This window comes from Coregonus clupeaformis, chromosome 21, assembly GCF_020615455.1.
Source record: "Coregonus clupeaformis isolate EN_2021a chromosome 21, ASM2061545v1, whole genome shotgun sequence".
Lineage (NCBI taxonomy): Eukaryota > Metazoa > Chordata > Actinopteri > Salmoniformes > Salmonidae > Coregonus > Coregonus clupeaformis.
The window spans coordinates 8,971,860-9,043,948 of NC_059212.1; the positions used below are offsets into that span (position 1 = coordinate 8,971,860).

The following is a 72,089-nucleotide window of genomic DNA, read 5'->3' on the forward strand; positions in this document are numbered from 1 at the left end:
CACAGACTCCAACACAAATGATTCAGAGGCACCTGTGTCTCTTAGGATCTTTACTGGCACTAGGTTCTTACTTCCTACCATAGACACAAAACCCTCCGTAACGAAAGGTAAATAGTCGGGATCAATATAACCCTTCACCTGGCTCCGGGCAGGAGACAATGCGTCATGAGTGAACTGATGTGGAACAGGCGCGGCTAATGCTGCAGGCCTCGATTTACCATAAGCACCTGTACTGAATTTACCCCTAGATCTAAGAATCGGACATTCATTTTTCCAATGACCTAATTCTTGACAGTAGTGACACTCTTGACCAACGTCAGTTTTAGCACGGGTATCAGGCTCAACCCTATTTGAATGAAACTCTGCCCGGGAACCGAAGTATCTCGGCGAGCGAGGCCCAAATCTCTGCGAACGCCCCCACTCACTCCGAATACGGGGTTCTGCAAAAACATTTTTGTGAGTCAACACATATTCATCTGCCAAAACCGCAGCTTCAGCAACAGTCTTTATTTTTCGTTCGTTAATGTACGTTAGCTATACGATCAGGGATTGTGTCCTTAAATTGTTCTAACATAATCAGATCACACAGCCCTTGGAAAGTCATAACTGCAGAGGCAGAACACCAGCGATTGAACTGTGAAGATAATATTCGCGCAAACTCAACATGAGTCTGCTGATCATCCCTTTTTAAAGTTCTAAATCGTTGGCGGTAAGCCTCAGGGACCAATTCGTAACTCTGTAACACAGCCGTTTTAACCTTCTCATAACTAACACTGTCTGCTACGCTAAGAGCTGAATATGCTTCTTGCGCTTTACCAGTCAGCACACACTGCAACATCAAAGTGCGATCAGAATCAGGCCAACTCCTAGCGTCAGCAACACGCTCAAACAACGAAAAGAATGTCTCCGGGTCCTTTTCATTAAACTGGGGCAACAACCGTAAATTCCCTACAACATCAAATGTCTCTGGATTACGACCAAAAGAGGAACGACCCCTAGGTAACTCTGGGTCACCTTCCCAGAGCAAACTCTCCCCTGAGAGCTTTCCTTCCCTAACCAACTCTAGTCGCTCTTGTTGCAGCTTGATTTTAGCACGCTCCATATCCTGTTTAAATTCCAATTCCCTTTCATATTTTACACGATCATGCCCTAGCTGTAACAGAAGCAGTTCTTTCTGCTGTTCAAAAAGAAGACTACTATGACTAACCGATGGAACGGTCATTGTAACATATCGGGGAGACAACGTGTCCTCATCAGAGGCTGCCCCAGTGGTAACATCCAGAATACCACTCTCCATCAAATTGGCCTTCAATATTAACCTAATAGAATTTTTAGACGTTTATCACTAATTTCAACCTTGTAGTGTTCAGCAACCTTCAACAGCTGTTCTTTAGTACATAATTCTAACAGTTCTTCTGATGGAAAGCGAATGAACTCGTCTACATTAGACGCCATAATCAGGGAAAAAAAAATTAAATATATATAGATCATAATAATCTTGCTCAACCCCTCTGCTGAGCACACCAGACACAAGAGAAATACAATCACACCGAGCACCACAGAAAAGAGCTGGGATATGGAGCTTCCCCAAAACCTACAATAACTCAACCCTAGTCTTCGTGCAGATTTGCGGTGGGTAATTACGCACTGTAGCCCGCTGGCAAGGAATTAAACCCCCCAGCACGCTGGTAGATTTCCCCAAGCCACGGATGTGCCCCCGAGACAACTGCTCAGTCCACTGACACCACACAAAAATAACAAACATTTAACCATGCCCAACGTATCCCAAAACAAACACGTCACTAAGCCTATCAGGGGAAAAAAGCTATAGCTCCGGGTAGCAAATGTCACTACCCTACCCAATCTCCCACTGAGGTACACAGCCGATTGTACTCACCTCAGACCGATGTCCCAACAGCGAGTAGAGCAAGAGTTTCCAGGCTGGGCAGGGACTGGAAACTAACCAATGTACTCTCTCCAACGCAGTACAAAACCCACAGGCAACCAATACTGGCCTATCAAACTCAAACAAACTAACAAAATTTACAAAGAAAAACCCTACAGAATTGGACATTAACTCCACGTTCTCCCAAACACAACCAGTTCAAAATCCCAGACGAGCCCCCCACTTGTCACGAACCGGCTCAAGTTCAGTAACAAAGGGAGACACGTGGAGACAAGGAGTACTCAAAGTATATATTTATTAATTAAAGTAAACTAAATCAAATAACAATGGTGTGTGTAATCAGTAATCAGTAGTGTACGTGAGTGTTTGCATGCATAAATGTAATATGGAAAAGTGTTGAAAAGTGCCAAAGCAAACAACCCAAAAAAGCCTCAAAAATATCACAACCAAGATCAAAGTATCTGCCTGGAGAGAGTCTCCCCAATGAATGTGGAAGAGGTCCATTTATCCTGGGACACACCCGGCCCAGGTGTTTCCCATGTAGCTGACGACCCCCCCAACTCCGCCCACCGGCATCCTAATAAGGAAACAAGAGCAAAGAGAGAATACGGCAGACAGAGTGGGAGGGTCGTCACACATGGTACAGCTATATGGACAGTCAATCGCTTTGGTATTTTTTATTGATAAATAGATTTGAAACTTGTACCCCATTATGGTATGTGGTGAAATAAGTATAGCCAGTTATAATTGTAATGGCTTAGCAGATAATAACAAAAGAAGAACAATATTTACATGGCTCAAAGAGAAGGAATATAATATCTATTGTTTACAGGAAACTCATTCAACAATTGTAGATGAAGTTGCGTGGAAAAAGGAATGGGGGGGGCGAAATATACTTCTCCCATGGGCAAAGAAACTCAAAAGTGGTGATGATATTAATTAACAGTAATTTTAATCCAAATGTGCAAATTGTCCAAACAGATACGCAAGGTAGATGGATTATTTTAAATATGTTATTGGACCATAAACAGATGTGGCTCATTAACCTTTACGGACCAAATAATGATGATCCACACTTCTTTGACAACTCTGCAAGCAATTCAAGACTCTATTATTATGGTGGGAGATTATAATACCGTTTTAAATAGCTCAATGGACCATAAAGGAAATCACACTACAAACAATCACCCTCATGCTCTTAAGGAAATCGTGAATGTCATGGATACATTAGAACTAGTAGATATATGGAGGCTTAAATATCCTGATCTAGTGAGATATACATGGCGGAGGCTCAATCAAGCTAGTCGTCATGACTACTTTCTTATGGCATTCTCGTTGGCACCAAAAGTTTAAAAAGTGTTGATAGGGGACAGAATGCGGTCGGACCATCATGTAATTGGCATATACATTACTCTTTCTGAATTTCCACATGGGTGAGGATATTGGAAATTTAATCAAAGCCTATTGGATGATAACTTGTTTTTAACTAGGACAGAGGAATTCATAACTGATTTTTTCCGACATAACATAGGTACAGCAAATCCCCTTATTGTATGGGACACCTTTAAATGTGCCTTTAGAGGCCATGCAATTCAGTACTCATCTCGAAAACAAAAGCAATTTAGGTCAAAAGAGTCCACACTAACAAAGGAAATAGAAGGTCTAACAGAACAGATAGATAGCAATAAAAACTGTAACATAGAGGCTCAGAAAAACAAAAAGAAATGGAGAAACTTATTCAAGAAAGATCAAGTGTAATATATTATAAAAAATAAAGCAAACTGGATGGAATATGGGGGAAAATGCACCAAATTATTTTTAATCTTCAACATAGGAATGCTACCAAAAATAATTTATTGAAACTGGTTACAAATGACGGAGTCACCCATGATTCACCAAATTATATTTTGAAGGAGGAAACAAAGTACTTTAAGCATATGTTTTCGTTTCAGTCGCCTTCATATCCTCTAACTGAAGCTAATTGTAGAGATGTTTTGTTCTATTGATAATGTAAAATTAACAGCCATACAGAAAGACTCACGTGAAGGTGAAATTACAGAGGAGGAACTCCTGTTAACTTCTGTGGATGCAATTAAAGACTTTATGTCCGGGAAAACTCCAGGGTTGGATGGCATACCAGTCGAGGTATACCAAACCTTTTTTGATATACTCAGAGGACCATTATTAGCATGTTTTAACCACTCCTATGTAAATGGTAGATTATCAGACACTCAAGAAGAAGGTCTGATTTCATATTACTGAAACAGGATACAAGTGGAAAATATAAAGATCCAGTCCATTTAAAAAATTGGAGGCCCCTTACACTTCAGTGTTGTGATGCAGAAATTATAGCAAAATGTATAGCGCATAGAATTAAAAAGGTATTGTCGGACATTATTCATTCTAATCAGACAGGTTTTTTACATGGGCGATACATTGGAGATAATATAAGGCAAGTACTGGAAACAATAGAACACTATGAAAAATCTGGGAAACCAGGCCTACTATTCATAGCAGACTTCGAAAAGGCATTTGATAAAGTACGACTGTGTATCAAATACAGTGGGGAGAACAAGTATTTGATACACTGCCGATTTTGCAGGTTTTCCTACTTACAAAGCATGTAGAGGTCTGTAATTTTTTATCATAGGTACACTTCAACTGTTTGAGACGGAATCTAAAACAAAAATCCAGAAAATCACATTGTATGATTTTTAAGTAATTAATTTGCATTTTATTGCAAGACATAAGTATTTGATACATCAGAAAAGCAGAACTTAATATTTGGTACAGAAACCTTTGTTTGCAATTACAGAGATCATACGTTTCCTGTAGGTCTTGATCAGGTTTGCACACACTGCAGCAGGGATTTTGGCCCACTCCTCCATACAGACCTTCTCCAGATCCTTCAGGTTTCGGGGCTGTCGCCGGGCAATACGGACTTTCAGCTCCCTCCAAAGATTTTCTATTGGGTTCAGGTCTGGAGACTGGCTAGGCCACTCCAGGACCTTGAGATGCTTCTTACGGAGCCACTCCTTAGTTGCCCTGGCTGTGTGTTTCGGGTCGTTGTCATGCTGGAAGACCCAGCCACGACCCATCTTCAATGCTCTTACTGAGGGAAGGAGGTTGTTGGCCAAGATCTCGCAATACATGGCCCAATCTATCCTCCCCTCAATACGGTGCAGTCGTCCTGTCCCCTTTGCAGAAAAGCATCCCCAAAGAATGATGTTTCCACCTCCATGCTTCACGGTTGGGATGGTGTTCTTGGGGTTGTACTCATCCTTCTTCTTCCTCCAAACACGGCGAGTGGAGTTTAGACCAAAAAGCTATATTTTTGTCTCATCAGACCACATGACCTTCTCCCAGTCCTCCTCTGGATCATCCAGATGGTCATTGGCAAACTTCAGATGGGCCTGGACATGCGCTGGCTTGAGCAGGGGGACCTTGCGTGCGCTGCAGGATTTTAATGTGCAGCAAAAAAAATAATTATTTTACATTACATTTGTAGTTTACCAATAAAATGGTCTGATGGTGATGTGGATATACTCGGAATACATATCCCAAATGAAATAAATGATCTCACTCCAATACATTTTAATAGAAACTTAGCAAAAATAGATAAGATCTTGCTACCATGGAAATACCTGTCAATTTGTGGAAAAATCACCCTGATTAACTCTTTAGTATTATCGCAGTTTACCTATTTGCTCATGGTCTTGCCTACGCCTAGCACACTGTTTTTTAAATTATATGAGAAAAAAATATTCAATTTTATTTGGAACGGCAAGCCAGACAAAATTAAATGGGCCTATTTATATAATGAATATGAATTCGGAGGACAGAAATTATTAAATATTAAAGCATTAGACCCATGTAGCTCAGTTGGTAGAGCATGGCACTTGCAACGCCAGGGTTGTGGGTTCGATTCCCACGGGGGGCCAGTATGAAAAAAATAAACAATAAAATTATAATGTATGCACTCACTAACTGTAAGTCGCTCTGGATAAGAGCGTCTGATAAATGACTAAAATGTAAATGTATCACTAAAAGCTTCAGTCATACAGAAGTTATACTTAAATCCGAACTGGTTCTCTAGCAAATTAGTAAGATTGTCTCACCCAATGTCAAGGCGTGCTGTAGGTGCAGTGGCGGAATCAAACGCAGGACGCAGACGGATAATCCAACAGACTTGTATTAAGCCGAAACACGGCAAACGGACAACACTTGCCCGAAGGCGAAATACGCACGAAGGCGAAAAAGAAACAAAACAGCGCACAAACAGGTGCGTAAACTCCAGCGCAGTGGAGAGAAGCTCAACCGAGCGAAAACACGTCTGACACAATCAATAATACACAACACCTGACAAACACAACGGGAACTAAATAGGACACTAATGACACTAAATGAAAACAGGTGTGACAACACTCAGACAAAAGCAAACGAACATGAAACATACAACGGTGGCAGCTAGTATTCCGGAGACAACGAACGCCGAAGCCTGCCCGAACAAGGGAGAGAGGCAGCCTCGGCCGAAACCGTGACAGTACCCCCCCCTTGACGCGCGGCTCAAGACGTGCGCTGACTCCGGCCTCGGGGACGACCCGGAGGACGCGGAGCCGGGCGCGTCGGGTGCCCACGATGGAATTCCGTCAGGAGAGACGGGTCCAAAATGTCTCTCCTCGGCACCCAGCACCGCCTCCTCCGGACCGTACCCCTCCCACTCCACTAGATACTGGAGACCCCCATCCGACGTCTCGAATCCAAGATGGACCTCACGGAGTACGCCGGTGCCCCTCGATGTCCAATGGGGGCGGAGGAGTCTCCCTGATCTCACTGTCTTGGAGTGGGCCAGCTACCACCGGCCTGAGAAGGGACACATGGAACGAGGGGTTAATACTTTTATATTCAACAGGTAGCTGTAATTTATAACACACCTCGTTCAACCTTCCCAGGACTTTAAATGGCCCTACAAACCGCCGACCCAGTTTCCGACAGTGCAGGCGGAGGGGCAGGTTCCTGGTAGAGAGCCAGACTCGATCACCAGGTGCGTACACCGGTCCCTCACTGCGGTGGAGATCAGCGCTCGCCTTATGACGTCGGAGGGCCCGCTGCAAGTGGACGTGTGCAGCGTTCCATGTCTCCTCCGAGCGCCTCGCCCACTCATCCACCGCAGGAGCCTCGATCTGGCTCTGCTGCCAGGGTGCCAGAGCCGGCTGGTAACCTAACACACATTGGAAAGGGGTTAGGTTAGTGGAGGAATGGCGTAGGGAATTCTGGGCCATTTCGGCCCAGGTAACGTACCTTGCCCACTCCTCCGGCCGGTCCTGGCAGTATGTTCTAAGAAACCTGCCCACATCCTGGTTTACACGTTCCACCTGCCCATTACTCTCCGGGTGGTAACCCGAGGTGAGGCTCACCGAGACCCCCAACCGCTCCATAAAGGCCCTCCAGACTCTGGAGGTAAATTGGGGACCCCGATCAGACACAATATCCTCGGGTACCCCGTAGTGCCGGAACACATGGGTGAATAGGGCTTCGGCAGTTTGCAGGGCGGTAGGAAGGCCCGGCATGGGGAGCAAACGACAGACCTTAGAAAACCGGTCCACAACGACCAGTATAGTGGTATTCCCCTGTGAAGGAGGAAGGTCAGTAAGGAAATCCACCGAGAGGTGGGACCATGGTCGTTGTGGCACGGGCAGGGGTAGTAACTTACCCCTAGGCAGATGTCTAGGCGCCTTACACTGGGCGCACACCGAGCAGGAGGAAACATAAACCCTCACATCCCTTGCCAACGTGGGCCACCAGTACTTGGCACTAAGACAGTGCACTGTCCGGCCGATACCCGGATGTCCAGAGGAGGGTGACGTGTGAGCCCAATAGATCAATCGATCCCGAACCTCGAGCGGAACGTACTTCCGACCCTCCGGGCACTGTGGTGGACTAGGGTCGGTGCGTAACGCCCGCTCGAGTTCAGCATCGACCTCCCACACTACCGGTGCCACCAGACACGACTCCGGCAGTATGGGAGTGGGCTCCACGGACCTCTCCTCCGTGTCATACCGCCGAGACAGCGCATCTGCCTTACCATTCTGTGACCCAGGGATGTACGTGATCTTAAAAGTAAACCTGGTCAAGAACATATTCCATCTTGCCTGGCGAGGGTTCAACCTCCTCGCTGCCCGGATGTACTCCAGGTTACGGTGGTCCGTCAAAATGAGGAAAGGGTGTTGAGCCCCCTCAAGCCAGTGCCTCCACACCTTTAGGGCCTGTACCACGGCTAACAGCTCCCTGTCCCCTACGTCATAGTTCCGCTCCGCCGGACTGAGCTTCTTAGAATAAAAGGCACAGGGGCGGAGTTTAGGTGGCGCTCCAGACCGTTGTGAAAGCACGGCTCCTAGACCGGCCTCTGACGCGTCCACCTCTACCTGGAACGGCAAAGAGGGATCCGGATGCGCCAGCACCGGGGCCGAGGTAAACAGGTCCTTCAGCCTCCCAAACGCCCTGTCCGCCTCGGCCGACCACTGCAGACGCACCGACCCCCCTTCAAAAGAGACGTGATGGGAGCTGCCACCTGTCCAAAACCCCCGGATAAACCTCCGGTAGTAATTCGCAAACCCCAAAAACTGCTGCACCTCCTTCACAGTGGTTGGTGTTTGCCAATTACGCACGGCCGACACCCGGTCTACCTCCATCTTCACCCCTGACGCAGACAACTGATACCCCAAAAAGGAGACCGACTCCTGGAAAAACAGACACTTCTCTGCCTTCACATACAGGTCGTGCTCCACCAGCCTCCGCAACACTCTACGCACCAGGGCCACATGCTCGACACGGGTAGGCGAGTACACGAGAATGTCATCAATGTACACAACCACCCCCTGCCCCTGCATGTCCCTGAAGATCTCATCCACGAATGATTGGAAAACTGACGGAGCGTTCATCAACCCGTATGGCATGACCAGATACTCGTAATGGCCCGAGGTGGTACTAAAGGCTGTCTTCCATTCATCGCCCCCTGATGCGCACCAAGTTGTACGCGCTCCTGAGATCTAATTTAGTGAAGAAACGCGCCCCATGCAACGACTCAGTCATGGTCGCAATCAGCGGGAGTGGATAACTGTACTTCACCGTAATCTGATTGAGACCACGGTAATCGATGCACGGGCGCAACCCACCATCCTTTTTCTTCACAAAAAGAAACTCGAGGACGCAGGGGAAGTGGAAGGCCGTATGTATCCTTGTCTCAGAGATTCTTCTATGTAAGTCTCCATAGCTTTCTTCTCCTCTTGAGACAGAGGATACACATGGCTCCCGTGGGAGCGCAGCTCCTGCCTGGAGGTCTATCGCACAATCTCCCTGCCTATGGGGCAGCAACTGCGTCGCCCTCGCCTTACTAAACGCAATAGCCAAATCCCCATACTCAGGGGAACGTGCAATGCGGGCACCTGGTTTGGACTCTCCACCGAGGTAGCCCCTACGGAAACGCCCAAACATCTACCCACACACTGAGCAGACCACTCCATCAGAGCCCTCTCCTGCCACGAAATGGATGGGTTATGGGTACTCAACCAGGGCATGCCCAGCACCACCGGATACGCAGGAGAGTCAATCAGAAATAGCTGAATCATCTCCTGATGACCCCCTGCGCACACATCCTAAGTGGCGCCGTGACCTCCTGATCAAGCCCGTACCCAACGGACAGCTATCTAGGGCATGAACGGGAAAGGAACATCAACAGGAAGAAGGGGAATCCCTAACGCTAAACAAAACTTTTTATCAATAAAATTCCCAGCCGCGCCTGAATCTACCAGCGCCTTATGCTGGGAATGAGGTGCTACCTGTGGAAAACGCACAGGCATACAAAAATGTGCAACAGAGAGCTCTGGGTGAGTGGGGCGCCTACTCACCTGGAGGGAATCCCCAGTGCGGGACCTGTCGTCCTCTCCCCTAGGAGGCCATCCCCAGCACCTAGCCGCGGTGTGTCCTCCCCCGACCACAGTTGGTGCAAGGGATGGACCCCCTAGTAAGCCGACCCCTCCTCTCTCTAGCGCCAGCGCCCCGAGCTCCATGGGGCACGGCTCGGGAGCGCTGGAGGGTGAAATGGACGGACCCCCTCGGAACGCCCGCGGGTAGCTAGCAGGTTATCCAGCCTGATGGACATGTCGACCAACTGGTCGAACGTGAGGCTGGTGTCCCTACAGGCCAGCTCCCGACGGACGTCCTCTCGTAGACTACACCTGTAGTGATCGACGAGGGCCCGATCATTCCACCCTGCATCTGCCGCTAGAGTACGGAATTCGAGGGCGAACTCCTGAGCACTCCTCCTCCCCTGCCGGAGGAAGACCAGACGCTCCCCGCCGCTTTCCCCACCGGGAGATGGTCAAACACCGCCTTGAAGCGGCGGGGAGAACTCGTTGTACGTTATGGTGTCCGCGTCGATCCTCCTCCACTCCGCGTTGGCCCATTCCAACGCCTTCCCGGACAGGCAGGAGATCAGGGCGGACACGCTCTCATGTCCCGAGGGCGCCGGATGCACGGTGGCCAGGTACAGCTCCACCTGGAGAAGGAAACCCTGGCACCCGGCCGCGGTCCCATCGTAAGCCCTCGGGAGCGAGAGTCGGACTCCTCGGGGTTCTGGTGCGGGAATAGGCTGACTGGCCGATGGTGCTGGCACGGAGGGTGGCGGTGGAGGCGTCCCCCAGCCTCGGATGGTGGTGATCACCTCCTGCAGTGCGGTCCCCATCTGCAGGATCTGGTCCCCTTGCTCCCGGACCCTGTCCTCCAGAGTCGCCTGGGCTGCTGCGGCTCCTGCTGATTCCATTGTGGTGTATTATTCTGTCAAGGCGTGCTGTAGGTAGAGTGGCGGAATCAAACGCAGGACGCAGACGGATAATCCAACAGACTTGTATTAAGCCGAAACACGGCAAACGGACAACACTTGCCCGAAGGCGAAATACGCACGAAGGCGAAAAAGAAACAAAACAGCGCACAAACAGGTGCGTAAACTCCAGCGCAGTGAAGAGAAGCTCAACCGAGCGAAAACACGTCTGACACAATCAATAATACACAACACCTGACAAACACAACGGGAACTAAATAGGACACTAATGACACTAAATGAAAACAGGTGTGACAACACTCAGACAAAAGCAAACGAACATGAAACATACAACGGTGGCAGCTAGTATTCCGGAGACAACGAACGCCGAAGCCTGCCCGAACAAGGGAGAGAGGCAGCCTCGGCCGAAACCGTGACACCCAATGTTCAAGAATGGCCTTTTTCCCTTTCTTCAGATTACAACCTCTCACTTTAAGTTATTTGAAAAGGAAATAATCTCCCAAATATCACTATTTCTAAAACAAGCCATAGAAAGTTGGTTGCAATTTCAATTTAATCCTCCAGAAACGACAGAACAAATAATGCAACAAATATTGTGGTTAAACTCAAATATACTAGTTGATAAAAAAGTATAATCTTCGTAAATGATATTATCGGTATGACTGGTGGAGTTATGTCGTACATGCAGCTAACAAAAACATATGGAAATGTCTGCTCTACCCAAAATTACAACCAAATAATTGCAGGATTACCGAAAAAATGGAAAAGGAAAGTGGAAGGGGGAAAAAGTAAGGAACTTGTCTGTCGGCCTTGCATTAAAGAATATAATTGGTTAAAGAAAATTGTGATAAATAAAAAAGTATACCAGTTTCATTTAAGGACCAAAGGATTGACAGCCGTCCCATATTGATTGCAAAATAGTTGGGAAGAGATTTTTGACGTACCGATTCCATGGCATAGTGTTTATGAATTGATACTCAAAACGACGCCGGATTCAAAACTTAGAATTTTTCAATTCTAATTATTATATAAAATTCTTGCTACCAATAGAATGTTATTTATATGGGGATACAATCTTCCCAGCTCTGCTGCGAAGAGACAGAATCATTAGATCATTTGTTTTGGTACAGTCCATTTGTAGCTTGTTTTTGGACACAGGTCCAGGAATGGCTAAAGTATTGCAATATTTACCTGGAGATAACCCTGCAGATAGCACTACTGGGTGATCTGAAAAGTCATAGTCAATCGATCAATAATATAATAATACTTTTAGCAAAAATGTTTATTTTCAATTTACGATCTGTAGAAACAATGAGAATAGAAAGGTTCAGAACTTTTGTAAAACATCACAGTACAGATGAAAAATATATGGCAAATAGAAATCCAATATGGATGGTGTTAAGAGATAGATGGGAGGTGTTGAATGGAGCTAAAGGATGGGACTAATAACAACAACTAATAACAACAAGATAACTCATGTAAAGCATACTGTGTCCATAATAAGTATATGGGTTATAGGTTGGGAGCTTTTGTGTAAGAGCACAGTTAGAAAAATATGGCATATAGAAGCAAACCAGATGGACATCATGAAAATGATCGGAGGAAGTTCAGGAGTAAAAACAAACAAAATATAATTATTGTAGAATTTGACTGTGTCCATAAAATGTATATAGTATGTATGGGCTGGAAGTAGAGGCCTAAGCATTGTTGTTCACTAGTTTACTCCAATTGGGGAAGGGGTGGTGGGGTTGGAAAGTAATGAAGGGAAATATAATTTAAAAAATGATATGTGTGTGTGTATGGATGTATGTACAGTGGGGGAAAAAAGTATTTAGTCAGCCACCAATTGTGCAAGTTCTCCCACTTAAAAAGATGAGAGAGGCCTGTAATTTTCATCATAGGTACACGTCAACTATGACAGACAAATTGAGGAGAAAAAATCCAGAAAATCACATTGTAGGATTTTTTATGAATTTATTTGCAAATTATGGTGGAAAATAAGTATTTGGTCACCTACAAACAAGCAAGATTTCTGGCTCTCACAGACCTGTAACTTCTTCTTTAAGAGGCTCCTCTGTCCTCCACTCGTTACCTGTATTAATGGCACCTGTTTGAACTTGTTATCAGTATAAAAGACACCTGTCCACAACCTCAAACAGTCACACTCCAAACTCCACTATGGCCAAGACCAAAGAGCTGTCAAAGGACACCAGAAACAAAAGTGTAGACCTGCACCAGGCTGGGAAGACTGAATCTGCAATAGGTAAGCAGCTTGGTTTGAAGAAATCAACTGTGGGAGCAATTATTAGGAAATGGAAGACATACAAGACCACTGATAATCTCCCTCGATCTGGGGCTCCACGCAAGATCTCACCCCGTGGGGTCAAAATGATCACAAGAACGGTGAGCAAAAATCCCAGAACCACACGGGGGGACCTAGTGAATGACCTGCAGAGAGCTGGGACCAAAGTAACAAAGCCTACCATCAGTAACACACTACGCCGCCAGGGACTCAAATCCTGCAGTACCAGACGTGTCCCCCTGCTTAAGCCAGTACATGTCCAGGCCCGTCTGAAGTTTGCTAGAGTGCATTTGGATGATCCAGAAGAGGATTGGGAGAATGTCATATGGTCAGATGAAACCAAAATAGAACTTTTTGGTAAAAACTCAACTCGTCGTGTTTGGAGGACAAAGAATGCTGAGTTGCATCCAAAGAACACCATACCTACTGTGAAGCATGGGGGTGGAAACATCATGCTTTGGGGCTGTTTTTTCTGTAAAGGGACCAGGACGACTGATCCGTGTAAAGGAAAGAATGAATGGGGCCATGTATCGTGAGATTTTGAGTGAAAACCTCCTTCCATCAGCAAGGGCATTGAAGATGAAACGTGGCTGGGTCTTTCAGCATGACAATGATCCCAAACACACCGCCCGGGCAACGAAGGAGTGGCTTCATAAGAAGCCTTTCAAGGTCCTGGAGTGGCCTAGCCAGTCTCCAGATCTCAACCCCATAGAAAATCTTTGGAGGGAGTTGAAAGTCTGTGTTGCCCAGCGACAGCCCCAAAACATCACTGCTCTAGAGGAGATCTGCATGGAGGAATGGGCCAAAATACCAGCAACAGTGTGTGAAAACCTTGTGAAGACTTACAGAAAACGTTTGACCTGTGTCATTGCCAACAAAGGGTATATAACAAAGTATTGAGAAACTTTTGTTATTGACCAAATACTTATTTTCCACCATAATTTGCAAATTAATTAATTAAAAATCCTACAATGTGATTTTCTGGATTTTTTTCCCCTCATTTTTCTGTCATAGTTGACGTGTACCTATGATGAAAATTACAGGCCTCTCTCATCTTTTTAAATGGGAGAACTTGCACAATTGGTGGCTGACTAAATACATATGTACTCCCCACTGTACATATGTATGTATGTGTATATATATGTGTGTGTATGTATGTGTATATGTGTATGTGTGTATATATATATATATATATATATATATATTTGCGAGAAAATATAGAATTAAAATATATATATTTATATACAAATTAAAAAAATACTTCCCACAGTTGTGTCAAGTTGGCTGATTGTACTTTGGGTGGTGGACCATTCTTGATACACACAGGAAACTGTTGAGTGTGAAAAACCCAGCAGCTTTGCAGTTCTTGACACACTCAAACCGGTGCGCCTGGCACCTAACAGTGGTATAAAGTAAAACTTATTTTAAGCACTACTTAAGTATTTTTCGGGGGGTATCTGTACTTTACTTTATGATTTATATTTTTGACTACTTTTACTTTTAGTCCACTACATTCCTAAAGAAAATAATGTACTTTTTACTCCATACATTTTCTCTGACACCCAAAAGTACTTGGTACATTTCGAATGCTTAGCAGGACAGGAAAATGGTCCAATTCACACACTTACCAAGAGAACATCCCTGGTCATCTCTACTGCCTCCTATCTGGTGGACTCACTAAACACAAATGGTTCATTTGTAAATGATGTCTGAGTGTTGGAGTGTGCCCCTGGCTATCCGTAAATAAAAAATACAAGAAAATAGTGCCATCTGGTTTGCTTAATATAAGGAATGTGAAACTATTCATACTTTTACTCTTAATTTTGATACTTAGGTATATTTTAGCAATTACATTTACTTTTGACGCTTACGTATATTTAAAACCAAATACTTTTAGATTTTTACTCAAGTAGTATTTTACTGGGTGACTTTACTTGTACTTGAGTCAATTACCATTAAGGTATCTTCACTTTTACTCAGGTATGACAATTGGGTACTTTTGTGTGTGTTTGTGACTCTGTGAATGTGTGAGTGTGTGTGTGTGTGTGTGTGTGTATGTGGTAGGTGAGCGCTGTGTCAGTGGGAGTGAAGACCGCCTCTGCCCCTCAGGGAGCGTGCCCAGATCTATCCATCCAGCCTTCCAACCTACTGCCACACCTAACATATCCTACTAATTGTAATTTGTAACATATCATACGAAATGGATGATGGACATCCACAAATTAATACATACCATACGAAACGTAACATATCATACTAAATGGAGTATCCCGTATTTACATACAGAATAATACGAAATGCTCTGAGACCAGGTTGCAGCGTTACACTGGTGCCGAGACTAGTGTTCTTGTCTTCGCTGTACATCTGTTACACTGAGTCTCACTCTCGCTTTTACTATTATTGCCTGTTGGCACTGTAAAGATGAGCAATAGGTAGATGATGTCATCATTGTCCTTCAAGGGACTGTAACTTGAGTCAATGACAGATGTTTCTACAGTTTCAGTGATATGAATGGACACTGGGTTTAAATGAGGAGGACACCCCCACGCCCCTTACCTTCTGGTCTGGTCTGGGTTTTAGGTCTTGTTTCTCATGGGCTCCAGTCATGAAGCAGGAAGATCTTATACACAACAACCCTGGCCTTCCCTGACAATCTTTCTCACACTACCGCCCATCCTCCCTGTAGTACCTCAACCTACCAGAGGGGGCGCACAGCACAAGACAACACTGCCCCCATTCACGTCACAGCACCAGATTGCAAGGCCTCCATTCACGTCACAGCACCAGATTACACGGCCCCCATTCACGTCACAGCACCAGATTACACGGCCCCCATTCACGTCACAGCACCAGATTACACGGCCCCCATTCACGTCACAGCACCAGATTACACGGCCCTCATTCACATCACAGCACCAGATTACACGGCCCTCATTCACATCACAGCACCAGATTACACAGCCCTCATTCACATCACAGCACCAGATTACACGGCACCCATTCACGTCACAGCACCAGATTGCAAGGCCTCCATTCATGTCACAGCACCAGATTGCAAGGCCTCCATTCACGTCACAGCACCAGATTACAAGGCCTCCATTCACGTCACAGCACCAGATTACACGGCCCCCATTCACGTCACAGCCCCAGATTACACGGCCCCCATTCACGTCACAGTAACATAATCCTCCTGACCCAGGCAGGGAAAGCTACCATTTAAATCTTCCAAATCCTGAGGAAAAGTACAGGATATGACTTGGAAGATTACACTTCCCTTTAACATCCTTCCACTCCCCTCTTCTCCCTCTATCTCTCCATCCCCCTTTCCTCCCCTCATCCCCCCATCCCAAAGAAAAGGGCTGATGAAGGCATTTCATCCCTGTACACTTCCGTATTCCTCCCATCGCTCCCTGTCCGACCCAGGCTGAGGCTCCGGCATCGTTAGCTCACTGCAGGCCTAATTGGGGCCTGTCTAAAAACCCGGGCCCCCAGAGGCCACTCTAATGAATACAGACTATAATTAATGCCATGGTGACGGATATTGCCTTTTTGCCTACAGGGCTGGGCCTGTCCCACGCTCGCTGCTCTTACACCAACTTCTCATCACTTTCTCTCTCTTTGACTCTCCTCACTCTCTCCCTTTCTCTCTATCCCTCCTTGTGTAAGTGTGTATGTATGTGTGTGTGTGTGTGTGTGTGTGTGTGTGTGTGTGTGTGTAGTAGGTGAGCACTGTGTCAGTGGGAGTGAAGACAAGAGCCATCCATCCAGCCTTCCAACCTACTGTCACATCTGATAGATACACCCTGGACAGGCCCCTCTCTCTCTCTCTCTCTCTCTCTCTCTCTCTCTCTCTCTCTCTCTCTCTCTCTCTCTCTCTCTCTCTCTCTTTTCACATCTGTCTCCCTGCAGCAGCTCTATTCTTTCTCTCCCTCATCTTTCCCTCCCATCTTTCTATCTCTCGCTGTGTCTGTCTGGAGACGGTAGGTAGCCTAGCGGTTAAGAGTGTTGGGTCAGTAACCGAAAGGTCTCTGGTTTCAAATCCGCCGGCAATGTGGAAAAATCTGCCCTTGAGCAAGACAGTTAACAACAACTGCTCCCTGATGACATCAATTAAGGCAGCCCTCTCTGATTCAGAGTTGGGATAAATGCAAAAGATACATTTTGGATGAATGCGTTCAGTTGTGCAACTAACTAGGTTTCCCTTTCTCTCCCCTCTATGTCTTCTTGCAGAGAAAAATCTGTCCAGTAGCCTGTAGCCTAAAAGCAATGGATTAATGTCTGAATGGTCATTCATTTCAGAATAAGCAACAACAAACCTATTTTAGACCATTGTGGGTTTAGCTAATAATTCTACATAGGAAAAAACAGTCAACCATTGAGCTCTACCAGATAATGAAGAGACTGGCTGGACTGTCAGCACCATAGACAGCAACAACATCAACACTGGCAAGTGGCAACTAGAGGTGGGGAGTCGACTCCAAAATAATCGATTCCTCAATTCCTTGCAAATCGACTCCCGGTGTCAACTCCCATTTCTGTGTGTCAAGTTTCGATTCAGTATTTTTGCAACGGAGAAAACTATTTTCTGTAGTCTACTTAGAGATCACAAACTCGCATATTTTACAGCCAATGAAGAGGGAGCTAGCATGAGAGAGAGAGAGAGAGAGAGAGAGAGAGAGAGAGAGAGAGAGAGAGAGAGAGAGAGAGAGAGAGAGAGAGAGAGAGAGAGAGAGAGATGGGAGAACTGAGAGAGAGAGAGAGAGAGAGAGAGATGGGAGAACTGTGCATCGGTTTCATAGCGAAGAGAAAGAGGATCAGGCGAGGGAGATAGAGGGCAAAGAGCAAATACGGTTCAGCAGCTCAAATCAGCAGGATGGGGGGCATTGTTTTTAGGAAGGACGTCAACCATGGATAGATCGCTAAAATTATGATTATGATCACATTTCATCACGTCATCAATTTAAATATTATGGTGAGACCTATACATTTGGCAGCCAAGCACGAGTTATCAGTGTAGTGTAGCCTATTATCGTCTAGACATGAAGTCTTCAAGCCTACAATGAAAACCTCCAGGCTTCCGTCGTAAGAGTCATAAGAGTCAATTCAATTGTTGGAACTAGGAACACAAGCATTTCGCTACACCCGCAATAACGTCTGCTAAATATGTGTATGTGACCAATACAATTTTATTTGAATTAGAACAAATTAAGAATTACAGGGGGCAGTTTGGAAAACTAATCCTGTGTGAATCGTCCTCTGTAATAACGCACATGCTTGGATAATAATTACAAAACCAACTTCTCTAGTAATACCCGTCCGAATAGGGCTATAACATGGCAAAGAATAGGCTTATCACCGCATCATCCCATGGGATCCGTCAAGGCGCCGCACAGCAGAAATATCACTGAAATATTCTAGTTCCTACATATCACCTTATATATCCAAACAAAATAGGCATTTTATAGGCAAATGGTAAGCATCATGCTCATGTCTGTCCTCTAGAACGCAAATGCGGTATTCCTAGTAGGACTGCAATAATGAGTTGATGTGTGTGTGTGCGCGACTCCAACCACAGAAGTCGGAGTCGACTCCAAAAATCCCAGAGTCGTGCACCACTCGTGGCAACTGGGCAGAGAGAGTTCAGTCAGTGATTTTCCACTCTCTTTCCCGCGGTTGTATGTTTGCCGCCAGAAGTTGTCTCGCGGTCCAGTAGGCTTGCTCAGTTGCTTGCGAAATTTACCTCAGTTCTGAGACACTTGAGTTGTGGATGGTCGGGTTATATTGGCTACTTTTTCCGAACAACTGTTTCAAAAGGCAGGTAATTTAGCTAGCTAGCAAGAATAACAGGCTATACATTGTGCAACATTGCTATGTTATCAGCAATATTGAGAATAATTTGTTAGCTCGGTAATGTATCTAAGTTAGCTAAATTACCATCAACAAGTTCGCCAGTGCTAAATTAGCTAGCTAACGTTACTGTACTGTACTAAAATAAATGTAGCTAGCTAGTGGTAGCTAGCTAGCTAAAAGGCTAACGTTAGCTAGTATACCAAAATTGTCAAATTAGCAACCTGCTGACAAATTAACAGTTGATAATGATATTAGCTAACACATTTACTATATTTCGAATTTGACTACCAATAAGTGTAGCTAGAAGTTCAGGGGCAAATAACTTCAGGGAGGACAACAGCAAGCAAGGATGAGTTCTTCGGAAGAGGTGAGTTGAAAAATGTCTAGCTAGCCTATCAGTTATGGTAACTAACTAGCATAGACAAAGATACTGATGATGGAGAGGTAACATTGCTATAACATTTAGCTATCTAGCTAGGTAGCTATCTGATATGTTCAGTTGATTTCTGATTGTGCTATTTGTACCTGAGCCAACGTTATACACCTGTACACCCTGCTAGGATGACTTTCATGATTTGAAGACCTATTTCTCAAAGATGGAATGGGCCCATCTAGTGAAATGTGAGAAAGTACGGTACAGAAACTTGAAGAGGAACCACCTGGCTATGCTTACTATAGGTAAGTGTCCCAGATTTGAACAGAGACAAAACGAAGTTTAGATTCATCACTATTACTTTAGTTTAGTTTTTTTTTTACTCCTGTCCAAGAGGAGTCTCTCTGCCTTTGTGTTGTATTGAGCCATGTCTCTACTCACTGGCGTAAAGGTAGCTAACTCAGTTCCGTACATATGTGGGCAACCGCGGCATTCAAACGAGGCTGCAATAAAAACGAATGGTACTGGAGCGACTGTGTTGGCATCAAAATCCGGGGTGTGAACTAAGTTCCGATTCAGCGTTGATTGACATGCAAATAGACCAATAGTATTGGAGAAAAGTTGAAAAAACTGACCCGCTGACAACGACGTAATGTATGGCACGCATTATTCAGTCCTTCTGTGCCATACAGCCTCTTTCCACCAGGTGTAGCGCTTCTCTCGCAGATTAAAAACAAGAAATGATCAATGGCGAGTGTAATGGTGAGTGTAAAGTTAATTACTCTTGAGTTCATCAATAGTTAATTTAATCAATAGTTAATTTTCACTGCGAGCCATCATGACTCTCAAAAACCGTGACACCCACAGTTTAATTGTGAAGATAAATTTAGCGCTGCCCCAAAAACCCTATTCAAATTCAACACAAACCTTCAAATAGGTATGTAATGAGACATTATATACACTCTATAGTATTTTATTTACATTTTAGAGGTGATAAGTTAGACAAATCGGGTGAAAAAAGCTGGTTCCCCACACAACATATCTCCCCCTTTCACTATGACGCAGTAGCTTTTGCTTCCTCACCCGCCATTTAAAAAAAGACCCGGCGGAGCTCCATTGCTTTCTTCAATCATGCAGAAATGGGCAGCATGAAGGTCTCGTTATGGATTTTGCTGGAAAGGGGAGAAAGTGTGCTTTACGATGGTATTTATATTACAGTTGACCTGAAAGTATTACGTTTTGGGGGCGCTAAAATAAGGTCAAATGTACGGATCGTTACCACCCAACTCGCAGCTCCCGCAAGGCGTGGGCCCCAAAGTACCCTGGAGGATACCTCCCCCTCCCCATATAGCATATGAACACGTAATAAAGCCCTGGATTTATTTTATTTTATTAGAGGAAATTCACTGTAAAACTGCAAAATTTTTGCTCAGACCTTGCTTGTCCCCACGAAACTACGGTACACCACTCTCTCTACTGTGTGTTGTATTGATCAGTGTCTCTACTATGTGTGCTAATGTGTCCCTCAGGGCTGAACTCCCCAGTACCTGCGTTTATGAGGAGAGGCAGACCTAAATTGGTGAACACCGCTCCGCTTCTTGCACCCAGTGACTCCGAGGAGGATGAGTGGACCCCTCGACTGGAGAGATGCCCACCAGGTAGAGCAGTATTGATAAACGAGGATCTTATCATATCATGTTAGTAGAAAGGTAGGGTTAGGAGAAGGCCTGTTAGTACTAGTCTATGATGCTGATTGAATATCAGAGAAACAGGAACCTAACTCAGAATGACTCTACTCAGTGTGACTAGTAGGTAGGACCTACCCAGGTACCACTAGGCTAGTAGACAGGTAGGGCTAAAGGAGTGGAAGGTATCCTAAAATAAGTGAAGTGGTCTGTGTTACTGCTAGGGCAAACCCGTTTTGGTGATGTCTGGTATATCATCAAAATCAACCAATCAGAGCACATTTTTGGACCCATTCAGCGGGGGAGGGGAGGGGGGGGGGGGATATGCGCTGTTGAAACTACCACAACTCAAAAACCACATGGAAGCTGGAGATATTTTTTACATCACTGGTTAGAGGACAACCTGCAGAACACATTCAGTTACATTTTTATATGGGCTTTCCAAAACAGAAAGAGTAACGCAACACTGTTTTGTCAATCACTCATCGATTATCAGGGTGAAATCAATTGCGCAAGAGCGGGGAGATGAGGTTGCATGTCCTGTTAAAACGAACACAGCTCAAAAAACACACGGAATCTGGGAATAATGTGTACATCACTGGTTAGAGGACAATTTGTAGAAGACAGCTAGCTACATTTTGAAGTGTTGCATTTTGTTTAAAGTGGGTCGCCAACATGGTAAGTCTAACGCAACGCTTTTTTTGTTAATCATTTCCATCGAATTCACGCTGAAATCAATAGAACAAGGGGCAAACGTTTGGGTTGTAGTGCTGTTAAAACGAACACTATTCATTGTTCACACAGAAACTTGACAGGTAGCCTAGTGGTTAAGCGCATTGGGCAAATAACTGAAAGGTTGTTGGTTCGAGTCCCTAAGCTGATTAGGTGGAAATTCTGACAAAGTTCTGCCTTGAGCAAGGCAGTTAACCCTAATTGCTCCTGTAAGTGCCTCTGGATAAGTTTCTGCTAAATGACACATATATATTTATACAGTGCCTTTGGAAATTATTCAGACCCCTTGATTTTTTCCACATTTTGTTACGTTACAGCCTTAATCTAAAATGGATTAAATACATGTTTTCCCTCATTAATTTACACACAATACCCCATAATGACAAAACGAAAACAGGTTTTTAGAAATTTTAGCAGATATTTATATAAAAAAACAAAAACTTATTTACATAAGTATTCAGACCTTTTGCTATGAGACTCGAAATTGAGCTCAGGTGCATCCTGTTTCCATTGATCATCCTTGATATGTTTCTACAACTTGATTAGAGTCCACCCACCTGTGGTAAATTCTATTGATTGGTCATGATTTGGAAAGGCACACACCTGTCTATAAAAGGTCCCACAGTTGACAGTGCATGTCAGAGCAAATACCAAGCCATGAGGTCGAAGGAATTGTCCGTAGAGCTCTGAGACAGGATTGTGTCGAGGCATCTGGGGGACGGTACCAAAACATTTCTGCAGCATTGAAGATACCAAAGAAAACAGTGGCCCCCATTATTCTTAAATGGAAGCTGTTTGGAACCACCAAGGCTCTTCCTAGAGCTGGCCACCCGGCCAAACCTGGTGGTTCCAAACTTCTTCCATTTAAGAATGATGGAGACCACTGTGTTCTTGGGGACCTTCAATGATGCAGACATTTTTTGGTACCCTTCCCCAGATCTGTGCCTCGACACAATCCTGTCTCGGAGCTCTGGACAATTCCTTCGAACTCATGGCTTGGTATTTGCTCTGACATGCACTGTGAACTGTGGGAATGTCACACCCTGATCTGTTTCACCTGTCTTGTGATTGTCTCCAACCGCCACCAGGTGTCTCCCATTACCTCATGTGTATTTATACCTGCGTTTTCTGTTTGTCTGTTGCCAGTTGGTCTTGTCCCGTCATGTCCTACCAGCGTGTTCCCGTGTTTCCTGTGTTCTAGTTTTTGCTTTTTCTAGTCTTCCCAGTTCTGACCTTTCTGCCTGACCTGACCCTGATACTGCCTGCCATCCTGTACCTGCCTGACTCTGATTTGGATTACGACTCTTTGCCTGCCTTGACCTACCGATTGCCTGCCCCTTGTACTGTAATAAACTCTGAGACTCGTACTATCTGCCTCCTGTGTCTGCATCTGGGTCTTAGCCTGAGCCTCGATAGTACGTACTAGCCATGACTGACCCAGCAGACTCGGACCAGCTCCGCATCGCTGTCTCCTCCCAAGGAGCCACCAATGGAAGACACGAGGGGTTATGACAAAGCCTTATGGAGGGACTCCATACCATGGCAGAACGCCATGACCATGCGTTCAATACATTGCTGGAGCAATTCTGCGGATTCCCAACTAGGCAGCAAGCCACAACAGTAAACCCCCAGACTCTCAGCAACCCCGCCACCAGCGGCTCTTCTTCCCAGCCTACCCCGTGTCCCGAGAACCTTGCTTACCTCCTCTGGAGCGAAAGCTGGAGATTCTGGAATCTGACGGGTGTTTCTCTCCCAGTGCTCCCTCATCTTCGAGCTGCAGCCTTCTTCGTTTCCCTCGGACCGCTCGAAGATGGCGTACTTGATAACGCTGATGTCCGGGAGGGCCTTCGCCTGGGCTACTGCGGTGTGGGATCAACAGTCCACCGTTTGCCTCAGTCTGGAAGAGTTTGTGGCGGAGGTACGAAAAGTGTTAGATTCTCCATGGTCCGGGAAAGAGGCTGCTCGTAAGCTGCTCCAACTACGTCAAGACTCTCGTAGTGTGGCAGACTACGCAGTGGATTTTCGCACATTAGCGGCTGAGAGTGCCTGGAAGCCCTGTTTGACACATTCCTTCACGGATTATTGGAGTTGATTTAAAGACGGAGCTCGCAGCCCGGGAGCTGCCCATGGACCACGACTCCCTCATAGCCTTGACCATTCGGATCGATGGGCGGCTACGGGAACGTAGGAGGGAGAGGGGGTCTGTTCCCTGTCGCCCTCGAATTCCACCTCGCCTTTGGGGAATCCCGGAAATCCCGGAAGGCTACATTTCTGTGGGAGTCTGGTGTCTCCCGAGTTCCCTCTGAGATCACCGAGGGCTGCCGACTCGCCTCCTCCAGAGCCCATGCAACTGGGCAGGACAAGATTGTCCCCTGCTGAGCGCTTAAGTGGACGGAACACTAAGAGCTGTCTGTATTTCTTATCTACCTGTCCATTAAAAGACCAGGCTCATCAGTAGGTACGAGTACACTGGTGAGCCGTTAGGGGAGTTTCCAATCTCTCTCTACTCGTAACCCCCTCCTATGCTACCCTGTTGTGGGGAGACAAGTCCAAATCCATCCGGGTGCTCATTGACTCTGGGGCCGACGAGAGCTTTATGGATACTACCCTGGTGTTGGAGCTGTGTATCTCCACTCAACCCCTTTCCATCCCGATGGACATCAGAGCGCTGGATGGGCGCTCAATGGGCAGAGTCACTCACAATACGGTTCCTATCAACCTGCGAGTGTCAGGCAACCACAGTGAGGCTATGCAGTTTCTGCTCCTGGAGTCTCCTCATGTACCCAGGGTTTTGGGGTTTTCATGGCTCCAGAGGCACAATCCCCCGTATCTACTGGGCTACGGGTTCCATCATGGGTTGGAGTCCGTTTTGCCATGCACATTGTCTGAAGTCGGCGCAGCCTGCTCCGGGACGTCTCCCTGCGGGCTTGGGTATACCTTCGGATTGGAGTACCAGAATTTACCGGAGGTTTTCAACTCTGCCCTCGCCACATCTCTTCCTCCGCATCGGCCCGACTGTGCAATCGACCTTCACCCGGGCACTGCACCACCTCGGGGGCGACTTTATTCCCTGTCGGGTCCGGAGACCAAAGCTATGGAAGGGTACGTTGAGGACTCTCTCTCGCTGCAGGGATTATGCGTCCATCTGCCTCCCCTGCTGGCGCAGGGTTCTTCTTTGTGGAGAAGAAGGACAAGACCCTGCGTCTATGTATCGACTACCGGGGTCTTAATGACATTACGGTTAAAACCCGTTACCCGCTACCTCCTCCTCATCTCCTCTGCTTTCGAGCCTCTCCAGAGGTCGGTCATCTTCACCAAGTTAGACCTTCGGAACGCCTGGCGTCTGGTTCGGATACAGGAAGGAGACGAGTGGAAGACAGCCTTCAACACGGCTAGCGGGCACTATGAGTGCCTGGTGATGCCGTTCGGACTGACCAACGCTCCCGCAGTGTTCCAGGCCCTGGTCAATGATGTGCTCCGTGACATGTTGAACCGATTTGTGTTTGTATACCTCGACGACATCCTCATTTATTCCCGGTCAGCTCCAGAGCACGTTCTCCAGCATCTCCTGGAGAACCAGCTTTTCGTGAAGGTGGAGAAATGTGAGTTCCATCGCGCCACCATATCCTTCCTAGGATACGTCATCGCTGCAGGGAATATTCAGATGGACCCTGACGAGGTGAGAGCAGTGGTGGATTGGCCTCAACCCACATCCAGAGGGCAGCTGCAACGTTTCCAGGGGTTTGCTAATTTCTACTGTCGGTTCATCCAGGTTTACAGCACCCTTGCTTCCCCCCTCTCTGCACTCACCTCTCCCAAGGTTCCGTTCATATGGTCTCCAGCAGCTGACCAGGCTTTCTCAGACATCAGGCAGCGATTCACTTCAGCTCCCATCTTAATCCATCCGGACCCATCCCGTCAGTTTGTGGTGGAGGTCGACGCCTCGGATGTCGGAGTGGGGGCTGTCCTTTCCCAGCGTTCTGCCCAGGACCAGAAGCTGCATCCCTGCGCCTTCCTTTCCCATCATCTTAACCCCGCTGAGAGGAAGTATGACGTGGGAAATCGAGAATTACTCACAGTCAAGATGGCGTTGGAGGAATGGAGGCACTTGTTAGAACGGGCGGAACACCCATTCTTGGTGTGGACGGACCATAAGAGCATGGAATATCTCCGCACCGGCAAGCACCTCAACTCCAGGCAGGCGAGATGGGCCCTGTTATTCACTCGTTTCCATTTCACTATCTCCTACCATCCGGGGTCCAATAATGTGAAGCCTGACGCACTTTCACGTCTGTACAGCCCCGCTACTACACCATCGGACCCCGAGACCATCCTCCCTACTTCCTGTCTAGCGGCTGCTATCATCTGGGGAATAGAGAGGGGGGGCCCGGCTAACCGGATGTTTGTCCCGGACTCTGCCCGTGCTCCGGTCCTGGAATGGGCACATTCCTCAAGACTCACCTGTCATCCTGGCTCTCGTCGGACCTAGGCTTTTGTCCGTCAACGTTTTTGGTGGCCCACCATAGTTCCTGACGTTTCCGCGTTCGTTTCTGCCTGCACTGTGTGTGCGCAGAACAAGACTCCGTGGCAAGCTCCGGCTAGCCTCCTTCAACCACTCCCTGTTCCTCACCGCCCCTGGTCCCATATATCCTTGGACTTCGTCACGGGTCTCCCTCCGTCAGAGGGCAACACCACCATCCTTTCCAAAGCCGCGCATTTGATCCCCCTTCCTAAGTTGCCCTCAGCTAAATAGACGGCCCAGCTCATGGTGCAGCACGTTTTCCGGATCCATGGACTTCCAGTGGACATGGTCTCCGATCGCGGTCCTCAGTTCTCATCCCGGTTCTGGAACATTTCTGCACCCTCATTGGGTCGTCGGCCAGCCTGTCCTCTGGTTTTCACCCTCAATCTAACGGCCAGTCAGAGCGAGCCAATCAGGATCTGGAGAAGACTCTTCTTTGCCTCGTCTCCACCAATCCCAACCTGGAACCAGCAACTCGTGTGGGTGGAATATACCCGCAACACCCTTCCCTGTTCTGCTACTGGTCTCTCGCCTTTTGAGTGTTCCCTGGGATATCAGCCCCCGCTCTTCCCGGAGTAAGAGGAAGAGGTCATCATACCTTCTGCCCAGATGTTCATCCGTCTCTGTCACCGTACCTGGAAGAGAGCCCGGGCCGCTCTTCTCAAGACCACCTCCAGGTATCGACGACAGGCGTACCGCCACCGGACCCCTGCTCCCTGCTACCGTCTTGGGAAGAGGGTATGGCTTTCCACTCAGGATCTGTCCCTCCGGGTGGAGTCCTGCAAACTTTCCCCCCGTTTTATCGGCCCTTTCCCCATCTCTAAGGTCCTTAGCCCCTCTGCTGTTCGCCTTCTGTTGCCCCGCACCCTCCGTATACATCCCGCTTTCCATGTATCTAGAATTAAACCCCTGTCTCACAGCCCTTTTGTCTCCTGTTTCCTGGCCCACCCCACTCCCCCGTCTCATCGACGACCATCCGGCGTACACGGTGAGGCGCCTCCTGAGTGTTCGACCTCGAGGCAGGGGATTCCAGTACCTGGTTGACTGGGAGGGTTATGGCCCGGAGGAGAGGTGTTGGGTCCCCACCAGGAATATCCTTGACCCAGCCCTCATCACAGACTTCCGCCGTCGACATCCTGGTCAACCAGGTGTGCCGCCCCTAGAGGGGGGGGTAATGTCACACCCTGATCTGTTTCACCTGTCTTGTGATTGTCTCCAACCCCCACCAGGTGTCTCCCAATACCTTGTGTATTATACCTGCATTTTCTGTTTGTCTGTTGCCAGTTCTTCTTATCCCGTCAAGTCCTACCAGCGTGTTCTCGTGTTTCCTGTGCTCTAGTTTTTGCTTTTTCTAGTCTTCCCAGTTCTGACCTTTCTGCCTGACCTGACCCTGATCCTGCCTGCCGTCCTGTACCTGCCTGACTCTGATTTGGATTACGACTCTTTGCCTGCCTTGACCTACATATACACTATACCTTTGCCTGCCCCTTGTACTGTAATAAACTCTGAGACTCATACTATCCGCCTCCTGTATCTGCATCTGGGTCTTAGCCTGAGCCGTGATAAGGACCTTTATATAGACAGGTGTGTGCCTTTCCAAATCATGTCCAATCAATTGATTGGCTCAAACGCATTAAGAAGAAAAGAAATTCCACAAACTATCTTTTAAGAAGGCACACCTGTTAATTGAAATGGATTCCAGGTGACTACCTCATGAAGCTGGTTGAGAGAATGCCAATAGTGTGCAAAGCTGTCATCAAAGCAAAGGGTGGCAATTTGAAGAATATCAATATATAAAATATATTTTGATTTGTTTAACACATGTTTGGTTACTACATGATTCCATATGTGTTATTTCATAGTTTTGATGTCTTCACTATTATTCTACAATGTAGAAAATAGTAAAAATAAAGAACCTTTGAATGAGTAGGTGTGTCCAAACCTTTGACTGGTACTGTACATTAATTAGATAAATAATAATTAAATATCTTAAGTTAGGAAGATAGTAAATGAAGTAAACTCACAGATTTCTTTATATAATCACATATATTTAACCATTTAGCGATAAATAAAAAATGCTCCCAATTTAACCAGGCGCTCTAGGCTGGTGTCCATAGGGTCTGTGCAGCAGGCTGAACGTTTGACGTCCTTAATAGAGGAAGTCGGTTAGTAGCCAGGCAGGGCTTATATTAGTTCTCTGATCTGTCCTCACAGTACCACGGAGCTTCCGACCCCCAACCAGGAGACCAGCAGCGTCTCGGGGAGTCCCTCAGCCTGCCACGCCTGCTACACCTACGGTACAGGTACCTGTTTTAAAAAGAAACACCTGGACAGGTGCATATTATACATCTGGTGAGTTTTTGTTTCTCTTCGGCGCTATACTAGCAGATACTGGAGCTCTCAAGGACTGGAGCTATGAAGTGTGAACCAATGAATTTGTTATGTATACGCCGGGAGTCAGAAAGCAAGTGCAGAACGTTAATTTAATAATGAACTGATGCAAAGGAGCAAACATGAGAAGCGTACTGAACGTGAGAGAAAACAATAACACCTAGTGACTGATGACAACTGAGGGCTAAATAAAGGGGGAGTAATCAGGGTAGTGATGAAGTCCAGGTGTGTGTAATGATGGTTGCCAGGTGTGCGTAAATGCTGGGTTGCCAGGACCGGTGGCTAGTAAACCGGCGGCGGTGCGGTGGAACGGGAGTAGACATGACAGAATAAAATTATGCTTGTACAGTGCCTTCAGAAAATATTCATACCCCTTGACTTATTCCACATTTTGTTGTGTTACAGCCTGAATTCAAAATGTTCTGTATGTAATTGCCCTACTGTAGATGAAGAGGGCTGACAACTCTGTCTATTCATCACTGTCATATTTGTCATATAATGCTCTGTCCCCCCACCCCCCTCCTTTGGTCCTCAGCAGCCCCCCAGCGGCGAGGAGGCAGGACCCAGTAATATGGGGACAGAACCCGCCCAGCCATTAATGGAGGAGCTGACTAAAGAAGTGGCCTTCCTCAGAGACGTCAGCAAAGTAGACACACACAGTGGAGTACAGGAGGGGCTAGGAGACAATGTGTGTGTTACTGTCATACACATAACACAACACACAAGATATTTTCATTAATGTTGCTTCAAAACGAAGGTCAAGTGATGATGACACACAGACCCAGAGGTCAGTTTGAACTCTCCTCTTGTCTCTTTCCAGGAGGGTCAGAGTGAAGCGACCCCCAGCACCAGTGGAGGGGGGGCAGACACCCCAGCTGTCACTCAGGGAGGGGCTCCCTTGTTGCACCCCAAACCATCAACCTCAGGTAAGACAGACAATAGACTGTTGAGATGGTGATTTAAAACCCATCTGTTTAATTTGGCTAGCTAAATTTGCTTATTTTGGTGTGTGTGTGTGTGTGTGTGTACCAGGCCTGTCTAAGAGAGAGTGTCTGGAAAAGCAGAAAGCGGAGCTGAACACTGTGACGTCACGAGAGGCTACACAGCTTTCAGCGGGATTGCTCAAGTAGTGCAAGGAGACAAGGTTCAAACAAAACAAGGATTTTATTATAGGTCTTGGGAAATTAACGAAAATATAACAAAATTCTGTTCTCTTGTGGCTCTTTAAGGGTTAACAGTTCAGGGATGTCTCTTCCACATCCAAAATCATAATTCTCACTCGCTCAGATAACTTTTCCCCAGCCTTACTGTAGTCCACGTTGCAGCTAGTGGCCAACCCAGCAAAAAGTCCTTCCAAATGTCTCTCACGTATTTCCACAGGTGCATATATCCAAAGGTGAGTATTTCCCAAAGGTAAGTATCTCCAAATCCTTATATTCCTCATGGAAGTGGACGTGCAGCACTCTTGTCCTCCAGAGAGCCCAGGTTGGAGACTGTGTCTCTTCACCCCCACACACTCCCTCAGTGTGTCTCTTCACTTCCCAAACCTTCAGCTCATCAGCTCCTCATTTGTTTCAGCTGCGTGGGAAGATTGGCCATAGAGGGGTGGAGTTCCCGACCATACCAGCAGATGGAGCCATAGCTGTCTGGGTTTGCAGCCACCTCAGGGGGATGTAACGTCCCTCCAGGACACAGCCTCTCGTGACATCACACATCCCCCTCCTCGGGACCGACGTCCTCGTCGGGGTAAAGGCAGCGAAGAAGGCATCACGCCGGGAGAGGGCGTCCGCATTGCCGTGGTGCTTGCCAGACTGCTCTCTCTTCAACTCCTCCAACTCTAGGACCAGGGACTCAGCCTCCTGTTGTCTCTCCTTGAGTTTCTTACTGAACGCATCAGCCTTGGTTTTAGCAGAGTTTAGCTTTTGTTGAGCAGCTTTCAGTTCCTTCTCTCTCTCTGCCTCCGCATTCTTCATCTTGTTCTCCAACACCTTGTACTTCTCCTCTGCCTTCTTCTGGACCTCCTTACTACTGCGCAGGGTCTCCTCACACTCCTCGATGGTCCTGCGCAGCCTCTCCAGCTCCTCCTGTTGCTTAGGGAAGGAGCTCTGTTGGAGTTTAGCCTGGAGGATATCTAACTCTTCTGTCTTCATGTCTAACTGTTGCTTTAACAAACGATACCTCTCAGCGGTCCCCTTCAGACCAGACAGTTCTTTGTCCAGATTCTGTAGCTCCGTCTCTGTGTCGGTCTGGGCACCTGCCATCCCTATCAGAGCCCGGGCGGGAGTGAGTAATTCGGAGGATTGCACCGGAGCCTTCCCAGGATGAGTCTTGCCTCTCCGTTTCCGCGGTACTCGGGTTATCCTCTCCTGAGACTCTCTCCAGAGTGGGTAAAAGGCTGGGCAGTCTCGTCCAATTAGGACAGGGACGGGGAGGGAATCAACCACCCCCGCCGTCGTGTGTATGGTTCCCCGTGTGCTGGTCATTGTAAGTTCAGTAATGGGGTATTCTCTGGTGTCCCCATGGACACAGGAAACTGGGAGGACTTTCCCCGGGGGTCAGACACGTTGGGCCCACCAAATCCTTACGCACCAGGGTGGCCCGGCTACCAGAATCCAGTAAGGCCTCCACATCATGGTGATTCACAGTTACCGGGCAGGTGGGGGGTCGATCTGGGCCGCCATCTACGACTCCCAAGAGCGAGGCAAAACGGTGTGTGGGTGCTGAGCTGGAGGACTCCGCAGTGGGCATAGGTTCATCGGCTGGTTTCCCACACTGCCAGGAGATATGTCCCATCTCCCCACACCGGTAACACTGTCGAGTTTCCCCCCTCCTGGTGTACTCTTCTTGGACCCGCCTGGTTTCTGGCTCCCCCTGGAGCCGGGATAAGTCCTGACGTGGCTGGGTTCGAGACCTTGGGGTCCTTTGGACGGGTTCTTCCCATTTGTGGTGGGGCCGCACTCCTGGGGTCTTTTCGGGAAGCATTCAGCATCTCCGCTGTGGCCTGGTACTTTTCCACAGCTTCCACGGTCAGATCAGCCGTGGTCAAGGCCTGTTGACTGATGAACCGTTTTGCCTCATAAGGCAGGGCGCGTAGGTAACGATCCACCACAACGGCCTCCACCACCGCCGCTGCTGTATTCCTCTGCGGATCCAGCCATTTCCTTGCGATTCGGACAAGTTCATGCATCTGCGGCCGAGGAGGTTGGTCTGGTTGGAAGGTCCAACTGTGAAAGCGCTGGGCCATACCAAACTTTGTGAGTCCATATCTGCTGAGGATCTCAGACTTCAGGGCATCATAGTCAGTAACCTGGTCAGGGCCCAGGTCCCGGACAGCATTCAGCGATTCCCCGGTTAGAAAGGGGGCTAACAGACCAACCCACTGTTGCTTGGGCCAGGCTTCCCTAGTGGCCGTGGCCTCAAATGCATGCAGGTATGCCTCAATGTCATCGGTAGCTCCCATCTTAGATATAAAGTCACTTGCCTTTATTGGGCGGGTATTTTGGACAACCCTCTGTCTCTGCAACTGCAATTCCTCTGCCTTCAGAAGGTTGGCTTTCTTTTGCTCCTCCAAGAGAGCCACGTTTGCTTGCATCTGGGCTTGCTGGCCAGCAACAAGGGCTTTCAATATGTCCTCCATTTCAGTCGGCGGGGAGCCTACGGCCAACTTGGAAAACTGGGTGATCAAACCTTCGGTATCCTCCTCTGACATGCACTATTAACGCTTGAGCGTGCCCGTATTCTCCACCATCTGTGACGTCACGAGAGGCTACACAGCTTTCAGCGGGATTGCTCAAGTAGTGCAAGGAGACAAGGTTCAAACAAAACAAGGATTTTATTATAGGTCTTGGGAAATTAACGAAAATATAACAAAATTCTGTTCTCTTGTGGCTCTTTAAGGGTTAACAGTTCAGGGATGTCTCTTCCACATCCAAAATCATAATTCTCACTCGCTCAGATAACTTTTCCCCAGCCTTACTGTAGTCCACGTTGCAGCTAGTGGCCAACCCAGCAAAAAGTCCTTCCAAATGTCTCTCACGTATTTCCACAGGTGCATATATCCAAAGGTGAGTATTTCCCAAAGGTAAGTATCTCCAAATCCTTATATTCCTCATGGAAGTGGACGTGCAGCACTCTTGTCCTCCAGAGAGCCCAGGTTGGAGACTGTGTCTCTTCACCCCCCACACACTCCCTCAGTGTGTCTCTTCACTTCCCAAACCTTCAGCTCATCAGCTCCTCATTTGTTTCAGCTGCGTGGGAAGATTGGCCATAGAGGGGTGGAGTTCCCGACCCTACCAGCAGATGGAGCCATAGCTGTCTGGGTTTGCAGCCACCTCAGGGGGATGTAACGTCCCTCCAGGACACAGCCTCTCGTGACATCACAACACATACATGCGCGGCAGAAACCTGAGAGACAGACCAAGAATCACTTACACAGAGGAGGAGGTCCCCAAAGATGACCACTACCTCTGTAAGTCATATTATATCTCTCTCTCTCTTTATTGGCATGGGAAACGTATGTTAACATTACCAAAGCAAGTGAAGTAGATAGTAAACAAAAGTGAAATAAACAATAGAAATAAACAGTAAACATTACACTCAGAAGGTCCAAAAGAATAAAGACATTTCAAATGTCATATTATGTATATATACAGGGTTGTAACAATGTGCAAATAGTTAAAGTACAAATGGGAAAATAAATAAACATAAATATGGGTTGTGTTTACAATGGTGTTTGTTCTTCACTGGTTGCCCTTTTCTTGTGGCAACAGGTCACAAATCTTGTTGCTGTGATGGCACACTGTGGTTTTTCACCCAGTAGATAAGGGAGTTTATCAAAATTGGGTTTGTTTTCGAATTCTTTGTGGATCTCTGTAATCTGAGGGAAATATGTGTTTCTAATATGGTCATACATTTGGCAGGTGGTTAGGAAGTGTAGCTCAGTTTCCACCTCATTTTGTGGGCAGTGTGCACATAGCCTGTCTTCTCTTGAGAGCCAGGTCTGCCTAAGGCGGCCTTTCTCAATAGCAAGGCTATGCTCACTGAGTCTGTACATAGTCAAAGCTTTCCTTAAGTTTGGGTCAGTCACAGTGGTCAGGTATTCTACCACTGTGTACTCTCTGTTTAGGGCCAAATATCATTCTAGTTTGCTCAGTTTTTTTGTTAATTATTTCCAATGTGTCAAGTAATTATCTTTTTGTTTTCTCATGATTTGGTTGTGTTGTTGTTGTTGTCCTGGGGCTCTGTGGGGTCTGTTTGTGTTTGTGAACAGAGCTCCAGGAGCAGCTTACTTAGGGGACTCTTCTCCAAGTTCATCTCTCTGTAGGTGATGGCTTTGTTATGGAAGGTTTGGGAATCGCTTTCTTTTAAGTGGTTATAGAATTTAACGGCTCTTTTCTGGATTTTGATCATTATCGGGTATCGGCTTAATTCTGCTCTGCATGCATTATTTGGTGTTTTTTGTTGTACACTGAGGACATCTTAGCTGAATTCTGCATGCAGAGTCTCAATTTGGTGTTTGTCCCATTTTGTGAATTATTGGTTGGTGAGCGGACCCCAGACCTCACAACCATAAAGGGCAATCGGTTCTATAACTGATTCAAGTTTTTTTAGCCAGATCCTAATAGGTATGTTAAATTTTATGTTCCCTTTGATGGCATAGAAGGCCTTTCTTGCCTTGTCTCTCAGATTGTTCACAGCCTACCTGTGGCGCTGAGGTATGTATAGTTTTTTGTGTGCTCTCGCTTTCTCTCAACCACACTGGTGTTTTACATTTTGAATGCATGTCTTCATCGTCATCATGACAACTGACGTTTAACATGTTCTGTTTATCTTTCTCTCTCCCAGACTGTGAGGACTGCAAGTCTTTCTTCATGGATGAGTGTGAGCTCCATGGTCCCCCCCTCTTCGTCCCTGACATCCCTGCCCCTCTAGGAGCCTCTGACAGGGCCAGACTCACCCTGCCGTCCGGCCTGGAGGTCAGGACATCAAGCATCCCTGAAGCAGGACTGGGGGTGTTCAACCAAGGAAACATTGTGCCTGCAGGAGCCCATTATGGACCTTATGAAGGAGAGCTCACAGACAAGGACCAAGCCATGGAGAGTGGATACTCCTGGGTGGTGAGAGGAGTGTGTGTGTCATTGGGCTGTACTTACATTTTCTCAAACCTGATCAAAACTCTATGAATATGAGTTGTTGTTTTCCTCAGATCTACAAGAGCAGACACTGGGAGGACTACATCGATGCTGGGAGAGACACTCACTCCAACTGGATGAGGTAAGCAACACTGAAGTACAGAGGAAGTCTCACAGTCCTCTTTTTCCTGTCTCACTCTATCTGATGAACCTCAATAAATCCATGTCTTGTACATAATGAACCCCCTACTGCTCTCTCTCTCTGTCTCTGTCTCTGTCTCTCTCTCTCTCTCTCTCTCTCTGTCTCTCTCTGTCTCTGTCTCTCTCAGGTATGTGAACTGTGCTCGTAGTGAAGAAGAACAGAATCTGGTGGCCTTCCAGTACAGAGGAGGGATTCTGTATCGCTGCTGTAAGCCCATAGCTGTTGGCGAGGAGCTGTTGGTTTGGTATGGAGAGGAGTACGCCAGAGACCTGGGCATTGTCTTCGACTACCTCTGGGACAAAAAGAGCTCTGCTAAAGGTACTTTACTCTCTCTCCTCACTTCCTCCTCTCTTCATCCCTCTCTCTCTTCCTCTGGAACAACAAGAGCACTACCCTTACTTTATCCTCCGTTCACTCCTCTTACATTCATTTTCTTTGTACCTCCTATTACTTAATTATTACTCATTAATACTAATTTCTCAAATGAAACTCATTATTGAGTTAAATATATTTTCTGTTGTGTTTTATCATACTGGTCCTGGGTTTTCTGTTCATGTCAAGTTGTCTGGAACAATAATGATCATGCACCTTGTGATCTTGTTATGTTTTCTCTTCTTTTAATTACTCTCTCTTTCTCTCTCCCCTCCATCTCTCTCAGATGTGAACGCTGAGTCATCCCAGTTCCAGATCTTCTCGTGCTCTGGCTGTCCGTTCTCCTTCACCTCTCAGATCTTCCTCCACAAGCACATAAAGAGATGTCACCATGATGAGTATGTCAGGCTTTTGAGGAGTGGGGAGATCAGATCAGAGAATCTCATGTCCTCCAGCAGCTCACAACACCATGGAACCACCTCAGGTTCCTCCAACCCAGCTCCCACCAGGAAACAGAGAGAGACGGACAAGCCACGACCACACAGCTGCTCTCAGTGTGGGAAGAGCTTCACTACAGGGAGAAATTGCAGAACACACCAGCGCACTCACACAGGAGAGAAGCCGTTCTACTGCTCCCAGTGTGGGAAGAGTTTCAGTCATAAGGGTCATCTCATAACACACCAGCGCACTCACACAGGAGAGAAGCCGTTCTACTGCTCCCTGTGTGGGAAGAGTTTCAGTTTAGAGGGTAATCTCAGAACGCACCAGCGCACTCACACAGGAGAGAAGCCGTTCTACTGCTCCCAGTGTGGGAAGAGTTTCAGTCATAAGGGTCATCTCAGAACACACCAGCGCACTCACACAGGAGAGAAGCCGTTTCACTGCTCCCAGTGTGGGAAGAGTTTCAGTAGAGCAGGTAGTCTCAGAACACACCAGCGCACTCACACAGGAGAGAAGCCGTTCTACTGCTCCCAGTGTGGGAAGAGTTTCAATCATAAGGGTCATCTCATCAGACACCAGCTCACTCACACAGGAGAGAAGCCGTTCCACTGCTCCCAGTGTGGGAAGAGTTTCAGTTTAGAGGGTAATCTCAGAACACACCAGCGCACTCACACAGGAGAGAAGCCGTTTCACTGCTCCCAGTGTGGGAAGAGTTTCAGTCAGTCAGGAAGTCTAAAGAGACACCAGTGTTCTAAAAAGAGTAAAGAAGTGGAACTTTAGATTTCTCTTGAAATTGGGGCGGGGATGTGACCGTGATAGAAGTGTAATGTTCTATCAAGAAACATGACTGATGCATAGACACTGTTAAACTATTTGGATATAAATTATGATATTCATAAAACTGTCAACACTTTTTTTTTATTATCTCAAAGTACTGTCATCGTAATATAAATTAATATGCAAAAATGTATGAATCGTATTTTATAGTATGAAAATAATGAAATCTTACATAAATTAGATATGTATATAAACAGTAACTATTAAGAAAAGTCTTTATTAAACTGAAATGTATACCTCCCAAGTTATAAACATGACAAGGTTTTAATCCATTTTCGTGTGATAATAAAATCAATTTATTTACTCTGTGTTCATCTGTGTATTTAGTGTCAGATATTAACAACTCACCCAGAAGGATTCACTCATCATCTTCATCCTCATCATTCCATCAATTCAATGTTGATTTCCTGATGATGAAGATGATGATGATGATGGTGTGCACTCCATAAGTACATTTAAACTTTGATGATACATGTTTAATCATCTTCAGCTACTAGAAGCCTCTCTTCAGCCCGCCAACATGTATTAACTGAGCAGGAATGGTAAAGGAACTGACCAGTGTGAGACCATGGATGGAGATTAAGTCATTTCATTTACCATGAATTCAATTAATATCAGCCATTTAATAACACCTTTCAGTTGTCTAAATATTTCAAATAAAAACCACTTGAATACATACTGCAGGAGGGCTGCTGCTATATGGTAGATAAGCATTAGATTTGGGTTTTTCCCCCCCAAGTAATTCCTTCAGTAAAAGTCCAGTCCCCGGATTCACAGTGTCTCTAAAGTCGGAGTAGTAATCTAGGACCAGGTCCCCTACTCCAGTGGCCCCCTACTCCAGTGGTCCCCTACTCCAGTGGTTCCCTACTCCAGTGGTCCCCTACTCCAGTGGTTCCCTACTCCAGTGGTTCCCTACTCCAGTGGTCCCCTACTCCAGTGGTTCCCTACTCCAGTGGTCCCCTACTCCAGTGGTCCCCTACTCCAGTGGTTCCCTACTCCAGTGGTCCCCTACTCCAGTGGTTCCCAACTCCAGTCCTCCAGTACCCCCAACAGCCCAACTGAAGTCAGTGGATTAAAGTGACTAGGCATCAGGATAGATAATAATAAGGTATTTCAGGTAGTTATGTACATGAAGGCAGGGTAAAGTGACTAGGCATCAGGATAGATAATAATAAGGTATTTGAGGTAGATATGTACTTGAAGGCAGGGTAAAGTGTCTAGGCATCAGGATAGATAATAAGAAGGTATTTCAGGTAATATTTTTACATTTAAGTCATTTAGCAGACGCTCTTATCCAGAGCGACTAACAGTTAGTGAGTGCATACATTTTCAATTCTCATTTTGTCTGTCATAGTTGACGTGTACCTATGATGAAAATTACAGGCCTCTCTCATCTTTTTAAATGGGAGAACTTGCACAATTGGTGGCTGACTAAATACTTTTTTCCCCCACTGTATGTAGTGGGTCTGTTGGTGGCACTCAAGTAGTTGGGAAACACTGTTCTACTCTAATACAGGGCTCTGGTCCCCTGCTCTAATACAGGTTCCTGGTCCCATACTCTAATACAGGGCTCTGGTCCCCTACTCTAATACAGGGCTCTGGTCCTCTACTCTAATACAGGGTTCTGGTCCCCTACTCTAATACAGGGCTCTGGTCCTCTACTCTAATACAGGGCCCTGGTCCCCTACTCTAATACAGGGCCCTGGTCCTCTACTCTAATACAGGGTTCTGGTCCCCTACTCTAATACAGGGCCCTGGTCCTCTACTCTAATACAGGGCTCTGGTCCCCTACTCTAATACAGGGTTCTGGTCCCCTACTCTAATACAGGGCTCTGGTCCCCTACTCTAATACAGGGCTCTGGTCCCCTACTCTAATACTTCTATCACACGCATCACAGAATCACCCACCGGCTATGGAGTCAGCGGGAGAAGAGCGCATGCCTGGAGTCGTATCACAGGTCCAGAAGCACTCCCGATCTGTCGAGACCAGCTGGCCAACCGGATCCAGCCACCTACACCCCAGCACCAGGAGGGATCCAGATATCCCGACCACGGACGTTTGATGGGACAGCGGCGCTGTGCCAGGGATTCCTTCTCCAATTGGAGCTTTACTTCGCCAGCATCAGGCCGGAACCATCGGAGCGGGAGAAGGTGTCCGTCCTCGTTTCCTGCCTCTGTGGGAAAGCCCTGGAGTGGGCCAACGTGGTGTGGAACGAGGGAGGAGCCGCGTTGGAGGACTACAGGGAGTTCGCTCGCCTCTTTCGGGTGGTATTCGACCACCCGCCCGAGGGTCGAGAGGCGGGTGAGCGACTGGTCCACCTGAGGCAGAGAATGAGGACCGCACAGGACTTCGCGTTGGAGTTCCGGACGCTGGCAGCGGGGTCTGGGTGGAATAAGCGGGCTCTGATCGACCATTTCCGGTGCCATCTGCGGGAGGACGTCCGACGGGAGCTAGCCTGCCGGAACACCATGTTGTCCTTCGATAAACTGGTGGACATGGCCATTCGATTGAACAACCTGCTGGCAGCCAGAGGACGTCCTGGTAGGGGTCTGCCCGTTTCCACCCCGGAGGACTCGGACCTCGAGCCAATGGAGCTGGGTGGAGCCGCCGGCCAAGAGAGCGAAGGACTGTGACAGTGCCACTCTGGTGGCACGAAGGGACAATACACCACACGTCGTAGTCGACGTTCTTTTGGGCCTGGAGGCGGTAGGCAGGGCACTCAATCATCACCCCAGGTATCGAACACCCACACTCGTTCAGAGCCCTCTGCTGCGCACTGTAAAATACTTGTCTCCTTTTCTGAGCACATGGATGTTCCCCAGTATAAGGCACTATACGATTCAGGCGCAGCTGGGAACTTTATGGACAGGGCATTCACACACAGTATGCCAGTATAGGCATTCCATTAATTCCCCTATCCATTCCACGCCCCATTAGAGCACTTGATAGTCGACCATTAGGGTCCAAGGAAGTTACTGCACCAGTCACCATGATTACCCAGGAGACTCATTGTGAGCAGGTTACTTTTTCCATTATTGAGTCTCCTGCTTTCCCTGTGTTATTAGGTATCCCTTGGCTAGCACTCCACAACCCCACCTTCTCATGGCCGCAGAGGGCTCTCACGGGGTGGTTGCGAGAGTGTCAGGGTAGGTGTCTAGGTGTTTCCGTTGGTGCAACCATGGTGGAAAGTCCAGACAGTACCTCCACCGTGCTCATTCCCCCTGAATACCTCGATCTGGCGCAAGCGTTCTCTAAAACGCAGGCTACTAAATTACCACCTCATCGGGCGGGGGATTGTGCGATAAACCTCCGGGTAGACACTGTACCTCCCCGGAGTCATATATACCCCCTGTCACAGGCTGAAACAGTGGCTATGGAAACATATGTCACCGAGTCCCTGCGCCAGGGGTATATACGTCCCTCCACTTCACCCGCCTCCTCGAGTTTCTTCTTTGTGAAGAAGAAGGACGGAGGTCTGCGCCCGTTCATTGATTATCGACCACTGAACAGGGACACGATAAGATTGAGTATCCTCTCCCCATCATTCCTTCAGTGATTGAATCAATGCATGGGGCGCGCTTCTTCACCAAATTAGATCTCAGGAGTGCGTACAACCTGGTGCGTATCCGAGAGGGAGATGAGTGGAAGACAGCATTTAGCAAAACCACGGGGCATTATGAATACCTGGTGATGCCCTATGGTTTGATGAATGCTCCTTCAGTTTTCCAGTCCTTTGTGAACGAGGTGTTTCGGGACATGCTTGGTTGCGTTGTAGTGGTCTACATCGATGACATCCTGGTGTATTCCGCTACGCGTGCCGAGCATGTGTCCCTGGGTCGTGAGGTGCTGGCCCGACTGTTGGAAAATGACCTTTATGCTAAGGCTTGGAGGAGTGTATGTTTTTCCAGTAGTCCGTCTCCTTCCTTGGGTACCGCATTTCCACCTCAGGTGTGGAGATGGAGGGAGATCGCATTTCAGCCATGCGTAATTGGCAGACTCCAACCACGGTTAAGGAGGTGCAGCGCTTCCTTGGCTTTGCCAACTATTATCAGAGGTTTATCTGGGACTTTGGCAAGGTCGCAGCTCCCATTACCTCCCTGTTGAAGGGTGGGCCGTCCCGGCTCCGCTGGTCTGCTGAGGCTGACCTGGCCTTCAGGAAACTGCGGAGTCTGTTCACCTCAGCCCCAGTTCTGGCCCACCCCGATTCATCACTACCGTTCGTGGTGGAGGTGGATGCATCCTAGGTTGGGATAGGAGCTGTCCTGTCTCAACGCTCGGGTACGCCACCCAAGCTCCGCCCCTGTGCGATCTTTTCGAAGAAGCTCAGCCCGGCGGAGCAGAACTACGGCGTTGGTGATCGGGAGCTGTTGGCTGTTGTCCGAGCCTTGACCGTGTGGAGGCATTGGCTCGAGGGGGCAAAACACACTTTCCTCGTCTGGACGGACCACCGTAACCTGGAGTACATCCGGGCAGCGAGGAGGCTGAATCCTCACCAGGCTAGGTGGGCCCTATTCTTCACCCAGTTTGATTTCACTCTATCATACATCCCGGGTACGAAGAACGTGAAGGCAGACGCACTGTCCCGGCTGTATGACACAGAGGAGAGGCCCAGAGACAACACTCCCATACTGCCGGCCTCTTGCATTGTGGAGCCGGTAGTATGGGCAATGGACGCGGATATAGAGCGGGCATTACGCACAGATCCAATTCCACCGCAGTGTCCAACTGGGCTGCAGTACGTGCATGCTCTTATCCGTGATCGTCTGATCTACTGGGCACACACGTCACCCTCCTCTGGTCACCCAGGTATCGGCCGTACAGTGTGCTGCCTGAGCGGAAAGTACTGGTGGCCTACCTTGGCTAAGGATGTGAGGGTGTACGTCTCCTCCTGCTCGGTGTGCGCCCTGAGTGAGGCACCTAGGCATCTCCCAGCGGGTAAGCTACAACCGTTACCAGTTCCACAATGACCATGGTCTCACCTTAACATTGATTTTCGAACTGATCTTCCCCTCTCCCAAGGTAACACCACCATCTTGGTCATTGTGGACCGCTTCTCCAAGTCCTGCCGCCTCCTTCCTCTGCCCGGTCTCCCCACGGCTCTGCAGACTGCAGAGGCCCTGTTTACTCACGTCTTCCGGCACTACGGGGTACCAGAGGATATAGTGTCTGACCGAGGTCCCCAGTTCACGTCCAAGGTCTGGAAGGCGTTAATGGAACGTCTGGGGGTCTCAGTCAGTCTGACCTCTGGGTTCCACCCCGAGAGTAATGGGCAGGTGGAACGGGTAAATCAGGACGTGGGTAGGTTCCTGCGGTCCTACTGCCAGGACCGGCCGGGGGAGTGGTCGGTGCTCTTGCCATGGGCAGAATATGCCCAGAACTCTTTCCGCCACTCCTCCACTAACCTAACGCCTTTCCAGTGTGTTCTAGGTTACCAACCGGTTTTGGCACCGTGGCACCAGAGCCAGACCGAGGCTCCTGCGGTGGATGACTGGTTTCGGCGCGCGGAGGAAACGTCGGATGCTGCGTCGTCAGAAGACCAAAACGCTGACCGCCACCGCAGTGAGGCCCCCGTCTTTGGACCGGGGGATCGGGTCTGGCTCTCGACCCGGAATCTGCCCCTCCGCCTGCCCTAGCCGGAAGCTGAGCCCGTGGTTTGTGGGGCCGTTCAAAGTCCTGAGGAGAGTCAACGAGGTCACATATAGGTTATTAATTCCCCCTGATTACCGTATTAACCCCTCGTTTCATGTGTCTCTCCTCAGGCCGGTGGTAGCTGGTCCGCTCCAGGAGTCTGAGGTGCGGGAGGTCCCTCCACTTCCTCTGGACATCGAGGGGGCCCCGGCATACTCGGTCCGTTCCATCCTGGATTCGAGGCGTCGGTTGGGGGGCCTTCAGTACCTCGTGGAGTGGGAAGGGTACGGTCCGGAGGAACGGTGCTGGGTCCCGGTGAAGGATATCCTCGATCCCTCCATGTTACGGGATTTCCACCGTCGCCATCCGGCTCACCCTGCTCCGCGTCCTCCTGGCCGTCCCTGAGGCCGGGGTCGGCGCGCTGCTGGAGCCGCGCGTCAAGGGGGGGTACTGTCATGACTCCTTCTATCACACGCATCACAACTCTAATACAGGGTTCTGGTCCCCTACTCTAATACAGGGCTCTGGTCCCCTACTCTAATACAGGGCTCTGGTCCCCTACTCTAATACAGGGTTCTGGTCCCCTACTCTAATACAGGGCTCTGGTCCCCTACTCTAATACAGGTTCCTGGTCCCATACTCTAATACAGGGTTCTGGTCCCCTACTCTAATACAGGGCTCTGGGCCCCTACTCTAATACAGGTTCCTGGTCCCATACTCTAATACAGGGCTCTGGTCCTCTACTCTAATACAGGGCTCTGGTCCCCTACTCTAATACAGGGCTCTGGTCCCCTACTCTAATACAGGGCTCTGGTCCCCTACTCTAATACAGGGCTCTGGTCCCCTACTCTAATACAGGGCTCTGGTCCCCTACTCTAATACAGAGCTCTGGTCCCCTACTCTAATACAGGGTTCTGGTCCCCTGCTCTAATACAGGTTCCTGGTCCCATACTCTAATACAGGGCTCTAGTCTTTCTCAGGAGATAAGGATGCTAGGACTAGGATGAAGTTGCCCCTAAACACTGATCTAAGGTAATAATTAAGGTTACGTTTGAGGCAGGATATACTGATCCTAGATCTGTCCCAAAAGCCCTTTTCTACAGACTGTTACAGTAACATCCCCTAGTGGAAAATCACTTCACCTGCACCTAATGTCCTACCGTGAATTGGCTCCTGTTCTGTGGCCAAATGTCTGTCTAAGAGGAGCAGTGCTGATTTAGGATCAGTTTAGTCTTTGAGATCATAATGAATATAAAATCAAATCAAATCAAATCAAATTTGATTGGCCACATGCGCCGAATACAACAGGTGCAGACATTACAGTGAAATGCTTACTTACAGCCCTTAACCAACAGTGCATTTATTTTTTTATAAAAAAGTAAAATAAAACAACAACAAAAAAAGTGTTGAGAAAAAAAGAGCAGAAGTAAAATAAAATAACAGTAGGGAGGCTATATATACAGGGGGGTACTGGTGCAGAGTCAATGTGCGGGGGCACCGGCTAGTTGAGGTAGTTGAAGTAATATGTACATGTGGGTAGAGTTAAAGTGACTATGCATAAATAATTAACAGAGTAGCAGCAGCGTAAAAAGATGGGGTGGGGGGTGGGTTGGCAGCGCATATAGCCTCCCGAGTGGCACAGTGGTCTAAGGCACTTCATCGCAGTGCTAGCTGTGCCACTAGAGATCCTGGTTCGTATCCAGGCTCTGTCGTAGCTGGCCGCGACCGGGAGACCCATGGGGCGGCGCACAATTTGTCCAGGGTAGGGGAGGGAATGGCCGGTAGGGATGTAGCTCAGTTGGTAGAGCATGGTGTTTGCAACGCCAGGGTTGTGGGTTCAACTCCCACGGGGGGCCAGTATGAAAAATAAAAATAATGTGTGCACTCACTAACTGTAAGTTGCTCTGGATAAGAGCGTCTGCTAAATGACTAAAATGTAAAAATATTCCGGGTAGCCATGATTAGCTGTTCAGGAGTCTTATGGCTTGGGGGTAGAAGCTGTTGAGAAGTCTTTTGGACCTAGACTTGGCACTCCGGTACCGCTTGCCGTGCGGTAGCAGAGAGAACAGTCTATGACTAGGGTGGCTGGAGTCTTTTACAATTTTGAGGGCCTTCCTCTGACACCGCCTGGTATAGAGGTCCTGGATGGCAGGAAGCTTTGCCCCAGTGATGTACTGGGCCGTACGCACTACCCTCTGAATATGACTACGTGGACGGTGGGGAACTGTATATAGTATGCTTACTGACTTTCTTGTGTTCTTATTTTTATTTCTCGTGTGTTTGTGTTATTCCTTGTGTTATTTTTTGTATGACATTGTTGTTGATTACTTTATTGTTGGGTTTAGAGCTTGCAAGAAAGGCATTTCACTGTACTTGTGCACGTGCCATTAAAACTGGAAAGTTGAAACCTGATCCTAGACCAGCACTCTTACTCTGAGATGCTTGATACAGTATGGCCCCTAGTCAGTAATGGGCTGAGGTGTGTGTGTGTGTGTGGGTCTCGCCCTGTCCCATCTTGCCGTGCTTCATCTGAGTGGCGCCAAGCCATTACTGCTGTGTCTGAGGTTTTCAGGCTACGTCCCAAATGGCACCCTATTCCCTACATAGTGCACTACTTTTGACCAGAGCCCTATGGGACGTCAAAAGTAGTGCATTACATATGGAATAGGATGCCATTTGAGACGCAGCCTTAGACTGGCATTGTGTCAACATAATTTATCCCTATATTTAGACTGTATGAATCACAGCAAACCTCCTGGCACGATTCCCTCTCATTCAACCTTGTTGGTTTTGCATTTAACAGCAGGTTATGCAGTTAAAGGAGAGAGGGAGGGATAGAGGAGAGAGAGGGAGTGAGGGGAGAGAGAGAGGGAGAGGTAGACAGAAGGAGAGAGATAGAAACAGACAGAGAGGGTGGCTGGGAGACATAAGGGAGAGAGAGATTTAGCTACACAAATCAATTGTGTTTTGATGCAATGACATTGGAAAAGTGGGGTCGCGAGAATTATAATGAATGAGGGAGCGACGCGATTAGTTAACATTACCATAATCCTCCCCCTCTCTCTCTGCCTCATTTTATGTTCCTTTGATGGCGTAGAAGGCCCTTCTTGCCTTGTCTCTCAGATTGTTCACAGCTTTGTGGAAGTTACCTATGGTGCTATGTTTAGGCCAAGGTAGGTATATTTTTTTCTGTGCTCTAGGGCAATGGTGTCTAGATGGAATTCGTATTTGTGGTCCTGGCAACTGGACCTTTTTTGGAACACCATTATTTTTGTCTTACTGAGATTTACTGTCAGGGCCCAGGTCTGACAGAATCTGTGCAGAAAATCTAGTTGCTGCTGTAGGTCCTCCTTGGTTGGGGACAGAAACACCAGATCATCAGCAAACAGTAGACATTTGACTTCAGATTCTAGTAGGGTGAGGCCGGGTGCTGTTGACTGTTCTAGTGCCCTCGCCAATTCATTGATATATATATGTTGAAGAGGGTGGGGCTTAAGCTGCATCCCTGTCTCACCCCACGGACCTGTAGAAAGAAATGTATGTGTTTTTTGCCAATTTTAATTGCACTCTGTTTGTGTACATGGATTTTATAACGTTATATGTTTTACCCCCATCACCGCTTTCCATCACTTTGTATAACAGACCCTCACGCCAAAATGAGTAAAAAGCTTTTTTGAAATCAACAAAGCATGAGAAGACTTTGCCTTTGTTTTGGTTTGTTTGTTTGTTAATTATGGTGTGCAGGGTGAATATGTGGTCTGTCGTACGGTAATTTGGTAAAAAGCCAATTTGACATCTGCGCAGTACATTGTTTTCACTGAGGAAATGTACAAGTCTGCTGTTAATGATAAGATTTTCCCAAGGTTGCTGTTGACGCATATCCCACGGTAGTTATTGGGAACAAATTTGTCTTCACTTTTGTGGATTGGGGTGATCAGTCCTTGGTTCCAAATATTGGGGAAGATGCCAGAGCTAAGGATGATTTCTTTCTTAGGTTTTTGCATTCTTCATCAAGTCATTTGTCACTGTTACTTTTTAAATGTATTTATGTTTTTACCCACTTTTTCACCCTAATTTTGATTGTGTCTCATCACTGCAACTCCCCAATAGGTTCGGGAGGTGAAGGTCGAGTCATGCGTCCTCCGAAACATGACCGGCCAAACCGCGCTTCTTAACACCCGTCCGCTTAACCCGGAAGCCAGCTGCACCAATGTGTCAAAGGAAACACCGTTCAACTGACGGCCGTGGTCCGCCTGCAGGCGCCCGGCCCACCACAAGGAGTCGCTAGAGCATGAGGAGCCAAGTAAAGCCCCCCCCCCCGGGCCAAACCCTCCCCTAACCCGGACAACGCTGGGCCAATTGTGAAACGACCTATGGACGTTGGGCCAATTGTGTGTCGCCCTATGGGACTCCCGATCACGGCCGCTTGTGATAGAGCCCAGGATCAAACTCGGGTCTGTAGTGACGCCTCTAGCACTGCGATGCAGTGCCTTAGAACCCTGCGCAACTCGGGAGAACCCATTGTTTTTAATTTTCTTAGGTTGTCTGCTTGAAATTTTTTGGTTTGATAGGGAAGCGGAAAGGTCAAATACACTGTTTAGGTTTTCTACTGCCAAGTTTACACCTTCACTATTACAGTGAAATATTTTCTCCAGGAAGTTGTCTAAAATGGATTGAGTTTGTTGTTGCCTAATAGTTTTTTGGTAGGTTTCTACACTACTTTCCTTCCATCTATAGCATTTCTTTATATTATTCAGTTCCTTTGTCTTTGATGGCTCATGATTGAGTAGTGCTCTGTTCAAGTAGACTGTGATGTTGCTGTGATCTGATAGGAGTGTCAGTGGGCTGACTGTGAACACTATGACAGACTCTGGGTTGAGGTCAGTGGTAAAGTAATCTACAGTACTACAGCCAAGGGATGAGCTGTAGGTGTACATAGGAGTCTCCTCGAAGCCTACCATTGACTATGTACAGACCCAGCGTGCGACAGAGCTGCAGGAGTTGTGACCTGTTTTTGTTGGTTGTTTTGTCATAGTTGTGTCTAGTGGGGCATATTTGGGAGGGAATACTGTCACCTCCAGGTAGGTGTTTGTCCCCCTGTGTGCTGAGAGTGTCAGGTTCTTGTCCAGTTCTGGCATTTATTTACTTAGCTTTATATATCAAAATTACCTAGTGATTATTGTCTTTTACTTTTTGGCTTCAGAAGTAGCTTCAGACTGAACATTACTCACTCCGGTTTGTGTTAGATGGTATTTCCAGGTTTCCACTGTGTTTCTTCTGCAGGTTTTGGTTTGTTTGAAATTCTTCTTGATAGTCCTTGGTAGTAATAATCCATTCAGGTATTTTGGTCCAAAATCAAGGTTTTAGGTATGGAATTTTTATTTTGATTGAAGGTTTTGCTGTTGAGGGTATTATCCTGTATATGTCCTTGTGAAAAAATCCAAGTTTATCTACATTTATCCAACTGTAATTCTATTTTTTGCAGAAGAACTCAGGAGCACATGAGCTTATGACCTCTCTCTCACTGCCTCTTCCCCCCCCTGTCTCTGCCTCACCCTCTCTGTCTCTCTCTGCCTCACCCTCTCTATCTCTCTCTGCCTCACCCTCTCTATCTCTCTATGCCTCACCCTCTGTTCTCTTTCTGCCTCACTCTCCCTCCCTCCATTTCTGACTACTGATCCTCTCACTCAATATTATTGAGAGGGAGAAAATAACATGGGGAGAGAGGGAGAGAAGAAGATGGGGAGACGGGGAGAGAAGAAGATAGGGAGAGAGGAAGATGGGGAGAGAGGGAGAGAAGAAGATGGGACAATGGGGAGAGAAGAAAATGGGGAGAGAGGGAGAGAAGAAGATGGGGAGAGAGGGAGAGAAGAAGATGGGGAGACGGGGAGAGAAGAAGATGGGGAGAGAGGGAGAGAAGAAGATGGGGAGAGAGGGAGAGAAGAAGATGGGGAGACGGGGAGAGAAGAAGATGGGGAGAGAGGGAGAGAATAAGATGGGGAGAGAGGGAGAGAAGAAGATGGGGAGAGAGGGAGAGAAGAAGATGGGGAGACGGGGAGAGAGGGAGAGAAGAAGGTGGGGAGAGAGGGAGAGAAGAAGATGGGGAGACGGGGAGAGAAGAAGATGGGGAGACGGGGAGAGAAGAAGATGGGGAGAGAGGGAGAGAAGAAGATGGGGAGAGAGGGAGAGAAGAAGATGGGGAGAGAGGGAGAGAAGAAGATGGGGAGAGAGGGAGAGAATAAGATGGGGAGAGAGGGAGAGAAGAAGATGGGGTGAGAGGGAGAGAAGAAGATGGGGAGAGAGGGAGAGAAGAAGATGGGGAGAGACTTCCTCCTCACTCACCTCTAATTCCTCCTCTCTCTCTCACTCACCTCCACTTCCTCCTCTCTCTCACTCACCTCCACTTCCTCCTTTCTCACTCTCTCATTCCCTCTCTCCTCCGGAACCAATAACCAGTTATAGAAATGGAATGCAGAAGGGGTAATTGTGCAGGTTGATTGTAGTCTTCATTAAAAGTGGTGCAGGTCTGGTCTTCCGTGTTGAGTGTCATAGAGCTCCTGTCCCTAGCCTTCTGCATGGGCTGGATGTATAGACAGGGGCCACCACACACACACACACACACACACACACACACACACACACCCCTCCCTTTCCCAGTCCAGCCCCTCCCCTCGGCTACAGAGATGAAACAGTGTATCTGCTGCTAGGCAACACCTCCTTACCAGAGCAGCAAAGTGCCTCATTGTTCTTAAACCATTCAGAGCAGCTGTCTCAAGGTCTCTGTCTCCCAGAGAGGAGGGAGGACACCTGTGTGTGTGTGTGTGTGTTCCCTGTGGGATCTCTAAAACAACACTGTGCACTCCTCTGCACAGGAAGGAAGGAATGAAGGAATGAAGGAATGAGGAGAGAGGAGGGAATCCTCCAACGTCTCTATTCTCTATCAACACACACAATGACAACCCCTCTCCATCTCTACTTTCACCTACACATCTTAGTGAGGCCAATTGGTTTCATTAGTTTTGTAACAGCAGCACATCCGTTGGCTAGGTCTCTAGCCTAGGCATTAGACGTGATTGGATGTAATGTGTGTACCGAGTACATCAATGCTAGGGGGCATGTATCCAGTCTAGATGTGACACCTCCATCATGTTCTAGTTGTCTGCCCACAGCAGCTCTGCGGGTTATAGACTTCCCTGAAGTGGTCCGCTACGTGTGTGTGTGTTAGCAGATGTAGAATCTTAATTTGAGCCAGTTTGCTACAGCAGGAAAATAATCCTGCACCATCAAGAAATGTGAATTATTATGTGGATTATAATTAATGGCTATTTTTGTAGGGGTTGATACATTTTGCGTAAGGGAAAATCAAGTCTGACATTTTCAAAGTGTAGAATAATAGTGAAGACATCAAAACTATGAAATAACACATATGGAATCATGTAGTAACCAAAAAAGTATATATATAAATATATTTTAGATTTTAGATTCTTCAACGTAGCCACCCTTTGCCTTGATGACAGCTTTGCACACTCTTGGCATTCTCTCAACCAACTTCATGAAGTAGTCACCTGGAATGCATTTCAGTTTCTTTCCTTCTTAATGCGTTTGAGCAAATCAGTTGTGTTGTGACAAGGTAGGGGTGGTATACAGAAGATAGCCCTATTTGGTAAAATGCCAAGTCCATATTATGGCAAGAACAGCTCAAATAAGCAAAGAGAAATGACGGTCCATCATTACTTTAAGACATGAAGGTCAGTCAATACGGAAAATGTCAAGAACTTTGAAAGTTTCTTAAAGTGCAGTCGCAAAAACCATCAAGCGATATGATGAAACTGGCTCTCATGAGGACCGACACAGGAAAGGAAGACCCAGAGTTACTCTGATGCAGAGGATAAGTTCATTAGAGTTACTGCCCAATTGCAGCTCAAATAAATGCTTCACAGAGTTCAAGTAACAGACACATCTCAACATCAACTGTTCAGAGGAGACTGCATGAATCAGGCCTTCACTGTCGAATTTCTGCAAAGAAACCACTACTAAAGAACACCAATAATAAGAAGAGACTTGCTTGGGCCAGGAAACACAAGCAATGGACATTAGACCGGTGGAAATCTGTCCTTTGGTCTGATGAGTCCAAATTTGAGATTTTTGGTTCCAACCGCCGTGTCTTTGTGAGACGCAGAGTAGGTGAACGGATGATCTCCACATGTGTAGTTCCCACCGTGAACCATGGAGGAGGAGGTGTGATGGTGTGGGGGTGCTTTGCTGGTGACACTATCTGTGATTTGTTTAGAATTCAAGGCACACTTAACCAGCATGGCTACCGCAGCATTCTGCAGTGATACGCCATCCCAATGACCCAAAACACACCTCCAGGCTGTGTAAGGGCTATTTGACCAAGAAGGAGAGTGATGGAGTGCTGCATCAGATGACCTGGCCTCCACAATCCCCCGAGCTCAACCCAATTGAGATGGTTTGGGATGAGTTCGACCGCAGAGTGAAGGTAAAGCAGCTAACAAGTGCTCAGCATATGTGGGAACTCCTTCAAGACTGTTGGAAAAGCATTCCTCATGAAGTTGGTTGAGAGAATGGCAAGAGTGTGCAAAGCTATCATCAAGGCAAAGGGCGGCTACTTTGAAGAATCTAAAATCTAAAATATATTTTGATTTGTTTAACACTTTTTTGGTTCCTACATGATTCCATATGTGCTATTTCATAGTTTTGATGTGTTCACTATTATTATTCTACAATAAAGAAAAACCCTTGAATGAGTAGGTGTGTCCAAATTTTGACTGGTACTGTACTTCAGAAGCCTTTTTAAACCTGAAACACACTACCAGTTTTAAATGTCCTGCACTGCAGGAAAGTTCTCCTGTAACAGGGTGATCAAATTTACTCGGGACTCACTCCTAGCTGACCGTGCATTCTACAACACTAATGACTGCCCTGCAAATCACACAGAGGATAGGGATCATTTGTGTGACACACACACGTAGACAGACAGGCAGACACTCAATAGAGAGTGTGAACAAGAGGAAAGGGCAGAGAGGAGGAACACTTTTTATTCCAAAGCAATTGTGCTCTGGGGAGCTGCCTGGATGAAATGTTTGTAGACTAACAAACAGCACTCTGGCCCAAAACATGGTCTTTAATGTAATACAGAAACCTCCCATTGACTTCCAGGGACTGTAAATGGCTGTGGTGGGAATTAGAGAGAGAAGGTACCTTATCAATACCCTGCCTGCCTCCGCGTTGGGTTTCCTCTTGGCTCCTCTCAGAGAGAGAACACTGGCGTGGATGGTTATGGTGCTTGCTCGGTGTCAGGCACATGTTCACCTCCAGTTATAAAGGAAGGATTATCATTCACACACAGGGGAACGGAGGAAGAGAGAGAGAGAGAGAGAGAGAGAGAGAGAGAGAGAGAGAGAGAGAGAGAGAGAGAGAGAGAGAGAGAGAGAGAGAGAGAGACCTATTTGGATTTAGTTTTCTTTGTGTATGATTTATGAGGTAAAGTCATAATCTCTGACCTGCACCACATCCTAATCCCTGACCTGCACCAATGCCTAATTCCTGACCTGCACCAAGCACCGGGTCCTAAGTGATATTGTATGAGATGCTGCAAAATACTGTAAGATGGTGATGTTGCTGGAGGAGTTTGGATTGTTCAAGGTTGGAGGGGAGCTTGTTACATTTTCTGTTAACAAAAATGTACCTTAACTATACTGAATAGAATTGGAATCAACAGAAGTTGTCTCCACACTCCCATATTAACTGATGAAAAGATTTTAATAATAACCACAGTCTTACAGAAGCGACAACTCTTTACAATAAGAGTGGTTTATCCCCATGTTACTCTGGAAATGTGTTGTGCATACAGCCGTGTTCAAACAGAGCTGCTGTGCAGTGTTTAATGATGAAAGGGCCATTATTTTCACACACTATGTCCCAAATGGCACCCTATTCCCTATATAGTGCACTACTTTTACCTAGAACCCAATGGGTAGTGCACTAGGGAATAGGGTGCCAGATGGACTGAATCTTTCCATTGGAATTACTTCATTAGCAGAAACAGGCGCTAATTACTAAGGGAGAAACCAACATTAAAGCCTAAACTTGAAAAAATGCTGATATGACCTATACAAAATAGTTATTCCTAATTCTATGTGATCATATCTTCACGGTTTCAAGCCCTCAAGCCATTCCCTGATTGGTGACAATGGTTCTGTGTTTAGAAAAAACCCACCCTGTCACGCCCTGGCTCTGGGGACTCTCGTATGTTGAGCCAGGGTGTTTATTTTGTTTAGGTTCTAGTCGTTGTCTATCTATGTTGGCCTGAGTGACTCCCAATCAGAGGCAACGAGTGTCAGCTGGTTGTCTCTGATTGGGAGCCATATTTAACTGTCTGTCTTTCACTTTGTGTTTGTGGTTTCTTGTTCTGATTTGTGTTATACTGTAGACGTCACGTTATCGTTTTGATCGTGTGATCATTCTAAATATATATATAATGTTCGCATTCAGCGCTCCGCCTTGGTCTCTCCCTGACGATCGTGACACACCCATTACAGAAGTGAATTTCTTAAATATATGAGTGAACTTGAGGAGTAATTTCAGCTAATTGCCGGCTTTAATGAACGTATGTGCTCAGACAATGAAGGATTTAAACAATTGATTGATTGCACAGTTTGGTTCTTTCTCGTGAAGCCCAGGGGAAGAAGCAGTTCAAAGCTGAACTTTCAGAATCATAATAGAGTTTTTAGAAGGACACAGTGTTCTAGACTGTGTGAACCCCAGAGACTTCATATCAAAGTAAAACAACAGCACTTGGCAGAAAGGGAGAGGTCTCCAATAAAACCCATAGCAAAGTTCAGGTCTTGGTGATCTAAACATCTATTTGGAAAACTTTTTATACAAGATCGTTTTTTCCCTTCAGGCTGAAGTGGATAGTGGATAGAAGACAGATAGTGGATAGAAGACAGATAGTGGATAGAAGACAGATAGTGGATAGAAGACAGATAGTGGATAGAAGACAGATAGTGGATTTTCCACACCGCAACAGGACTGTGGATTCCTAAATCAAGTGGCATGTCCCTCTGTCTGGGACACAAATAAAAAACAAATGAAACTGAAATGCACTATTTGCAAAGATTGTGTTCCCCTGGTCAGTTGTGTGCTTAGTTCCTAACCACAAACAGGATATTCAGGAGGCTTATCAAACTATTTCAACCGCTGGTAAGAGGCTCATCATTGGTTGCCATGCATGCTCATACCCCTATAAGCCAGTGATGAGAAATCAAGGCACATCAACCATAGTGGCCGCAACTCAATAGATATGTCCACTTTCTGCCATGCATGTAAATGTAGTGGATAGAGTTTACATACAGAGTCTATCTGCCGACCAAGCATTCCTCCCTCTGAAGACCTATTACAGTCCCACTGCAGATATAATTATACACTACTACAGATATAATTATACACTACACAATACTACAGATATAATTATACACTACACAATACTACAGATATAATTATACACTACACACAACACCACAGATATAATTATACACTACACACAATACTACAGATATCATTATACACTACACACAACACCACATATATAATTATACACTACACACAATACCACATATATAATTATACACTACACAATACTACAGATATAATTATACACTACACACAACACCACAGATATAATTATACACTACACACAATACCACATATATAATTATACACTACACACAATACTACAGATATAATTATACACTACACACAATACTACAGATATCATTATACACTACACACAACACCACATATATAATTATACACTACACACAATACCACATATATAATTATACACTACACAATACTACATATATAATTATACACTACACACAACACCACAGATATAATTATACACTACACACAATACCACATATATAATTATACACCACACACAATACTACAGATATAATTATACACTACACACAATACTACATATATAATTATACACTACACACAACACCGCATATATAATTATACACTACACACAATACTACATATATAATTATACACTACACACAATACTACATATATAATTATACACTACACACATTACTACATATATAATTATACACTACACACAATACTACATATATAATTATACACTACACAGAATACCAAATATATAATTATACACTACACACAATAATACATATATAATTATACACTACACACAACACCACAGATATAATTATACACTACACACAATACCACATATATAATTATACACTACACACAATACTACAGATATAATTATACACTACACACAATACTACAGATATCATTATACACTACACACAACACCACATATATAATTATACACTACACACAATACCACATATATAATTATACACTACACAATACTACAGATATAATTATACACTACACACAACACCACAGATATAATTATACACTACACACAATACCACATATATAATTATACACTACACACAATACTACATATATAATTATACACTACACACAATACTACATATATAATTATACACTACACACATTACTACATATATAATTATACACTACACACAATACTACATATATAATTATACACTACACAGAATACCAAATATATAATTATACACTACACACAATAATACATATATAATTATACACTACACACAATACTACATATATAATTATACACTACACACAATACTACATATATAATTATACACTACACACAATACTACATATATAATTATACACTACACACAATACTACATATATAATTATACACTACACACAATACTACATATATAATTATATACTACAGAAGAACAGCGCCGGAGAAGATGGCTGCCTTTTTACAGCCCTCTAACCAATTGTACTATTATGTGTGTTTTTCCGCGTTATTTGTCATTTATTTTGTACATAATTATTCTGCCATCGTCTCTTATAACCAAAAAGAGCTTCTGGATATCAGGACAGCGATTACTCACCTCGTATTGGACGAAGATTTTTTCTTCAACGAGGGGGCCGCGAAGGATATCCTACAGACACCCGACAAGGTCCAAATCCCCGTCATTCGCATGAGGAAGAGACGGAGATATCGTGGACGTAGGTCGGGGTGCCTTGTAAGGATCCGACGGCGAGCGAGTAAACTGCCTCTTCCATCAATCCTATTAGCCAATCTTCAATCATTGGAGAACAAATTGGATGACCTAAGATTACGGTTATCCTACCAACGGGACATTAAAAACTGTAATATCTTATGTTTCACCGAGTCGTGGCTGAACGACGACATGGATAACGTACAGCTAGCGGGCTATACGCTACATCGGCAGGATAGAACGGCTGACTCCGGTAAGACAAGGGGTGGCGGTCTGTGTATATTTGTAAACAACAGCTGGTGCACAAAATAAATACTAAGGAAATCTCAAGGTTTTGCTCGCCTGAGGTAGAGTATCTTATGATAAGCTGTAGACCACACTATTTACCAAGAGAGTTTTCATCTATATTTTTCATAGCTGTCTATTTACCACCACAAACCAATGCTGGCATTAAGATTGCACTGAATGAGCTGTATAAGGCCATAAATCAACAGGAAAACGCTCATCCAGATGCAGCGCTCCTAGTGGCCGGGGACTTTAATGCAGGGAAACTTAAATCCGTTCTACCTAATTTCTACCAGCATGTTAAATGTGCAACCAGAGGAAAAAAACTCTAGACCACCTTTACTCCACACACAGAGACGCATACAAAGCTCTCCCTCGCCCTCCATTTGGCAAATCTGACCATAACTCTATCCTCCTGATTCCTGTTTATAAGCAAAAACTAAAGCAGGAAGCACCAGTGACTCGGTTAATAAAAAAGTGGTCAGATGACACAGATGCTAAGCTACAGGACTGTTTTGCTAGCACAGACTGGAACATGTTCCGGGGATTCTTCAGATAGCATTGAGGAGTACACCACATCAGTCACTGGCTTCATCAATAAGTGCATCGATGATGTCGTCCCCACAGTGACCGTACGTACATACCCCAACCAGAAGCCATGGATTACAGGAAACATCCGCACTGAGCTAAAGGGTAGAGCTGCCGCTTTCAAGGAGCGGGACTCTAACCCGGACGCTTATAAGAAATCCCGCTATGCCCTCCGACGAACCATCAAACAGGCAAAGAGTCAATACAGGACTAAGATTGAATCGTACTAAACTGGCTCTGATGCTCGTCGGATGTGGCAGGGCTTGAAAACTATTACAGACTACAAAGGGAAGCACAGCCGCGAGCTGCCCAGTGACACAAGACTTCCAGACGAGCTAAACCACTTCTATGCTCGCTTCGAGGCAAGCAACACTGAAGCATGCATGAGAGCACCAGCTGTTCCGGATGACTATGTGATCACGCTCTCCGTAGCCAATGTGAGTAAGACTTTTAAGCAGGTCAACATTCACAAGGCCGCAGGGCCAGACGGATTACCAGGATGTGTACTCCGAGCATGTGCTGACCAACTGGCAAGTGTCTTCACTGACATTTTCAACATGTCCCTGACTGAGTCTGTAATACCAACATGTTTCAAGCAGACCACCATAGTCCCCGTGCCCAAGGACTCTAAGATAACCTGCCTAAATGACTACCGACCCGTAGAACTGACGTCTGTAGCCATGAAGTGCTTTGAAAGGCTGGTCATGGCTCACATCAACAGCATTATCCCAGAAACCCTAGACCCACTCCAATTTGCATACCGCCCCAACAGATCCACAGATGATGCAATCTCTATTGCACTCCACACTGCCCTTTCCCACCTGGACAAGAGGAACTCCTACGTGAGAATGCTATTCATTGACTACAGCTCAGCATTCAACACCATAGTGCCCTCAAAGCTCATCACTAAGCTAAGGATCCTGGGACTAAACACCTCCCTCTGCAACTGGATCCTGGACTTCCTGACAGGCCGCCCCCAAGTGGTAAGGGTAGGTAACAACACATCTGCCACACTGATATTCAACACGGGGGCCCCTCAGGGGTGCGTGCTCAGTCCCCTCCTGTACTCCCTGTTCACCCATGACTGCATGGCCAGGCACAACTCCAACACCATCATTAAGTTTGCCGACGACACAACAGTGGTAGGCCTGATCACCGACAACGATGAGACAGCCTATAGGGAGGAGGTCAGAGACCTGGCCATGTGGTGCCAGGACAACAACCTCTCCCTCAACGTGACCAAGACAAAGGAGATGATTGTGGACTACAGGAAAAAAAAGAGGACTGAGCACGCCCCCCATTCTCATCGACGGGGCTGTAGTGGAACAGGTTGAGAGCTTCAAGTTCCTTGGTGTCCACATCACCAACGAACTATCATGGTCCAAACACACCAAGACAGTCGTGAAGAGGGCACGACAAAGCCTATTCCCCCTCAGGAGACTGAAAAGATTTGGCATGGGTCCTCAGATCCTCAAAAAAATTTCTACAGCTGCACCATCGAGAGCATCCTGACTGGTTGCATCACCGCCTGGTATGGCAACTGCTTGGCCTCCGACCGCAAGGCACTACAGAGGGTAGTGCGTACGGCCCAGTACATCACTGGGGCCAAGCTTCCTGCCATCCAGGAACTCTATACCAGGCGGTGTCAGAGGAAAGCCCTCAAAATTGTCAAAGACTCCAGCCACCCTAGTCATAGACTGTTCTCTCTGCTACCGCACGGCAAGCGGTACCGGAGTGCCAAGTCTAGGTCCAAAAGACTTCTCAACAGCTTCTACCCCCAAGCCATAAGACTCCTGAACAGCTAATCATGGCTACCCGGACTATTTGCACTGCCCCCCCCACCCCATCCTTTTACGCTGCTGCTACTCTGTTAATTATTTATGCATAGTCACTTTAACTCTGCCCACATGTACATATTACTTCAACTACCTCAACTAGCCGGTGCCCCCGCACATTGACTCTGCACCGGTACCCCCCTGTATATATAGCCTCCCTACTGTTATTTTATTTTACTTCTGCTCTTTTTTTCTTAACACTTTTTTTGTTGTTGTTTTATTTTTACTTTTTTGTTAAAAATAAATGCACTGTTGGTTAAGGGCTGTAAGTAAGCATTTCAGTGTAATGTCTGCACCTGTTGTATTCAGCGCATGTGGCCAATAACATTTGATTTGATTTGATTTGATAATTATACACTACACACAATACTACATATATAATTATACACTACACACAACACTACAGATATAACTATACACTACACAATACTACAGATATAATTATACACTACACACAATATCACAGATATAATTATACACTACACACAATACTACATATATAATTATACACTACACACAACACCACAGATATAATTATACACTACACACAATACTAAATATATAATTATACACTACACACAATACTACATATATAATTATACACTACACACAATACTACAGATATAATTATACACTACACACAATACTACATATATAATTATACACTACACACAATACCACAGATATAATTATACACTACACACAATACTACAGATATAATTATACACTACACACAATACTACATATATAATTATACACTACACACAATACCACAGATATAATTATACACTACACACAATACTACATATATAATTATACACTACACACAATAGTATAGATATAATTATACACTACACACAATACTACATATATAATTATACACTACACACAATACTACAGATATAATTATACACTACACACAATACCACGGATACAATTATACACTACACACAATACTACATATATAATTATACACTACACACAATACTACAGATATAATTATACACTACACACAACACTACATATATAATTATACACTACACGGGAGCATCCTGATTATGAGTTCAGTGTTGTGGGGTTGAATAGCAACCCTGAATGCTATAGAGTAGGGGTAGCCCTACCCTACACACAATACTACATATATATGTATACACTACATACAATACCACGGATATAATTATACACTACACACAATACTACATACATAATTATACACTACACACAATACTACATATATAATTATACACTACCCACAACACCACAGATATAGTTATACACTACACACAATACTAAATATATAATTATACACTACACACAATACTACAGATATAATTATACACTACACAATACCACGGATATAATTATACACTACACACAATACTACATATATAATTATACACTACACACAATACTACAGATATAATTATACACTACACACAATACTAAATATATAATTATACACTACACACAATACCACATATATAATTATACACTACACACAATACTACATATATAATTATACACTGCACACAATACTACAGATATAATTATACACTACACACAATACTACATATATAATTATACACTACACACAATACTACAGATATAATTATACACTACACACAATACCACGGATATAATTATACACTACACACAATACTACATATATTATTATACACTACACACAATACTACAGATATAATTATACACTACACACAATACTACATATATAATTATACACTACACACAACACTACATATATAATTATACACTACACACAACACTACAGATATAATTATACACTACACACAACACTACATATATAATTATACATTACACACAATACTACATATATAATTATACACGACACACAATACTACATATATAATTATACACTACCCACAACACCACATATATAATTTTACACTACACACAATACTAAATATATAATTATACACTACACACAATACTACATATATAATTATACACTACACACAATACTACATATATAATTATACACTACACACAATACTACATATATAATTATACACTACACACAATACCACAGCTATATTTATACACTACACACAATACTACAGATATAATTATACACTACACACAATACTACATATATAATTATACACTACACACAATACCACAGATATAATGATACACTACACACAATACTACATATATAATTATACACTACACACAATACTATAGATATAATTATACACTACACACAATACTACATATATAATTATACACTACACACAATATTAAATATATAATTATACACTACACACAATACTACAGATATAATTATGCACTACACACAATACCACGGATATAATTATACACTACACACAATACTACATATATAATTATACACTACACACAATACTACATATATAATTATACACTATACACAATACTACATATATAATTATACACTACACACAATACCACAGATATAATTATACACTACACACAATACTACAGATATAATTATACACTACACACAATACTACATATATAATTATACACTACACACACTACCACATATATAATTATACACTACACACAATACTACATATATAATTATACAATACACACAATACTACAGATATAATTATACACTACACACAATACTACATATATAATTATACACTACACACAATACTACAGATATAAGTATACACTACACACAATACCACAGATATAATTATACACTACACACAATACTACATATATAATTATACACTACACACAATACTACAGATATAATTATACACTACACACAATACTACATATATAATTATACACTACACGGGAGAGTCCTGATTATGAGTTCAATGTTGTGGGGTTGAATAGCAACCCTGAATGGTATAGAGTAGGGGTAGCCCAGGCTGACCACACCCCTAACCACATATCTAGGATCAGTTTATCCTAACCTGATTCCTTACCTAAAGCATTAGAGGGATGGAACTATATCTGATGCTGTATCATTGGTTAAGGGCAACTTCTATCTAGACGTGTGCACGTGTGTGTGCATGCGTGCATCAGCCAGACATCTGTTCACTCCTCTGCGTCTGTAATTGGATCAATTCACTCTGGCTATCAATCTCTTACAAGCAGAAATTCCAAGCAGAAATGGTGGTATGCACATGACGGTCAGTCATCAAACACTGTAGCCTGTATCATCCTGCCTGTTCCCTGTTAATGGGATTAGAGTTGTATCATCCTACCTGTTCACTGTTAATGGGATTACAGTTGTATCATCCTACCTGTTTACTGTTAATGGGATTACAGTTGTATCATCCTGCCTGTTCACTGTTAATGGGATTACAGTTGTATCATCCTGCCTGTTCACTGTTAATGGGATTACAGTTGTATCATCCTGCCTGTTCACTGTTAATGGGATTACAGTTGTATCATCCTGCCTGTTCACTGTTAATGGGATTACAGTTGTATCATCCTACCTGTTCACTGTTAATGGGATTACAGTTGTATCATCCTGCCTGTTCACTGTTAATGGGATTACAGTTGTATCATCCTGCCTGTTCACTGTTAATGGGATTACAGTTGTATCATCCTGCCTGTTCCCTGTTAATGGGATTACAGTTGTATCATCCTGCCTGTTCACTGTTAATGGGATTACAGTTGTATCATCCTGCCTGTTCACTGTTATGGGATTACAGTTGTATCATCCTGCCTGTTCACTGTTAATGGGATTACAGTTGTATCATCCTACCTGTTCACTGTTAATGGGATTACAGTTGTATCATCCTGCCTGTTCACTGTTAATGGGATTACAGTTGTATCATCCTGCCTGTTCACTGTTAATGGGATTACAGTTGTATCATCCTGCCTGTTCCCTGTTAATGGGATTACAGTTGTATCATCCTGCCTGTTCACTGTTAATGGGATTACAGTTATATCGTCCTGCCTGTTCCCTGTTAATGGGATTACAGTTGTATCGTCCTGCCTGTTCCCTGTTAATGGGATTACAGTTGTATCATCCTGCCTGTTCACTGTTACTGGGATTACAGTTGTATCGTCCTGCCTGTTCACTGTTAATGGGATTACAGTTGTATCGTCCTGCCTGTTCCCTGTTAATGGGATTACAGTTGTATCATCCAGCCTGTTCACTGTTAATGGGATTACAGTTATATTGTCCTGCCTGTTCCCTGTTAATGGGATTACAGTTGTATCGTCCTGCCTGTTCCCTGTTAATGGGATTACAGTTGTATCATCCTGCCTGTTCACTGTTACTGGGATTACAGTTGTATCATCCTGCCTGTTCACTGTTACTGGGATTACAGTTGTATCATCCTGCCTGTGTCACGATCGTCGTAAGCAACGGACCAAGGCGCAGTGTGATATGAGTACATCTTTTAATGAGTACTTTTCAACAATAACAAAACAACAAAACGATACGTGAAGTCCTAAGGTTAACAAAACACAAACCTCTCCGGAACAAGATCCCACAAATGACAAGTGCAAAACAGGCTGCCTAAGTATGGTTCCCAATCAGAGACAACAAGCCACAGCTGCCTCTGATTGGGAACCACCCCGGCCAACATAGAAACACATGAACTAGAACATGAACATAGAACACTAAACATAGAAACTAACACCCTGGCTCAACATATAAGAGTCCCCAGAGCCAGGGCGTGACAGTACCCCCCCCCCCCCAAAGGCGCGGACTGCGACCGCGCCAACTAAACCCAACAGGGGAGGGGCCGGGTGGACATTCCGCCTCGGAGGCGGATCCGGGCGTGACCACCACTCTCTAGCTACCCACCCGTAGCGCCCCTGGTCTGGTCCCGCTTGCTGGAGCTGGACTGGACATCGGTGGAGCGGATTGCTTAGGCTGTGCCGGACTGACGACGCGCACCACTGGCTTGGTGCGGGGAGCAGGAACGGGCCGGACCGGGCTGACGACGCGCACCCCTGGCTTGGTGCGGGGAGCAGGAACAGGCCGGACCGGGCTGACAACGCGCACCACTGGCTTGGTGCGGGGAGCAGGAACAGGCCGGACCGGGCTGCCGACGCGCACCACTAGCTTGGTGCGGGGAGCAGGAACAGGCCGGACCGGGCTGGCGACGCGCACCACTGGCTTGGTGCGGGGAGCAGGAACAGGCCGGACCGGGCTGGCGACGCGCACCACTGGCTTGGTGCGGGGAGCAGGAACAGGCCGGACCGGGCTGGCGACGCGCACCACTGCCTTGGTGCGAGGAGAAGGAACAGGCCGGGCCGGGCTGGCGACGCGCACCACAGGCTTGGTGCGAGGGGCAGGAACAGGCCGGGCCGGGCTGGCGACGCGCACCACAGGCTTGGTGCGAGGGGCAGGAACAGGCCGGGCCGGGCTGGCGACGCGCACCACAGGCTTGGTGCGAGGAGCAGGAACAGGCCGGGCCGGGCTGGCGACGCGCACCACAGGCTTGGTGCGAGGGGCAGGAACAGGCCGGGCCGGGCTGGCGACGTGCACCACAGGCTTGGTGCGAGGGGCAGGAACAGGCCGGACCGGGCTGGCGACGCGCACCACTGGCTTGGTGCGAGGGACAGGAACGGGTCGGGCCGGACTGGGAACACGCACCACTAACTTAGTGCGGGGAGCAGGAACAGGCCGGACCGGGCTGACAACGCGCACCACTGGCTTGGTGCGGGGAGCAGGAACAGGCCAGACCGGGCTGCCGACGCGCACCACTGGCTTGGTGCGGGGAGCAGGAACAGGCCGGGCCGGGCTGGCGACGCGCACCACAGGCTTGGTGCGGGAGCAGGAACAGGCCGGACCGGGCTGGCGACGCGCACCACTGGCTTGGTGCGGGGAGCAGGAACAGGCCGGACCGGGCTGGCGACGCGCACCACTGGCTTGGTGCGGGGAGCAGGAACAGGCCGGACCGGGCTGGCGACGCGCACCACTGCCTTGGTGCGAGGAGAAGGAACAGGCCGGGCCGGGCTGGCGACGCGCACCACAGGCTTGGTGCGAGGGGCAGGAACAGGCCGGGCCGGGCTGGCGATGCGCACCACAGGCTTGGTGCGAGGGGCAGGAACAGGCCGGGCCGGGCTGGCGACGCGCACCACAGGCTTGGTGCGAGGGGCAGGAACAGGCCGGGCCGGGCTGGCGACGCGCACCACAGGCTTGGTGCGAGGGGCAGGAACAGGCCGGCCGGGCTGGCGACGCGCACCACAGGCTTGGTGCGAGGGGCAGGAACAGGCCGGGCCGGGCTGGCGACGTGCACCACAGGCTTGGTGCGAGGGGCAGGAACAGGCCGGACCGGGCTGGCGACGCGCACCACTGGCTTGGTGCGAGGGACAGGAACGGGTCGGGCCGGACTGGGAACACGCACCACTAACTTAGTGCGGGGAGCAGGAACGTGTTGGGCCGTACTGGGAACACGCACCACTAACTTAGTGCGGGGAGCAGGAACGGGTTGGGCCGTACTGGGAACACGCACCACTAACTTAGTGCGGGGAGCAGGAACGGGTTGGGCCGTACTGGGAACACGCACCACTAACTTAGTGCGGGGAGCAGGAACGGGTCGGGCCGGACTGGGAACACGCACCACTAACTTAGTGCAGGGAGCAGGAACGGGCCGGACCGGGCTGGCGACGCGCACCACTGGCTTGGTGCGGGGAGCAGGAACAGGCCGGACCGGGCTGGCGACGCGCACCACTGGCTTGGTGCGAGGGGCAGGAACAGGCCGGGCCGGGCTGGCGACGCGCACCACAGGCTTGGTGCGAGGGGCAGGAACAGGCCGGGCCGGGCTGGCGACGCGCACCACAGGCTTGGTGCGAGGGGAAGGAACAGGCCGGGCCGGGCTGGCGACGCGCACCACAGGCTTGGTGCGAGGGGCAAGAACAGGCCGGGCCGGGCTGGCGACGCGCACCACAGGCTTGGTGCGAGGGGCAGGAACAGGCCGGGCCGGGCTGGCGAAGCGCACCACAGGCTTGGTGCGAGGGGCAGGACCAGGCCGGACCGGGCTGGCGACGCGCACCACTGGCTTGGTGCGAGGGACAGGAACGGGTCGGGCCGGACTGGGAACACGCACCACTAACTTAGTGCGGGGAGCAGGAACGGGTTGGGCCGTACAGGGAACACGCACCACTAACTTAGTGCGGGGAGCAGGAACGGGTTGGGCCGTACTGGGAACACGCACACTAACTTAGTGCGGGGAGCAGGAACGGGTCGGGCCGGACTGGGAACACGAACCACTAACTTAGTGCGGGGGGCAGGAACGGGTTGGGCCGTACTGGGAACACGCACCACTAACTTAGTGCGGGGAGCAGGAACGGGCCTGACCGTACTGGGACCACACACCACTGGCCTTGTGCGGGAATCAGGAACGGGCCGGACCGGACTGGTGACACACACCACTTGCTTGGTGCGAGGAGCGGGACTGGGTTTCCTCATAAACCTCCGCTCCCTCTGCTGCCTACTCAGTTCCTCTCGCCGTGCCTCCACACTCTCCTTCTCCCTCCTGACCAATGGCCCCCGTAACCTGGTGGCCTCCTCTCCTAGTCCACAAACTCGCCCTGTAGCTGCCTCCAGCAGCCCCGTCGTCCATGCCGTGTGGCCCCCCAAAAAAATTTATTGGGGTTGCCTCTCGCCTGTCCGACGACGGCCCGGTTGGCGCCGCTTCTCCTCTCCTGCCTGGGTCTCCCCATTCATCGCCCTCCGGTAACGGATGGCCTCCTCCTTGGTGATCTTCCCCCAACCGAGGAGGACATCCACTAGCGTTACCTCCGGCGTTTGCTCCTGGACACGCTGCTTGGTCCTTATTTGGTGGGATCTTCTGTCACGATCGTCATAAGCAACGGACCAAGGCGCAGCGTGATATGCGTACATCTTTTAATGAGTACTTTTCAACAATAACAAAACAACAAAACGATACGTGAAGTCCTAAGGTTAACAAAACACAAACCTCTCCGGAACAAGATCCCACAAATGACAAGTGCAAAACAGGCTGCCTAAGTATGGTTCCCAATCAGAGACAACAAGTCAAAGCTGCCTCTGATTGGGAACCACCCCGGCCAACATAGAAACACATGAACTAGAACATGAACATAGAACACTAAACATAGAAACATAGAAGGGCGTGACAGCCTGTTCCCTGTTAATGGGATTACAGTTGTATCATCCTGCCTGTTCACTGTTAATGGGATTACAGTTGTATCATCCTGCCTGTTCACTGTTAATGGGATTACAGTTGTATCATCCTGCCTGTTCCCTGTTAATGGGATTACAGTTGTATCATCCTGCCTGTTCACTGTTAATGGGATTACAGTTGTATCATCCTGCCTGTTCACTGTTAACGGGATTACAGTTGTATCATCCTGCCTGTTCACTGTTAACGGGATTACAGTTGTATCATCCTGCTTGTTCCCTGTTCATGGGATTACAGTTGTATCATCCTGCCTGTTCACTGTTAACGGGATTACAGTTGTATCATCCTGCTTGTTCCCTGTTCATGGGATTACAGTTGTATCATCCTGCCTGTTTACTGTTAATGGGGTTACAGCTTTGGTCCTGCTGAATTTAGAGAAAGCTACACAAACTTCTATCCAAACACCTGATAGTCCCATTTTCACCCTGTTCCATCTATAGGGATCAAGATGCCATTTGGGATGCAACCAAAGTCTACTCAGCAGTGTGGGCAGCAGGTAGCCTAGTGGTTAAGTGTTGGGCCAGTAACCAAAAGGTTGCTGGTTTGAACCCCAAAATCGACTAACTGAAAAATCTGTCAATATTCCTTTGAGCAAGGCACTTAACCCTAATTGCTACTGTAAGTCTCTCTGGAAAAGAGTGTACTGTTTTCTTCACAGGCATCAACCAATAGTATTACGTCCACCAAGGATCCTACTAGAGACAGAAAATCCATAGCGGAGTTAACAGTCTTCAGGTCTAAATATAAAGTGCTAGACAATTGGTTCTATCTGGTTCTGATTGGCCCAGGCTGGCTCTGATTGGCTCAGACTGGTTCTACCTGATTCTGATTGGCTCAGGCTGGTTCTATCTTTCTCTGATAGGCTCAGACTGGTTCTATCTGATTCTGATTGGCTCAGACTGGTTTTATCTGATTCTGATTGGCTCAGACTGGTTCTATCTAACTCTGATCAGCTCAGACTGGTTCCATCTGGTTGTGATTGGCTCAGACTGGTTTTATCTGATTCTGATTGGCTCAGAATGGTTCCATCTGGTTGTGATTGTACCAAAAACAAAGTAGTAAGACATTGACTGGAAGAGGAAAACATCCACAATAACAGCCACATTTACTTTGATCATCAGAAGCACTCTTTCCATTAAGCCTGTTTCCTGGTGGGGCTACCGTCATTCTCTATCCCTACATCTTCCCATAGACATATTTAATTCCCCCTCTAACATGTCTTATTGCTACTCTGACGTGTCTTTTCAGGCTCAGTAAAACATATTACCCATTAGCTAACGGCTGGCTGGATGCTTACTCATGTTGGAGTTGTTTGTGGCATCGAGACAGTGAAATACTTTTCCTGGTGTTTGTGGACATTTTCCACTGTTAGAACAGCAGTAGAGAATGATTAGACACATTATTTCTAAGAGTGTATTCAAAATGTAACCCTATTGTATTCCCTATATAGTGCACTACTTTTGACTCGAGCCATATTGGCCCTGGTCTAAAGTAATACACTATGTAGGGGATGGGGTGCTATTTGAGACGCAGACTAATGTTCAGCTGAAGGTCAGATTGTATGGCCAGCATATACTAATGTATGTTGCAGCCGTGCTTGCTTTAGCATAATTGTCTGGTTCAACCCCTGACCCCCCCTTCCCTTTCCAAGGTCATTTTGATTTGGGTTCCTCCCTGTATCCTTCACAGTGGCAGAGACAGCAGTGGCAGAGGTCTACAGGAGAGTGGTCCGGCCTGTGACCCAAACAGCACCCTATTTACGATGTAGTGCACTACTTTTGACCTGAGCCCTATGGACCCTGGTCAAAAGTAGTGCACTACATAGGGAGCCATTTGGGAGGCATCCCGGATTCTGAGAAGACCCAGGTGGCTACAGGTGTTTGTCTTCATTAACCCTCAGTACCTCAGGCCCCACAGGAGTACTGTAAAACACCATCCAAATTACAGCTAATACTCCTACTAATTATATAATTTATTTCCCCATTCTCCTACACTCACCTTCAACTTAATAACATATTTCTCCTCTCTTCTCTGTTGGGAGGGAAATACTTTTGGGGGACATTCAATTATCTTTGATGAAGATACAGTTCTAACACTGGCTGGCACAGTCCACTGGTTCTCAGCAGGAATTATGTTCACATTTAGTATTTTACTCTCTCTCTCTCTCTCTCTCTCTCTCTCTCTCTCTCTCTCTCTCTCTCCCACTCTCTCTCTCCCACTCTCTCTCTCAAGCATGCACACACCCACACACATATTTCCAAGGAATGTATTGTGGTGACACCAGAATACATTTACGTCATTTAGCAGACGCTCTTATCCAGAGCGACTTACAGGAGCAATTAGGGTTAAGTGCCTTGCTTAAGGGCACATCAACAGATTTTTCACCTAGTCGGCTCGGGGATTAGAACCAGCGACCTTTCGGTTACTGGCACAACACTCTTACCCACTAAGCTACCTGCCGAATAGATCCGAGACTAAATTAATTGGATGTCATAGATAGAGGGGTTACATTTATTTATTGCAGAATAATATTAATCTCCCATTCAAATATAGCTAATTATGTCCTGAGATTTAAGAGATATGAGAACACCTCTGAATGTCATTGTATGTTAATGTGCTATCTGCATGGGAACCATGAGCTAGCAGTCAGCAGCCTAGTCAACAAGATAACTAGGATTCACTAACTCCCATTAGAACATGTGATAATATCATAATATATTTAGCAGGCGCTTTTATCCAGAGCGACTTACAGTCATGCATGCATACATTTTACATAGAGGTGGTATGAATGAAAAAGTATTCCAAATTCTTGATGAAGGTTCTCTTTAATTGCACTCCTCATTCCAAAGGTTCCATCTGTTCCTGTATTCCATGTTTAAGATGCATGAGAAGCCTCTGAATAAGTCATTCATACCAGGGCTGCTGCACCTGTAGCCCACTAGACGATAGAGGGGGTGAGATCAGTCACTTATGGACCAGTTACTGGCAGCAGAATTAGAGGAGATGTTTGCTGAGTCCAGGAAGAATGGAGGAATGGATGCATGAATGAATGAATGGATGAACAGATGGATGAATGAATGAATGAACACATGAACAAACCTAGAGCCCACCAGATCTAGCAGAGCACATTATCATACAATCAATGTTAATGCCAGAATCAATACCAGAACAGGAGAGCTCTAGTCTAACCGACCTAACAGACCTAACATAATCAATACAAGATCAGGAGAGCTCTAGTCTAACCTACCTAATGGATATAACAGAGTGAATACCAGATCAGGAGAGCTCTAGTCTAACCTACCTAATGGATATAACAGAGTGAATACCAGATCAGGAGAGCTCTAGTCTAACCTACCTAATGGATATAACAGAGTGAATACCAGATCAGGAGAGCTCTAGTCTAACCTACCTAATGGATATAACAGAGTGAATACCAGATCAGGAGAGCTCTAGTCTGACCTACCTAATGGATATAACAGAGTGAATACCAGATCAGGAGAGCTCTAGTCTAACCTACCTAATGGATATAACAGAGTGAATACCAGATCAGGAGAGCTCTAGTCTAACCTACCTAATGGATATAACAGAGTGAATACCAGATCAGGAGAGCTCTAGTCTGACCTACCTAATGGATATAACAGAGTGAATACCAGATCAGGAGAGCTCTAGTCTGACCTACCTAATGGATATAACAGAGTGAATACCAGATCAGGAGAGCTCTAGTCTAACCTACCTAATGGATATAACAGAGTGAATACCAGATCAGGAGAGCTCTAGTCTAACCTACCTAATGGATATAACAGAGTGAATACCAGATCAGGAGAGCTCTAGTCTAACCTACCTAATGGATATAACAGAGTGAATACCAGATCAGGAGAGCTCTAGTCTAACCTACCTAATGGATATAACAGAGTGAATACCAGATCAGGAGAGCTCTAGTCTAACCTACCTAATGGATATAACAGAGTGAATACCAGATCAGGAGAGCTCTAGTCTAACCTACCTAATGGATATAACAGAAAGTCACAGAGATTAAATGAGTGTCAGGAGCATCAGGCTTTTCATCAGGAAAACTCATAACGCTGAGGTGACACTAGTCTGGTAACACACACACACACACACACACACACACACACACACACACACACACACACACACACACACACACACACACACACACACACACACACACACACACACACACACACACACACACACACACACACACACACACACACACACACACACACATACACACACACACACACACACATTCACACATACACACACACACACACACACACACACACACACACACACACTACACACACACACACGCACACACACGCACACACACACACACACACACACACACACACACACTCACACACACACACCTATCTGTACACAGCACCTCTCCCCTTAGGGCTTCCATTTAAAAAGTGTCAGCCGGTCCCTGTCCACTTCCTCCTCACCAGTGTAGAAGACAACAAAAAAAACACCCCAAAATATCAGACTCCAAAAAAATTACTAATAACAACACATCTAATCCTACAGACCCTTGGCTGTCTGCCCTGTCAACAGAACAGCATAGTGTTAATACAACCCATCTCTCAACAGAACAGCATAGTGTTAATACAACCCATCTCTCAACAGAACATCATAGTGTTAATACAACCCATCTCTCAACAGAACATCATAGTGTTAATACAACCCATCTCTCAACAGAACATCATAGTGTTAATACAACCCATCTCTCAACAGAACATCATAGTGTTAATACAACCCATCTCTCAACAGAACATCATAGTGTTAATACAACACATCTCTCAACAGAACATCATAGTGTTAATACAACCCATCTCTCAACAGAACATCATGCCTGGGTTATACCCTCGTCTCTCGGCCAGGGGAAAGAAACAGCGGGTGTATCCGTACTGACAGTAAACACAATCTGTCACATGACCCTAATGTGTCATATTTACTTGTCTGGAAGGTGGAGGTTGAGGAGGAGAGAAGAAAATATGTCATAGCAGACTGATAGAGCTGTTTAATGCAGACTGATAGAGCTGTTTAATGCAGACGGTTAGAGCTGTTTACATGCAGACTGATAGAGCTGTTTACATGCAGACTGAGAGAGCTGTTTACATGCAGACTGATAGAGCTGTTTACATGCAGACTGATAGAGCTGTTTACATGCAGACTGATAGAGCTGTTTACATGCAGACTGATAGGGCTGTTTACATGCAGACTGATAGAGCTGTTTACATGCAGACTGATAGAGCTGTTTACATGCAGACTGATAGAGCTGTTTACATGCAGACTGAGAGAGCTGTTTACATGCAGACTGATAGAGCTGTTTACATGCAGACTGAGAGAGCTGTTTACATGCAGACTGATAGAGCTGTTTACATGCAGACTGATAGAGCTGTTTACATGCAGACTGATAGAGCTGTTTACATGCAGACTGATAGAGCTGTTTACATGCAGACTGATAGAGCTGTTTACATGCAGACTGATAGAGCTGTTTACATGCAGACTGATAGAGCTGTTTACATGCAGACTGATAGAGCTGTTTACATGCAGACTGAGAGAATCTGTTTACATGCAGACTGATAGAGCTATTTACATGTAGACTGATACAGGTGACGTTCACAAGCTACTTTTTCTCACACACGCGTACACATGCAGAAAAACACACACCCTTCTACTAACTACCTCTCTTCCAACCCTCTCCTCCCTCAGTACCTGTGTGTGTGTTGGTTTACCCTTGTGCTCTGTGTGTGAGCCCAGCATTTAATTGGCACCGTCGGAGATGGTCTCTGTGTGTGTGTGTGTGTGTGTGTGTGTGTATGC

The 72,089-nt window shown here is 46.5% G+C and overlaps 2 protein-coding genes across 9 annotated transcripts; both read left to right on the forward strand.

Moving 5' to 3' along the window:
- Positions 1-18,731: 18,731 nt before the first annotated feature.
- On the forward strand, positions 18,732-30,217 carry LOC121531467 (histone-lysine N-methyltransferase PRDM9). 7 transcript variants are annotated; one of them, XM_041836725.2, is made up of 8 exons: positions 18,732-18,861; positions 19,198-19,264; positions 19,458-19,575; positions 20,800-20,928; positions 28,424-28,512; positions 29,139-29,288; positions 29,421-29,526; positions 29,633-29,750. In XM_041836725.2, exons 2-8 carry the CDS (start codon positions 19,247-19,249, stop codon positions 29,728-29,730), a joined length of 708 nt encoding a protein of 235 aa, XP_041692659.1. In that variant the 5' UTR covers positions 18,732-18,861; positions 19,198-19,246; the 3' UTR covers positions 29,731-29,750. The 7 variants fall into 7 exon arrangements, with proteins under 7 accessions (XP_041692659.1, XP_041692663.1, XP_041692670.1 ...); XM_041836729.2 differs by having other exon boundaries at positions 28,424-28,506; positions 29,136-29,288; XM_041836736.2 differs by having other exon boundaries at positions 28,424-28,506.
- A 2,693-nt stretch (positions 30,218-32,910) lies between these two features.
- Positions 32,911-36,699, forward strand: LOC121531456 (histone-lysine N-methyltransferase PRDM9-like). 2 transcript variants are annotated; one of them, XM_045206187.1, is made up of 6 exons: positions 32,911-33,068; positions 34,445-34,716; positions 34,806-34,873; positions 35,061-35,251; positions 35,592-36,375; positions 36,460-36,698. In XM_045206187.1, exons 1-6 carry the CDS (start codon positions 32,990-32,992, stop codon positions 36,524-36,526), a joined length of 1,461 nt encoding a protein of 486 aa, XP_045062122.1. In that variant the 5' UTR covers positions 32,911-32,989; the 3' UTR covers positions 36,527-36,698. The 2 variants fall into 2 exon arrangements, with proteins under 2 accessions (XP_045062122.1, XP_045062121.1); XM_045206186.1 differs by having other exon boundaries at positions 35,592-36,699.
- The last annotated feature ends 35,390 nt before the right edge of the window (positions 36,700-72,089 follow it).

Excerpts from the sequence above, each read along its gene's own strand:
- LOC121531467 (XM_041836719.2), top strand. Across the intron at positions 28,513-29,135 it reads CTGCTACACCTACGGTACAG|CAGCCCCCCAGCGGCGAGGA; the intron begins GTACCTGTTTTA and ends TTTGGTCCTCAG. Across the intron at positions 29,527-29,632 it reads CCCCAAACCATCAACCTCAG|GCCTGTCTAAGAGAGAGTGT; the intron begins GTAAGACAGACA and ends TGTGTGTACCAG.
- LOC121531456 (XM_045206186.1), top strand. The coding sequence starts at position 32,990 with ATGCGCGGCAGAAACCTGAGAGACAGACCAAGAATCACTTACACAGAG. Across the intron at positions 33,069-34,444 it reads CAAAGATGACCACTACCTCT|ACTGTGAGGACTGCAAGTCT; the intron begins GTAAGTCATATT and ends TCTCTCTCCCAG. Across the intron at positions 34,874-35,060 it reads ACTCACTCCAACTGGATGAG|GTATGTGAACTGTGCTCGTA; the intron begins GTAAGCAACACT and ends TGTCTCTCTCAG.